The sequence below is a fragment of the Malus sylvestris genome, chromosome 15 (genome assembly GCF_916048215.2).
Source record: "Malus sylvestris chromosome 15, drMalSylv7.2, whole genome shotgun sequence".
In the NCBI taxonomy this organism is placed as follows: domain Eukaryota; kingdom Viridiplantae; phylum Streptophyta; class Magnoliopsida; order Rosales; family Rosaceae; genus Malus; species Malus sylvestris.
Window position 1 is genome coordinate 44,652,014 of NC_062274.1, and position 60,948 is coordinate 44,712,961.

The 60,948-nt window shown below is 37.7% G+C and overlaps 3 protein-coding genes and 1 pseudogene across 5 annotated transcripts; 2 read left to right on the forward strand and 2 right to left on the reverse strand.

Moving 5' to 3' along the window:
* The first annotated feature begins 27,715 nt into the window (after positions 1-27,715).
* Positions 27,716-29,449, forward strand: LOC126602558 (transcription factor MYB93-like). Its single transcript, XM_050269459.1, has 3 exons — positions 27,716-27,899; positions 28,148-28,277; positions 28,388-29,449. The coding sequence occupies exons 1-3, from the start codon at positions 27,767-27,769 to the stop codon at positions 29,187-29,189; spliced, it is 1,065 nt and encodes a 354-aa protein (XP_050125416.1). The 5' UTR covers positions 27,716-27,766; the 3' UTR covers positions 29,190-29,449.
* Positions 29,450-31,757: 2,308 nt separating this feature from the next.
* Positions 31,758-34,448, reverse strand: LOC126602559 (mediator of RNA polymerase II transcription subunit 18). The gene is made up of 6 exons (XM_050269460.1): positions 34,301-34,448; positions 34,083-34,165; positions 33,246-33,345; positions 32,742-32,808; positions 32,288-32,644; positions 31,758-31,990 (listed from the first exon to the last, which is right to left on the reverse strand). The coding sequence occupies exons 2-6, from the start codon at positions 34,116-34,118 to the stop codon at positions 31,888-31,890; spliced, it is 663 nt and encodes a 220-aa protein (XP_050125417.1). The 5' UTR covers positions 34,119-34,165; positions 34,301-34,448; the 3' UTR covers positions 31,758-31,887.
* Positions 34,449-41,949: 7,501 nt separating this feature from the next.
* Positions 41,950-46,871, forward strand: LOC126602557 (cryptochrome-1-like). 3 transcript variants are annotated; one of them, XM_050269457.1, is made up of 6 exons: positions 41,950-42,671; positions 43,242-43,460; positions 44,062-44,768; positions 45,412-46,208; positions 46,320-46,367; positions 46,518-46,871. In XM_050269457.1, exons 1-5 carry the CDS (start codon positions 42,359-42,361, stop codon positions 46,321-46,323), a joined length of 2,040 nt encoding a protein of 679 aa, XP_050125414.1. In that variant the 5' UTR covers positions 41,950-42,358; the 3' UTR covers positions 46,324-46,367; positions 46,518-46,871. The 3 variants fall into 3 exon arrangements, with proteins under 3 accessions (XP_050125414.1, XP_050125415.1, XP_050125413.1); XM_050269456.1 differs by lacking the exon at positions 46,320-46,367 and having other exon boundaries at positions 41,981-42,671; XM_050269458.1 differs by lacking the exons at positions 46,320-46,367; positions 46,518-46,871 and having other exon boundaries at positions 45,412-46,212.
* An 8,692-nt stretch (positions 46,872-55,563) lies between these two features.
* Positions 55,564-57,658, reverse strand: LOC126603011 (nodulin-26-like; annotated as a pseudogene).
* Positions 57,659-60,948: the final 3,290 nt, after the last annotated feature.

The following is a 60,948-nucleotide window of genomic DNA, read 5'->3' on the forward strand; positions in this document are numbered from 1 at the left end:
AAAATCAGCAAAACATTTAGAAGGGAGTATTGATGTATAAATGTCTTTGCTGTGTTAGGTTCATTATAAGCTTTGTGCAGTGTTTAATGTAAGCCATTGGATCATATTCCATATGGTATTTAGATTAGATTCTAATGAGTCATATCTCATGACAAGTGTAAGCATCTTACCTGATGGCTTAGAAATGAATGGTTGTGATGTTTTTGTAATGTTGTGAGAGAGAGAAACTGCTTCACTCTCCTCCAACGGTAAAACATGTTCTTTGGGTTCTTTGCTTTTAGAACAAGCTGAATATATTGATATTAAGTGAAAAACCTCTGTTCTTAGTGTATGGTTTTACTGTTCCATTGAATCTACCCAAAATCAAACGTTAATACCCATCAGAATGACTTCGGTATTGTAATAATATGGTGAAATGCAAAATCCTTGAGCCAAGAGATTACTTCTGTAGTTAACAATGCGCACCAAGTCTTTAGCATGTCGACGAATTCACAAAGAAGCAAGACTCGGATAAAATTTTGGGTGAATCAGCAACTCCACCGAAAGTAATAAAATAAGATATTAAATGTGAATCTGGTCTTGCGCTTGATTCGAGGAGAATGAAACCTCCAATGTCTTTTGTGTGAGGAACCCATTCGGTGAAAATGAGATCAAATGATAAAAGATGTCGCAACAGCTCAAAATCAACACCACCGACAACATATAATGAAATCCAAGACCATAATAACATGACCTTTCTCTAGTTCACTCCAAACGAATCATGCATGCTCTTCCGTCCCTTGCCCTCCACGGACCATATTGGTTGTTCTGAACTGGAAAATAGCACATTGTCGGGCCGCCATTTTTATTTTATTGAACTAGAATGCTGCCGAATGGGTCGATACCGCCGAACTCGGCTCGTAATGCAACCAAATTTAGAAATGAATTGATGCACCGACCAACAGATGTTGGGCCATAGGCGTAGACTATCGCTCATTTGATCTCTTGGCTCGAAGCTATGCATTTTCTGTATGGTGAGCGCATCTCTTTTCTCTTTGCTACGGATCAGAATAATTCTAGAAGTTTCATCTGCGATTAGATCTTCGAACTGCTGACTGTCATGATGAAACCTTCCTCATCGCTGACCTCGACTCATAAAAATCATATGTAGACATTTTCATCTTCTTGAAAGCTCGGCAGAGACTTCTCAACTAAAACCTATAATCCCTTCGACCGTCCACTCCATTCGGTCGAAACTCAAGAAGAAATGACGCCGAGACAAAAAGCCAAGAAAAAGAGTTGCATCTCTATTCTCACTTGACTGACTGCTTTTTACTTTGTCTTTTGTAGGCCGAAGAAAAGATGAATACGGGAAGATGACTACCACCTAATAAAGAGTAATGTAATTAATTGGCCATGGGACCAAATAGTTGCGAAAAAATATCCATATGCATGCAGGCTACCGAATGGAACTAAAGAGATTGGACTATCACCACCAAAGCAGCCTAATCTCGGCAAAACTAGAAAAAATCCATTGACATCGGCAAAACGTCAAGCTTAGTTGCCCCCCTATTTTCTTGACATCGGCTCGTATAGCCGATGGTTAAGAAAATAAAATATTTTTTTTCTTTTTTATTCTAGCAAACGGAAATTAAAGCGGCAAAACCATAATGAGGAGGAGGCCGACGATGTTTTATTCCGAGCTGAGATCTTTTTGTATCAACGTTTTCTATTTGATTTCGCTCTAGGCCGAAGAAAGAACCATCTCCAAATATTTTTGGCTTAGCAAAATATTTTTGATTCTTGGCCGCCAAATGCATTGAACAATTATGTCCCCTGGAATAATTATTTCGCCAATTTCGGCTTTTAACTCAAATAACTCAGCCAAATTGGATTGCTCCATATCGACTTTATCACCAATAACCATATCAACTGACATGGTTTTTTCGTTTGAGGTCATGTATCGGCCTTGTTCGTCATTGGAGCCCTCCTTTGGCTAATTTTTTTCAGTCTCAACCAAAAAAATAGGTGGCATAACTTTTTCTTCAACCAAATTGACAATTTTCTTAGGCCAAAGCTTGATAGGGGCCAGAGTGGAAAATTGCCCCCCAATCTATTAATCCAACCATTCTTCAAATGGAATTGATATGAACCCAAAACAAAGAGGCGTTTTCTTATCAAGCCACTCATGAAATCAAGCTCTATCTTCTTGTAACCATTGTTCTTGTAGGCTGTGATGAGCTTTCACTTTTATCATTTGGGCAAAGGATCTTTGCCTTTCCTCATTTGTGTCAAGGATCTGTTTTGCCTCAAATTTAGCTAGGAACGTGTCCAATCGGCTGAATAGAGTAATATCGAAATCTTGGTGTATCATGTGAACTTCGTAGTTATTTAGCATTGTGTCCCATTAGGCATGCCAAAATGTTGACCCTAAAAACTACCAAGCCTATGTGGTGCGCTGGCCGAGTAACTAATGAGCTAACTATGTCCTTCGGTTGAAAGTAGGGCATGCCAACTCGATGGCCGAGCTCGGTCGGTGAGTAGAAGAATGCGGTGGTGATGTCGAACGCAATGCTGACTTCTGCATCTTGTGATTACGGTTGAGGAAGAAACTCGTGTCAGCCTTCAGGGTTCTAGAGCCTGAAGATGAGGCAACTAGTTTCTTTGAAGTTCACAAATCGTCGGCCTCGGGTTTGGTCTCAGTAATTATATTTGTGCAAATATAAGTACGCCGAACCAGTACCAGACTATACAGACACAAATACTCAAAAGAGATAGGTGTCTTGATTGTAAATGTGGTTCGGCTATCCAAATGCTGGACTCTAAAATGCACTTGTGAGTATCCAATCATAAAACAAACTCGACTTTCAATGTGCTGAGCCCGATAGCACCTCACTTCGTCGAAAAGGCTAATGAGGGGACCTCTTTCAATAAGGACTCAAAGACTCTTTATTGGCCGAGACTTAGATAATAACCAGCCAAACTCGAAGCAGTGCTGTTAAGACTAACTGAAAGTGCTCCTCAATCGCCCGATTATATAGCTCCAGTGCTTAAGACTAACTGAAGGTGTCGCTGGTTGTCAAACACAGTGATGTTAAGACTAACTAAAGGTGTGATCGATGAGGTTAGAATGGTTAGTGTTTTCTCAAGAGATATTTCACGTAGAGCGAGAGTTTGCGCAGGGCTTCACACAGTGTAGAATTTGATTTCAATTCAAACTCGTGAATTGATCTGTGTAGATAACCAAGATATTATGCCGCCATACCCATCAGCTAGAGCTTCAGTCAAAGACCTCTCAAGATAAGCGAGAGCCTATCTTTTAGCATATGACAGAATGCCATCATTATCTGACTGTGCTTCAATATCGTCACCATTATTCAAAAAGCCCATGTTTTCCTTCCTTATCTTCTGCATATCTCAAAAGAAATCGTGCCCTCAGACTGTGTTTCCTATTCCAACTAGAACTTCTCTATTTCCACCACATCGGTTCAAGTGCAGCCATGCATGCATAATAAAATGGAATATTATCCCATCGTTTATGTTTTATCAAAAATTTTATCCATAGCACATTCATCAAATCCATCCAATATAATCTCCGACTGATGCATTCCACGTGGCCAAAACAACATTTACATCAAAAGGCATATACCATTTGTACTCATATGATAATCATCCCATCTTGCATGCTTTATTATCCAATGCCGTGCCTTAATGCATATCCCCATATTCCATCATCATTCAAATCAACTAGGATTTAGACAAATATTAGGTTTAAATAATTTAATATATTACTGAAAGATAATTATTATGATTAACACAATATTATCCCTTAATAATAATTGAAAATTATCTCAACCACTTTATCGTTCTACGGTATAGAACCCTTCTCAATCAAAAGCCTCGATTACTCGAGCCAATGACATCAAAATTGGGTTCAAACACTTCTTGAGAAAATAGCTTAGAACACCAACTAGCCCAGAGTAAACCTTCATACCTCTAAAGCTAACTCGAGATGTAAAGTCTGGGTGAGAAGGAATCAAGCCTTCAATCGAGCACAAAACCCTATCTCCATTCTTGAAATTGTCTTTAAATAAGCTGAATGCATCAAGTCAAGATGTCTAGTCACTTGCTTTAGTCGACTCTTCAGTAGGAAGGGTCGACTGAGTGTCTGCAATGACGATCTCTCCAAGCAAGGAAGTTGCAACCACTGGAATTTGCACATTACTTGGAAGGACATGGCCATCAGAGGTTCCCTCATTAAGCTAGGTAGTCGACTGGGAGTGAAAAGCACTAGAACTCTGTGAGCCAAGTGCCGGCAGTGCAATAGTCTTATGATGCTCTGCAGGGGAAAAAGCCACACATGAAGGCGTGCCAATGGTCTCCTCCACAACACCTCCTCCATGCATAATCAAAGGCTTATCTAGGCATGGCTCAGGCAAAATGACAATTGCAATTGTGCTGCCGGCAACAACCGACAAAAGGAAAAGAAGCACAATTACTAATAATGCGTACCGTAGGCGGAAAAGAGAAGCACTATAATGGAAAGGTCAGGAGGATATCACAAGTTAGAGATCCATGCTTGAAAGCTCTATTAAACTAAATATGGTAAATATCAATATTAAACTAAACATGGTAAATACCAAAAATATATATTACAATATTTGGGAATTTCTTATATATTCATTAATCTCCAAAGTGGAGTATATATAGGAGTTACAATTAGTATTACATATGTACTTCACCAATGTGGGACAATAAACTACTATTTACACTTTAACTAATATATAACTCATAACACTCCCCCTCAAGTTAGTGCAAAGATGTCACGCATGCCCAACTCATAACCAAAGAGATAAAAAAAACATGTCGAAGGAACTCAACCTTAGTGTGAATAGCCTGCTTCTTTATCAGAAATACGACGTAAAAAAACTTAGGCTTTTTTCAAAACCGTGCATTGATTAACATAGCCCAACTCATTATCAACCCATTCAGCCCATCATGTAGCCTCACCACAAGAAAACTTGAAGAACAAGGGAACTGTTGGAAACTTCCCACTTTTGATGCAGCACCTGGAGATACATTTTGGATTGATGAAAGTGACAGAATTTGGGGCAGGTTCAACATCCTTGAAGGATTGATTCCAGAAATCGAGAGGTGGTGGTGGTCTTCCCCTTTGTAGTCTGTTCTTTATAGAAAACAAATTGTCCACCACCGACAAGAAATCATGCGAGGAGTCTGAAGCCATTTCCCACCCTACGAAAAGAAACAAAGGGAAAGCAAGAGCCAAAACTTTAAATCATGCCAACCGAGAGATGCAAGCTCACATATTATTCCACTAAGGTGAAAACTCATCTAAGTAAAATGCGCAAATTTAGTTTTAAATATAAAGCCAACATGCTAAGAGAAAAACTTTCCCTCTTGTTAATTTAAGCGTATATATATCAGGTACCTAGCTTTAGTGCAGAAAGCTTCTTTGCACCTATGCACTTACTCCATGCTTATTGTTCCCCTTTCCTACCATGCCAACAAGCACTAGAACAAGCATTGAATGGAATGAAAAAAATGTTTGCGAATGTCCATATCAAAATCAAGCTAACAAACACGAAAAATAATTAGTCGTTCCAAGCTAACTACCATCAATCAAATATGCCAAGTAAATTGTTATATCTAGGCAAACCTTACTCAAAAAGCACTATCAAGCAAGTAAACTAAGCTCTAAAACCCACGACTACAACTAAGTAAAACATGCATGGGAATGGTGAAGGGCAGATAACACACAAGGTCACTGAAAGAATTCTTGGGTAGAGTCTGTGCTCTAATTTTCAAGCCCCAGCACTCGCTTATAGCAAATGCCAAAATCTAAGAATTATCGGAAAGCACTGTTATACCTAATATGTTCATGTATAATAAAACACCATTGAACCAACCTTGTGAAGACATCTTCCTAGCACAGCAAGCACTGCGATAGCAGTAAGCAATCTCAAACAGTTTGAACTTTGAAGGATGGTCTTCTGCACACTCACCACCACTGTATTACTCAAACTTATGGGAAGTTCTCTAAGTATGTGTATCGGCGGTGTATGCAACGACCTACCCTTGATATTTATATTACTTCAACCCTAACATACATTCCCATAATCATATGCAAGGATTCCTTATTGAACAAGGATATAATCTACCAAATCTCAATCCATATAGGATAGTATCAAGAGCCCTTATTCTCCAATTATAACCGGGTTATATTCCTTTATTTGGAGTCCAAGATATAGCTTATAACTAAACCCTAATCATACTTACATTTAACATCAATCCTTATTAACTATATTGATCTATTAGCCGTTGGATTAGAGCCTAACGTCCAACATTCTCCCACTAGGTCAATTAGCTAACTCAAGGAAGAACTTTAATGAATCTGTAAGCATGATTTTTTATTGGCCAATGGATTCAGTTAAGCTAATAAGCTTCTTGCATACTTTTGTCAAGTAAAGATTACTCATTCAGAACTATCGAAGACTATGAACTTACATGAGTGTTTATGAGCTCTTATAATCACCTAACAAGATCAATCATAGACTTGGTACATAAGTGAGCCACATAACCATGAGTCGAAAGCATCAACTTCATCACTTCCAGGTCCACTTAATCAATCTTGTTTATGATTGCTTAATGCTTCCTATAAAGCTTTCAAGCTATAAGAATAACTCACATATATTTTTTTTGTGGAAAAACTCAGCACATATGCCAATCAATCTCTCGGCATTATTGAGTGCAGCTAATAACCTTTTGCTGCTACATTGTCTCACTATAATACATATCAGTTGCTTATGATATTTCAACAACTTTTATTTCCTATCAGGAAATAAGAACTGGAACTATATTGAAACAATGTTTGAATTACTCAAGCAGCAACCCTTTTATTAAACATTCAATTCAACTAAGTGCAGCGACTAGCTAAACACTAAACTAAACTTACTACTCACTGTCACAATAATAACTACAACAACAACAACAACAAAGCCTTTTCCCACTAAGTGGGGTCGGCTATATGAATCCTAGAACGCCATTGCGCTCGGTTTTGTGTCATGTCCTCCGTTAGAACCAAGTACTCTAAGTCTTTTCTTAGAGTCTCTTCCAAAGTTTTCCTAGGTCTTCCTCTACCCCTTTGGCCCTGAACCTCTGTCCCGTAGTCACATCTTCGAACCGGAGCGTCAGTAGGCCTTCTTTGCACATGTCCAAATCACCGGAACCGATTTTCTCTCATCTTTCCTTCAATTTCGGCCACTCCTACTTTACCTCGAATATCCTCATTTCCAATCTTATCATTTCTTGTGTGCCCACACATCCCACGAAGCATCCTCGTCTCCGCCACACCCATTTTGTGTACGTGTTGATGCTTCACCGCCCAACATTCTGTGCCATACAACATCGCTGGCCTTATTGCCGTCCTATAAAATTTTCCCTTGAGCTTCAGTGGCCTACGACGGTCACACAACCCGCCGGATGCACTCTTACACTTCATCTATCCAACTTCTATTCTATGGTTGAGATCTCTCTCTAATTCTCCGTTCTCTTGCACGATATATCCTAGGTAGCGAAAATGGTCGCTTTTTGTGATATTCGCTAGATTGCTCCGATCATTAGTGTGGATAAGTATATAAATGGATATAGATAGGAAAGCAAACACAAGATGTACGTGGTTCATCCAGATTGGCTACGTCCACGGAATAGAGGAGTTCTCATTAATTGTGAAGGGTTTACACAAATACATAGGTTCAAGCTTTCCTTTAGTGAGTACAGGTGAATGATTTAGTACAAATGACATTAGGAAATATTGTGGGAGAATGATCTCGTAATCACGAAACTTCTAAGTATCGGAATGTGGTATCGTCTTGACTTGCCTTATCTGTCTCATAGGTAGATGTGGCATCTTCTCTGGAAGTACTCTTCCTCCATCCAGGGGTGGTATCTTTAACTGGTGGAGATGCACAAGGTAATGTATCAATTTCACTTGAAGCTTACTTGTAGTTTCAGGCTTGGTCAAGCGCGATACAAACCATGTAGTAGGAGTCCCTCAAGTTGCCGAGCTAGGGGATTTGCTGAAAGAGGTGACAGACAAGGTAAGCAATCAGAGCTCCGGCTGATTGTTCACATTCTCCCTATCTTGCAGGCAGCATGAAGGATAAAGAGAAGAAAAATGAGAAGAGATGATATGGGATACTTTTGCTTTTGAAGAAGTAACTTTCCACAGGCTTATTCTTGAACTGAGCTGGAGGGTTTTCTGGTTTCCTCCAGAGTATAAGGCCGACTGAAGAATTTGAGGGTCAAAACAAGTCCATCAAATCTAGAGTACGTTCGACCCTACTGATATGGGATACTTTTGCTTTGACAGAGTAATGGATGTATCGGCACGTGTGCTGTTACGCTTGTCTCCACATGCTTCCTTGTATCCTTCTCACTTGCCCTATCTGTTCCTCAGGCAGATGCGGTATCTTCCCTGGAAGCATAAGATGTTGAAGATGAGTACTCGAGAGCAATGCCAGGTAAGTAAGTTCCAGGCAGTCAGTTCCTGGCTGGAAGCTTGATTCCAAGTGCTGACTGATTGCTCTCTTTCTCCTTGTCTTGCAGGTAAGAACAAGGCCAAAGGAAAAGACAGGGAAAAAGCATGATATGGGATACTCTTGCTTTTAACCCTGATGATATGAGATATTCTTGCTCTAGTATAACTTGTTTGCAGAGGTATTATCGGGGGGAAAGAAAGCTGAATATTTCGAAAGGCTTCGTTGAGAGTGCCCTCTCATATATGAGGAAGGGTTGAGCATTTTTGCAGGTCTGTCTGTCCGTTGGGGATGGAGGTTGACATATATAGGAGTCTCCTTAACAACAAGTAGTAATGCTATTCCTTTACCCTGTCAGAGCACTTTGAAAAAGTGGTCTGTGGTATGTGGAAAGCTGATGTTGCGTGTAAAGATTACAGACAGCTTTATCCAAGGAGATCCGGCTCTTGTAGTTGGGAAAGTGTTGCCTCTTCGGTTTTCGAACAAGCAATCCTATCAGGGATCTGGCTCTCGAGATTCGGAGAACGATGTCTCTTCGATTTTTGAGAAAGCAATCATGCTGGGGGTCTGGCTCTCGAGATTCGGAGAGCGGTGTCTCTTCGATTTTTGAGAAAGTAATCATGTTGGGAGTTTGGCTCTCGAGATTCGGAGGGCGGTGCCTCTTCGATTTTGGAGCAAGCAATCTTGTTGGGAGTGTTTTCTCGAATGTGAGTAAAGGTTGGGCATGTTTGCTAGTCTACCTTGCCACGAAACACAGAGGTTGACACACAGGGACTTTCCAATTATCCAGCAATGGTACTGTTCCTTTACCCTCTCTTCGATTTTTGAGAAAGTAGTCATGTTGGGAGTCTGGCTCTCGAGATTCGGAGGACGGTGCCTCTTCGATTTTGGAGCAAGCAATCTTGTTGGGAGTGTTTTCTCGAATGTGAGTAAAGGTTGGGCATGTTTGCTAGTCTACCTTGCCACGAAGCACAGAGGTTAACACACAGGGACTTTCCAATTATCCAGCAGTGATACTGTTCCTTTACCCTTGTGGGTAATAATATGGGGTAGCTAGACCTTCAAAATTTATGTGTCTAAACTTTGTTAGTGCTGTTTCTTTGCTATTCTTTTACCCGTCTTGGTCAGAGCGATGTAGTGGAAGCTGCAAGCTTCACGTGCTCAACTTTGGCAGAGAACTTTGGCAAAGTTATCTGTGATACACATGAGCTACTATTGCGTGTGGGAAGTGGGTGATTGAACAGTAAGACTCATGTGCTTTCTACTTCACCAGAAGTCTTCGACAGAATGCCCATAATTTCCGCAAAGCTGAGTGTGCGTGTGACAGGTGCTGCCAAGGCTGGAAAAGTAGGTGCCTCTTCGATTTCTGAGATCGGCCCTCGTGGTCTCTGAGCAGCCCAACTTTTGAGAAAGCAAGCGCCTATTCGATTTCTGAGATCGGCCTTCGTGGTCTTTGAGCAGCCCAACTTTTGAGAAAGCAGACGCCTCTTCGATTTCTGAGATCGACCCTCGTGGTCTCTGAGCAGCCCAGCTTTTGAGAAAGCAAACGCCTCTTCGATTTTTGAGCAGGCGCCTCTTCGATTTCTGAAGCTCCGTCGAGTGCAGATTTTTATAGGGGCTGGCATTAAGTTCCAAAGCACACTTGAATCTCCACCAGTAGAAGCTCCATTCTTACACTTCTAAGATCTTGATTTGTTCGACCTCTTCTCTCTTCAACACCTTTGAAAATGTCTGGCCCCTCCGACCGTCGTTTTGACTTGAACCTTGTTGAAGAGGCAGCCCCGCCTTCTCCAGACAACATATGGCGCCCATCCTTCGTCTCCCCTACTGGTCCTCTTACCGTTGGGGATTCCGTTATGAAGAATGATATGACCGCTGCGGTGGTGGCCAGGAACCTTCTCACTCCCAAAGATAACAGACTACTTTCCAAACGATCTGATGAGTTAACTGTTAAGGATTCTCTGGCTCTCAGTGTTCAGTGTGCAGGTTCTGTGTCTAATATGGCCCAACGCCTATTTGCTCGAACCCGCCAAGTTGAATCATTGGCGGCTGAAGTGATGAGTCTCAAACAGGAGATTAGAGGGCTCAAGCATGAGAATAAACAGTTGCACCGTCTCGCACATGACTATGCTACAAACATGAAGAGGAAGCTGGACCAGATGAAGGAATCTGATGGTCAGGTTTTACTTGATCATCAGAGATTTGTGGGTTTGTTCCAAAGGCATTTATTGCCTTCGTCTTCTGGGGCTGTACCGCGTAATGAAGCTCCAAATGATCAACCTCTGATGCCTCCTCCTTCTTGGGTTCTGTCCAGTACTGAGGCTCCGAATGATCCCCCTCCGGTGCCTTCTCTTTCTGGGGCTCTACCGACTGCTGCGACTTCTCCTAAGCAACCTTTGTGAAGGCTCTCTCTTGTTTGTTTATTTTGACTCATGTATATGTACATATTTGTAGCTTATCGGGGATATCAATAAATAAGCTTTCCTTCATTTCAACGTATTGTGTTAAATACACCAAAGCCTTCTTCGCTAAGTTCTTTGAATTTTCTTTTGTTGGAGCTTTGTAAGTGGAGCATGTAGGTTGAGGTAGTGTTCCCTTAATTTCCTGAGTGAGGAAAACTTCTCGGTTGGAGACTTGGAAAATCCAAGTCACTGAGTGGGATCGGCTACATGAATCTTAGAACGCCATTGTGCTCGGTCATGTGTCATGTCCTTCGTTAGATCCAAGTACTCTAAGTCTTTTCTTAGAGTCTCTTCCAAAGTTTTCCTAGGTCTTCCTCTACCCCTTCGGCCCTGAACCTCTGTCCCATAGTCGCATCTTCTAATCGGAGCGTCAGTAGGTCTTCTTTGCACATGTCCAAACCACCGTAACCGATTTTCTCTCATCTTTCCTTCAATTTCGGCTACTCCTACTTTACCCCGGATATCCTCATTCCTAATCTTATCCTTTCTCGTGTGCCCACACATCCAACGAAGCATCCTCATCTCCGCTACACCCATTTTGTGTACGTGTTGATGCTTCACCGCCCAACATTCTGTGCCATACAGCATCGCCGGCCTTATTGCCGTCCTATAAAATTTTCCCTTGAGCTTCAGTGGCATACGGCGGTCACACAACACGCCGGATGCACTCTTCCACTTCATCCATCCAGCTTGTATTCTATGGTTGAGATCTCCATCTAATTCTCCGTTCTTTTGCAAGATAGATCCTAGGTAACGAAAACGATCGCTCTTTGGTATTTCTTGATCACCGATCCTCACCCCTAACTCGTTTTGGCCTCCATTTGCACTGAACTTGCACTCCATATATTCTGTCTTTGATCGGCTTAGGCGAAGACCTTTAGATTCCAACACTTCTTTCCAAAGGTTAAGCTTTGCATTTACCCCTTCCTGAGTTTCATCTATCAACACTATATCGTCTGCGAAAAGCATACACCAAGGAATATCATCTTGAATATGTCTTGTTAACTCATCCATTACCAACGCAAAAAGGTAAGGACTTAAGGATGAGCCTTGATGTAATCCTACAGTTATGGGAAAGCTTTCAGTTTGTCCTTCATGAGTTCTTACGGCAGTCTTTGCCCCTTCATACATATCCTTTATAGCTTGGATATATGCTACTCGTACTCCTTTCTTCTCTAAAATCCTCCAAAGAATGTCTCTTGGGACCCTATCGTACGCTTTCTCCAAATCTATAAAGACCATGTGTAAATCCTTTTTCCCATCTCTATATCTTTCCATCAATCTTCGTAAGAGATAGATTGCCTCCATGGTTGAGCGCCCTGGCATGAACCCGAATTGGTTGTCCGAAACCCGTGTCTCTTGCCTCAATCTATGCTCAATGACTCTCTCCCAGAGCTTCATTGTATGACTCATTAGCTTAATACCCCTATAGTTCATGCAATTTTGTACGTCGCCCTTATTCTTGTAGATAGGCACTAAAGTGCTCGTTCGCCACTCATTTGGCATCTTCTTCGTTTTCAAAATCCTATTGAAAAGGTCAGTGAGCCATGTTATACCTGTCTCTCCCAAAACTTTCCACACTTCGATTGGTATCTCGTCTGGGCCTATTGCTTTTCTTTGCTTCATCTTCTTCAAAGCTACAACCACTTCTTCCTTCCGGATTCGACGATAAAAAGAGTAGTTTCTACACTCTTCTGAGTTACTCAACTCCCCTAAAGAAGCACTCCTTTCATGTCCTTCATTGAAAAGATTATGAAAATAACCTCTCCATCTGTCTTTAACCGCATTCTCTGTAGCAAGAACTTTTCCATCCTCATCCTTGATGCACCTCACTTGGTTTAGGTCCCTTGTCGTCTTTTCCCTTGCTCTAGCTAGTTTATAGATATCCAACTCTCCTTCTTTGGTATCTAGTCGTTTATACATATCGTCGTAAGCCGCTAACTTAGCTTCTCTCACAGCTTTCTTCGCCTCTTGCTTCGCTTTTCTATACCTTTCACCATTTTCATCAGTCCTATCCTTGTATAAGGCTTTACAACATTCCTTCTTAGCCTTCACCTTTGTTTGTACCTCCTCATTCCACCACCAAGATTCCTTTTGGTGTGGGGCAAAGCCCTTGGACTCTCCTAATACCTCTTTTGCTACTTTTCGGATACAACTAGCCATGGAATCCCACATTTGGCTAGCTTCCCCCTCTCTATCCCACACACACTGGGTGATTACTTTCTCTTTGAAAATGGCTTGTTTTTCTTCTTTTAGATTCCACCATCTAGTCCTTGGGCACTTCCAAGTCTTGTTCTTTTGTCTCACTCTTTTGATATGTACATCCATCACCAACAAGCGATGTTGATTAGCCACGCTCTCTCCTGGTATAACTTTGCAATCGTTACAAGTTATACGATCCCCTTTCCTCATTAGAAGAAAATCTATTTGTGTTTTTGACGACCCACTCTTGTAGGTGATCACATGTTCTTCTCTCTTCTTAAAGAAGGTGTTGGCTAAGAAGAGATCAAATGCCATTGCAAAATCCAAGATAGCTTCCCCATCCTCGTTTCTCTCCCCAAAACCATGGCCACCATGAAAACCTCCATAGTTGCCTGTCTCCCTGCCCACGTGTCCATTTAAATCTCCTCCTATAAATAACTTCTCCGTCTGAGCAATTCCTTGCACCAAGTCTCCAAGATCTTCCCAAAATTTCTCCTTCGACCTCGTATCCAACCCCATTTGAGGTGCGTACGCACTAATCACATTGATAAGTTCTTGTCCTATTACAATCTTGATTGCCATGATTCTATCTCCTACCCTCTTGACATCTACAACATCTTGTACCAAGGTCTTGTCCACGATGATGCCAACACCGTTTCTCGTTCTATGTGTGCCCGAATACCAAAGTTTAAACCCTGAGTTTTCTAGATCCTTTGCCTTACTACCAACCCACTTAGTTTCTTGTAGGCACATAATATTTATCCTTCTCCTCACCATAACTTCCACTACTTCCATAGATTTTCCCGTTAAGGTTCCTATATTCCACGTTCCTAAACGCATTTTGCTCTCTTGAACTCTACCCTTCTGTCCTAGCTTCTTCACCCTCCCCCGTCTAATAGGATCAAAGTACTTCTTTTGTGTGTCCCGGGTAAAGTTGATAGGAGCATATGCTCCCAAACAACGTTGAGTGGAGTCGTTCGAAAAGAAGTTTCTATGGCCCCCTTGCTCATTTAACACTGCATCCGGGTGCCGATGGAGATACAGCGACCCTTGCTCACTTATCACTGTGCTCGGGCCGCACAGCGCGCCACTTACGGGTGACGCCCTAGCTTTAGCGCTATTTTTTTCTGGATTCATTTTCATAAGGATTCGACGTGATCATGGAGTGCCGGCTGTCGACTACCTGACGCCCTCCCCCTCCTCCTTTATCCGGGCTTGGGACCGGCCATGTAAGACATAGGCGGAGTTTGTCACAATAATAACTAACATGCATAATTTTACTACATACTATACTACTCCCACTAGTTCAACAAATCTAGGGTTGCAATCACTCCCATGTTGGCTACATGCTTGTGAAAAACTGTATTTGGAAATACCTTGGTAAGTAGATCAACAAGCATTGCATGAGTGTCAATGTAATCAACCTTAATCTCTCCAGACTTTACTTTCTTCCTCGTCAATGTATATTTGGTGTTCAAGTGCTTTGTTCTAGGAGACCTTTTATTATTCTTAGAATAAAAGATAGCAGCTTTGTTATCACACCAAATTTGAACAAGCTTTGCAATTGAATGCATGATCTTGAGACTGCTGATGAAATTTCTTAGCCATACAGTTTGTGATGTAGCTTCATAACAAGCTACAAACTCAGCTTGCATAGTAGAAGTGGCAACAGTATCTTGTTTCACACTCTTCCATGACACTACCCCATTTGCCAACATGAATATATAACCTGAAGTTGACTTAAGTGAATCAAGGCAACCTGCAAAGTCTAAGTCACTATAGCCTACTAGTTCGAGTTTTGAATCCTTTTTGTAAACTAACTGGTATTCCTTTGTTCTCTGCAAGTACTTCAAAACTTTTTTGGCAGCTAACCAGTGTGCATTGCCATGATTAGACTGAAACCTTCCCAATATGCTAATAGCATATGCAATATCTGGTCTGGTACATACATGTGCATGCATGAGACTCCCAATGAGAGAAGCATAGGGCTTGCTAGCCATTTCTTTCTTCTCAAAATCAATCTTAAGGCACTGATCCTTACTGAGCTTTTCTCCCTTTCTCATGGGAACATAATAGCCATTCAAGTCTTCCATGTTGAACTTTTTGAGGACATATTCAATGTATGTTTTTTATGATAAATCAAGTAGTCCTCTACTTTGATCCCTTGTGATTTGAATACCAAGAACAAAGGCTGCATCTCTCATATCCTTCATCTCAAAACGTTTAGACAAAAATCTCTTGGTGTCTCTTACCAATAATGCATTATTGCATGCTAACAATATGTCATCCACGTAAAGAATGAGAAAGACAAAATAGTTTCCATTCCTTTTCATGTAAACACACTCATCACTAGGGCTCTCTTCGAAGTCATGTGATGAAACAACCTCATCAAACTTCAAATACCACTGTCTTGATGCCTGTTTTAAACCAAAAATGGATTTGTTAAGTTTACAGACCAAATTTTCTCTCCCTTCTTGAATGAAACCCTCCAGTTGCTTCATGTAGATTTCTTCCTCAAGGTTTCCATTCAAGAATGCAGTCTTAACATCCATTTGATGCAAGAGTAGATCGAAGTGAGCCACTAGTGCCATGACTACTGTAAACAAGTCTTTTGTGGAAACTAGGGAGAAGGTTTCATTGTAATCAACTCATTCTTGCTCAGTATATCCCTTAGCCACAAGTCTAGCTTTATATCTCTCAATATCACCCTTGGAGTCTTTCTTAGTCTTATAAACCCACTTCCAGCCTTTTGGTTTGCATCCTGGTGGCAGCTCAACCAACTCCCACACTTTGTTTTTATTCATGGAGTCCAACTCTGATTGCACAACTTCTTGCCAATATGCACTGTTAAGACTCTCAATTGCCTTCTTGAAGCTTAATGGATCTTCTTCTTGGCTACTGAACTTAGGCTCTTGCAAATACACAAGAAAATTATCTGAGATTGTAGGTTTTCTTGTACGAGTGGATCTTCTGGTTTCCAAATGTATAGGCTCAAAGTTATCTTCTTAATGGCTGGTGCATTGTTTAACTGCATAGGCTCTACTGCAATCGTCTCTTCTTGTTGAACAGCTTGTGTTGGTTATGCAACTTGATTATTTTGCACTGAAGTTGGCACAACTACTTCATTTGTCACATCATCACCTAGATTTTCTTCTTGCATTGTTGTGGTTTCTTCATTCCAATTAAGATTATCCTCCCATTGATCATCATTAAATTCTTCAATAAACTTGGCTATCCTAGTTTCAATGCATCTTGAGGTATGATTTGGGCAAGAAAAACTGTAGCCTTTAGTTCTTTCTGGATACTCTACAAAGAAGCATGTGATTGTTCTAGGGTCAAACTTCTTCTCCAATGGATTATATGCCTCTTGCTTCTGCAGTGCATCCCTAAATTCTCAAGTGATTTAGCACTGGTTTTCTATTGGTCCATAACTCGAATGGTGTCTTGGGGACAAATTTGCTAGGGACTCTATTCAGCAAATAGTTTGCAGTTTTGATTGCTTCACCCCAAAGAAAAGTGGGTAGTTTTGAATTACTCATCATGCTTCTCACCATTTCGATCTAGGTTTTATTTCTTCTTTTACTAACTCCATTTTGCTCAGAGGTACCAGGATTAGTGTATTGAGCAACAATTCCATGCTCCTATAAAAACAATGAAAAAGAACCAAGATGTCTTCCAGATTCATTAAACTTTCCATAATACTCTCCACCCCTATAAGACCTTACTACCTTGATTTTGTAGTCTAATTGATTCTTTACTTCTGTCTTATAGATTTTGAAAGCAGCAAAGGCACTAACTTCTCTACCAATAGGTATACATACTAAACCTAGAAAAGTCATCTGTGAATGTAATGAAATACTTGTAACCATCGTGTGTTAATGTTGGAAAAGGTCCACATATGTCTGTGTGAATCAGTTCTAGCAACTCCATACTTCTAGTTGAACCCTTCTTCTTCTAGTTTATCAATTTTCCCTTAATGTAGTTAGTGCAAATTTCGAAATCACCATAGTTTAGTGATGGAAAAATTTGTTCCCTAGTTAATTTTTGCATTCTTTCTTTTGAAATATGCCCTAATCTCTTGTGCCATAACTTGGATGAGGTGTCGTTTGTCATTGTTCGTTTGTGCCCTATTGTGTTGACCACACTTATTGGTACATTGCAGTTAAGCTTGAACATGTCACCAACCAATACTCCATCACCAATTAGGTTGGAACTTCGAAATATTGAAAAAACCATTTTCATTAATATCAAACTTAAACTTTGATTTAACAAGCCTAGTAACTGAGACTAAGTTCCTTCTAATGGAAGGTATATAAGCAACATCAACCAAATCTAGCAAAAAACCAAAAAATAACTCAAGTCTAACTACTCCAATGAACTCCACTGCAACTCTAGCTCCATTCCCCACGAACACTCACACCTCATCCTTGTTTGGCACCTTCTTACTAATGTACCCCTGCAAAGAGTTTGCTACATGAATTGTAGCACTAGTATAAAGCCACCAAGTATCATAAGTTATCTTAACCAAGTTCGATTTAAAACAAACTGAAATTCTATGCACCATACCTTTGTTTTTCTTACTCTCCTTGTTATCCTTCCAACGTTTATACCTATTACATTCCTTTTTCTGATGTCCTACCTTCTTGCAGAAGAAACATTTCATTCCAACACCCTTATGAATTCTCAAATGGTTATTACCCTTATTGGCCTTTCCTACAACCTTTTTGTTGTTCTTCTGTGGAGGGTTGTCTTTCTCATTGAGAGTATTGACACTCTCCACTACATTGACTTGTTTCTCTCCATTATCTTGTCGAATATTTTGCTCTTCATGCACACAGATAGCAATCAATTCGTTTAGGTCCCATTTTTCTTTCTGAGCTATGTAAGTACTTTTCAACTGTGGGTACTCGGGAGGTAAGGAATTGAAGGCAAGATGCACTAGAAAAGATCTATCTTGATGTTAAGTGCATTGAGCTTTGCAGCTACATCAACCATTGAGAGGATCACATCACCACCAAGGTATTTAGTGTTTATAAGAGTGTTCATGAGTGTTCTAGTTTCTAGCTTTTCGAATTCCTTGAACTTTGCTTCAATGGAGTCAAGGTATGCCTTAGTATTATCTGATTCAGTGATTGCCCCTCGAACTAGATCATACATTGATCTTTTGATTACCAGCAATGTCATTCTGTTAGCCTTAATCCACTTCTCATACTCATTCTTCTTTTCTGCAATTGTATCTCCATTAGGCTTAGCCGATTCATTCTCTCTAAAAGCTAAATCGAAATCCATGAGCCCTAGAGTTATTTTAATGTCATGCCTCCATTTCTTATAGTTGGTTCCATTGAGTGTTTGAATTGAATTCAGGGAGCTAATTACTGAAAGATTTTCAAACGAAAATAAGCAATCAAGACTCTATATTTTGTATAACTGAAACAACTCAACCTTTGTTTGGTTTTTCAAGTTTAATTAGTATCAATGCAAAACATATAGGTCGCATAAGTAAAGATATGACATGAAAGCCATCCACCTTTATTTAGCAATTAACTTCCACAACTCATGCATCTTATATGTCCTCACTGAGCTATCAGTAACCTAACCCATGTCGATTAGTCACATCTTTATCTGGGGATAGAACCTCACTGTTATGGCTACTGATACAATCTGATCAATTTAAACCTTGAATTTTCAGCAGTTCTTGAATGATTGGAACGAATTTTTTGTGTTTCAATCATTCAATTACATCTAAAAAAAACATTGATCATGATATAACTTTCAGCATGTTATGAACCTCAAAACCTTCGATTAGCAGACATGCTTAACAATCAGAACTTCTAAAGCAAACAATGTCTTAGTTTTAATAGACCAAAAATAGACCTTTACATCAGTTATGCATGGTAGACAGTTTTAGGATTTCTGTGAATGCAATCATAGCACAACATTCATGGTACTTGTTTGTAGTTCTCTTATGTATTATTACTTAGTTCCATACTTAGTCGAGATCCTTATAAATAAGCAAGGAAAGTATATCAAAACTTCATACATGCAAGTATTAATCGTATCAGCGGAAAAGAAACCAGAATCGAAAATTTTAAAGAAACATCAATTCATTCATACTGCATGTATGATCTTATGTACGTCAGTTCTTTATGGATTGTAATCACACAAACGTTGGCTCTTATACCAACTGTTATACCTAATATGTTCATGTACACTAAAACACCATTGAACCAACCTTGTGAAGACATCTTCCTAGCACAGCAAGCACTGCGATAGTAGCAAGCAATCTCAAACAGTTTGAACTTTGAAGGATGGTCTTCTGCACACTCACCACCATTGTATTACTCGAACCTATGGGAAGTTCTCCAAGTATGTGTATCGGTGGTGTATGCAAGGACCTACCCTTAATATTTATATTACTTCAACCCTAACATACATTCCCATAATCATATGCAAGGATTCCTTATTGAACAAGGATATAATCTACCAAATCTCAATCCAAATAGGATAGTATCAAGAGCCCTTATTCTCCAATTATAACCGAGTTATATTCCTTTACTTGGAGTCCAAGTTATAGCTTATAACTAAACCTTAATCATACTTACATTCCACATTAATCCTTATTAACTATATTGACCTATTAGCCGTTGGATTAGAGTCCAACATCCAACAAGCACATGAAAAGAGGCACATCAAAAAGAAACTAGGAACAAGCATCACCACGTTTTCGTCAGTTAGCACACGAGAAGGGAAAGAGTCTCATCAAAGAACATGTTTTAATTTTCGGGCCAGGGTTAGAATCTTTGGCACAATTTGATTTTCTCATAGCCTAAATAATCAAACGAGTTAATGTTAAGGTTCAAAATTTTCATTAACAAGCCCAATTGTTGTATATTTATCACAAATCAAGCTTAAATACATGTGTAAATTGTCATGCGAAGGGTATGCAAATTCACAATTATGCCACGTTAATAAAATAATAATTTATAAATTGGACATTCAGAAAATCACACTAAGTCCATGCAAGTCACACATACTTATTGTGCCAAGTTGTGTTATAATATTAATACATTGATATTTTAATTCAAATCACGCCGAGCACACGATACACATAAGTGGACTCAAGCCGCATAATAGAGCTTGCCGAGGGTCGTGGTGTGGATGGTTACGAAAGTTTACTAGGCCTTCATGAAATTGGGATTGTGGAAGATTTTGGGTTGCTTGGGAGAACCAAAAATCCAAACCCATGATCTTAAGTTCACGTGGGAAGGCTTGAGAGAACAAATCCTTATCCTTTCCCTTACAAACCAACCAAGACACTCAGCAACCAACTAAAAACCCAAAGCTAAGATGACCAAACTGAATCAAGTTTGAGCTAGAGTCCCACACCTTTTTTACTGTGCAGAAAGAAAGTGTCTTTCCCTTCCAAGCTCATATAGGAAAACGAGGGAGAAAACAGAGAGGAGCGTTGCCAAAGATGGAGTCATGCTATAAGACTTGGTGCTGGAAAAAAGGAACCATGGGCAGTGTGTTCAACCTAGGTCTCACAAGGGTACCAATCTTCAAGTTAATTACACCAAAACCCCTTGAGTTTATCGAGTTTTCACAAAACTCCTTCACATTTGAGACATTACACTAACACCCCCTCAGGTTTTAATTCACTTTCATATAACCCCTTCGGACAAAATTCTTCTAATAAATTAACAATTTTACCCTTATAACTAATTATTTAAACAATAAAAAAAAATATCAAAAAAGGAAAATATTAAAAAAATTTATACACAAAAATAAATAAATTAAAACATTAAGAAAGTAATTATAATATTGACGACTTCCTCCCCGCAGTCCCACCATCGAACACCTTCATCCATTCCTCTCCTCCGCCCCACCCTTTCTTCTCCCCATGCCTGCCCACTGCCCAGATCATTCCACTACGGCAAGAAGAATTATTATGAGTCATTACAAAAAGCCCTGCAGTGCTGTCGGCACCGGAGAGTTTCGGCGCCGCCATGGCCATGAAAAGCAACTCATGTGTTTCTATGATATGGAACCACAATTCGAGATGGGTGTATAAGGATTCAATTGGGTATGGTCGGGAAAGATTGAGGCTTGCGGAGCCAAAAATATTCATAAGGCGATACGTAGATTTTTTGATGAAAAAGACAAAAATATCCTTGCAGTACAACGAAGTTCCTACGCGCAAGCAACGGAAAACCATCTTTCAACCAAGATAGAAGTGTCCAAAATAGGTAACAATTCAAAGTTCATCTCATCAAATCCTCTTTTGCAAGGTAACCTCCAAAATATTATGTTAATTGGTTAATTAATGGATTAATTACCCAATTAATCCATTAAATACCAATTAAATCATCCAATTAACCACAAAATACATCTAATTCAACCCTAAAACTAGTCAAAGGCCGGCCACATCCTTTGCTCTTCACCTTTTTTATTTTTTCCATTTTATTACCCAAATTAAGTTAGTCAATTAATCCTATAACCCCCCATTTATTTCTTTCATGTTTAATTAGCCAATAAATTGGCTAATTAATTAAACCAAAAGTTTCACCAAAAAAACAACATTATGGCCGGCCACTTTCTCTCCAAATTAGATCGGCCTAGCCCTATAAATAGGCTCTTATTTTCACCAAAAACTCATTCCAACACTTTGGCAAAAATCTCAAAATTCTCTAAACACTTTTTCTCTCTAAATTCTAACTTTGGCATCGGAGGTTATTCGGCCAAGGCCTCCCCATTCATCGTAAGCGCGTGAGGCTCTTGGCCTTAACCTAAGGTGTTAATTGTTTTGTAGGTGCAAAATTGTCCAAGATCAAGAAGGAAGAAATTTGCATCCACATAGCTAGTCTGGATTAGGTTGGGATGGTGGGATGGGGTTGCGCTGTGAATCTAGGAATACTCCATTATGTTCTGGACTTTGTGCATTCATACACAGTATAAAGATTAGCCCTCAATTTTTTGCTGCCAATTGGCCAGAAAAAGAAAAAAAAATATATGTACTACGACCCATTGAACACGTTTTCTTGCTGAAGAGAATCGGCCATAGAGAAATACATGTACCGAGTGCTCATACTGGAAAGTTGACTCCAGGGTCTGGAACCTTAGGGTTGCTCTGAGAAATCCTTTTTTTCTCGTCTACTCAGGATGGTGCGGACACACATGCATGGGTTACAGTTGATGATTACTGATTCTATCTTATTCCTTGGTGAAACACCACCAAGGAAGAAAATATCGAAAATATCGGAAATATCGGTAGTTCGAAAACACGGAAACATCGATGGAAATATCGGGATAATATCGATATCGATAAAAATTACATGGAAACCACGGAAATTGTAAGAAAAACTTGGAAATTTTTATTGAAACTTTGCAGGATGTTTATTTAATCAATTATCTATTAGTTTATCACAAAAAATTGGAATGAAATGCATTGCATGATGGATTTAACATTATCAAGTTGATTATATAGCGAGCTGACAAACATTGTGAGTGTAGAAAATATGTAGAAATTAATGAAAGAAGTCTAAACACACCATAATCATTTATATATAATGAATTAGTACAATATTTTACACTTTATACATTGCATTGTAAGATACATGAGTGACTTAGTACCACATAGAGTTCCTATGAGGTTCAAAATTTTCACTATCTTCATCATCTCTATGTGTAGAGTGAGTGTATTTTGAAGAGTAGTTAGCAACCATGGCAATGGTTTTCAAGAACCAAAACCCAAAAGTCAATAGGAAACCGAATACTTCGGTATTTTTCGGGATTACCAAACAAATGGGATTTGGAAACCAATCCCATATCGAAAATTTCGGTATTTTTCGAGATGGGATTCCCGAACTTCAGGATGGTTTTGGTTTGGAATTTTTCGGTTTGGGTTTGGGACTTTTTCGGTTTGGTTTGGGATTTTCCGGAATTTTTTCCAGCCCTACCATGTAAGTGACCAAATAAAAAATAGAAAAATTAAAAACCACATGCCATTGACTAAGTAATTAATTGACACAATTTAAAATATAATACCACAAAAAATTTGGAATATATGCATATTTGTTTCTTGTAAAAAGAATTCAAAACAAAAGCATATATATAAATATTGTAGAATATTATCACAACAACATAAGTGGTATAGTGGTTAAGACCTTAAGGAGTTAAGTGGGAGGGGTTCGAACCCCTGTATGCTCAAAATTGTGACTTTTTAAAAATCTCAGAGAGTGTTAGTGTAATATTTTTTGGTAAAAGGTAAATATATTACCAAAAGAAACAAACAGCCTACAAACTACACAAGCAAAGGTCCAAAGACAAAAGTACACAAACAATCAAAATGGACCAGCCAAACAAACAAAAACGCAACCCAAACAACAGTTTAAGCCCAGAATAGAAAAAACAGAACAGAGCTAAGAAGATCTACTGCAACGACCGCTGCAGCATTCCATCACGATCCGTCCAATTCCACGCCTTCAACCTCACATCAACTCGCCGATCGTAGCATCCAACTCCAAGCACCAGCAGGTACGCAACCTCAATTGAAGAAATCCAACTGCCAAAAGAAAGAAGCCTGTAAGAACCCACGAGCAACATTGCTAGAAAGGCAAACAGAGATGAGACGATGAAATGGTGTTGGGAACACCCGAGCCTGAGCAAGCACCAAAGCTCTACACACCATCTCAGTAAAGCATGACTGTAGATCGGAGTATGGATGAACAAGGAAAAGGGACGCCGGTGGGATGAGAAGAAAAAGGCAAATCGAAATAAAGAGCAGGGGAAAACACAATCAAAGGAAGGAAAATGAGACAACGAGATGAGGGGAGAACGGCTAACCAACTCCAACCGAAGATAGGGTCCGCGCCACCAGGTCTGTGTAAATTTGAAACTCTCACATAAAGAGTGAGAAAAACTCTCAAATTGAGAGAAAGTCTCTCACAAGGAGGTAAAAGGGCTTCGCCAGGTATTAGGGTGTGAGTGTAATTTACTTACCAATCTTCTAGTGTTATCCCAAAAAAGAAATATTTAGCAGCAAACATGTAAAGAATGAGGGAAGACTTAACAAATTTAGCAGAGGAGAAGAAACCAAGGGATTCCCCAGTTGAAACTTGGAGATATCCCTACATTTATAAATCAAAGGCATCAGTACACTTGAAGGCATAACACACCAACCAGAGTAGGCTATTTCTAAGTATTGAAAAACCTAAATCCGTAAGCTTTAACGATTTTTCTTCACTCTGATCTTTACCACAAGCCTAACCAATCCACCAAAGTTATCTCGCCATTGGAAACCCTATATTAACTACTTCAAAACCATGCAACCAATAACGTATCCTCGCATGTCAAACTAGTGGGCTTTTAGCTTCCCCACCACATTCAGGCAAGTTACAATTGACTGTAATTATTCAATCATTTTTAAATTAGAACCATTGATCCATCGGGTATACTTTCTAGGAAGTGCCTTTTCTTTCGAAATATTTCAGGACTTGGTTCCGGAAACAAACTAGGGGAGCTAAGCATTTCCACTAAAGCCTCCAGCTTGATCAAAAAGGTCCCCAACACATCTTGTCTTCAGATTATAGAACCCAGGGCTGAGAGTATTCCTTACTTGATCGAAGTCATTCAATTTAGGAGTCAGCATCGCATTTTACCACATCACCACATTCAAAATATTCGCCTGACCGAGCTCGATAGTGAATTGGCACGCCCACATCGGCAATCGAGCCACCTAAGAACGTAGTTAGCTCTTAATTACTCGACTTGTGTGAGATGTAGGCTGTGTAGTTTTTAGTGTCAACATAGTTGAATTTGAGACATCTTTTATTTGTAAATGGACCATCATGCTAGTCTCTGGCCATATTGAAGGTTGGAAGCGTGTTAAAGAATGCAATCCAACATTGAAAACTTGACAAAATAAATTACAATTAATATTGAATGTTTGAATGGTTTCGTTTTTGATTGTACTAAGGCCTAATGCTATCCCACGTCAAAAATTTGTCAAAATAAAGTACAATTTATTAAAATGTTCCACTCCTAATTGCATTAAGACTGTTTGTCATATGGCTGTTATGGAGGCCACTAGGTTCTTAACTTGGTTTATATTCATTTTGTGATGGTTTTTAGTTTATTTTCATTTTGTGATTGTCATATGAATGCACTTATAATTTTTAAGTTTTTATACAAGCGATATTGGTAAAAGATATGATCGAACTCAAAACTTCGAGTTCAATTGTTGGCACCTTAAATTTCAATTGCCTTGCCTTTGTTCAAAAGACACTGGCTTGTACTAGAGGATAACCTTTTACTTTATGGTCCATTTTCAAAGTTTCAAACAAGAAGGTTATACCAAGGAAATATCAATGGAAAATATGCATAAGAAACAAGGTGAAAGAGGACAATTGCTACCACCAAATGCCTTGGATGGGTTCTCAAGCGTGCAGAGAAAAAACTGGTCCAAATTTGGGGCAATTTGCTGCACCAACTTCCCCTCTAACTGCCCTACCCTCCAAGTCAAATGGGCCCCGTACATGCATTCTTCTACTATCTCTTTCTAACAATATATTAAGTGTCTAATAACACCAATAATTTCTCAAGTTTGTATTTGTTAATTGTATGTTCTTTTGTTTTGGGGTGGAGAGGGGATTGGTACACATTGTTTTCATGGATTTTCTAGGTTTTTTAGATTAACTGATTGATTTAACTGAAGAGTTGTGAAACATGTGACATGTGCCATATTATGATTGTTGTATAGGCACATCATCAATGAGGTTAAAACACATAGAGAACTTTGTGTGCATTTGGTCTTCCTTTTCTACTTCTAGACAACTGGTTTTTGAGCTCATGAATTCAGATGTGATAGTCATTCACAATTTGAATTGGATAAATCGAACAAAAAAAACATCAACTAAAGTGGCAAGAGTAGAACACATAGTTCGAAAAGGTACCTAAGAAACCTCGAATAATATTTTCAACGTCTGGGATCTTCTCATTCGTTGTAAATTAAGTTAAAATACCTCAATCTACATGCACGTATAAACCTATAATTAAAAAAAAAAAAAAAAGAGTTTTGTGCCAAATATGTGCTTATGTACTACGTACACATTCAAATAAATATAATAATATAGCGGTAGGTAGATAATATGACAATAAAAACGTATATTACAAGTCTGACAAGAGATAAATCATATAAATTTTACATAGGATGCTTACAAAATATTACTTCAAAGTACTTATGCATTTTGGCTTGTAGCCTTGTACGTGTATGCATAATCTCTAATATAAGTATATATGCTTTCTACCATACATATGATATTCATAAGTAGTGACCGTAGATTCCCATTAAGGAATAAGGAGTCATATAAAATTCAGTTGAATATCAAAGTGCGCAACGAACAAGACTAACAAAAATAATAGAAATATTATTAAACAAACGAGAATGCCGGAACGGATACAAAACTCCAAGAGGCTACATTGTGAATAACTTGTTCTCTAATGAATAACAAAGCACCCTATTTATAATAAACTAACCATAATCTCTAACAAAACCTAATTCTAACCGGCTAAGCCCATAAAACCAAACATTCAAATAAACCAAAATACTAATATTTTCCAACACCCCCCCCCCCCCCCGTCAAACTCATGGCGGTACACGACATAAGTTTGCCAACAAGCAGATGTGGATGCAAGCCTCCAAATTCCGATGCCGATGCCGATGCCGATGCCAATTGTGAACTTCCGAACAAACTTGAACAAACTGATACGCAGCGGACAAACGGATGAACAAATTGATACCCATCTAGAACAAATTAAATTCCAAAGAATTGAACCTGCTCTGATACCAAGTTGAATATCAGAGTGCGCAACGAACAAGACTAACAAGAATAATAGAAATATTATTAAACAAAAGAGAATACCGGAACGGCTACAAAACTCCAAGAGGTTACATTGTAAATAACTTGTTCTCTGATGAATAACAAAGCATCCTATTTATAATAAACTAACCCTAATCTCTAACAAAACCTAATTCTAACCGGCTAAGCCCATAAAACCAAATATTCAAATAAACCAAAATACTAATATTTTCCAACAAATTCAAGTTTTAAGACTTTATTATAAGGAAAACTAATGAAAAGGGCTTGAAAACTTTGAGTTTTAATGATAAGGACAAAATAAAGGGTAAAGTGAATAGTACCAGGATTGACTTTTTAGTGTAAAAATGTGGTTTTTCGTTAAAGTGAACAGTACCGGGTGCTTTTCGTTAAAGTTCCCTTTATTATAAGCTGAAGTCTTTTTGTGAAGCCATGCAAACAATGACGTACGGAAGAAACTCGACATATGTTGCGTGCATGGGTCGAGTTATTTGACAAAGCAGTGACCTGCAACGTTGACGTTGTGATTTGAAAGTTTCACTCTTCATCAGCTTCGGATTAAAAAACTATTTCTCTGAAATTAGAGCGGCCCATCTGCTAATTAGTTTGCCTATAAATAGGCTGCCCCAGTATTTGAGGAAAAAGCAGCCAATTTAATTAAGCAAAGATCAAATTTAGAAATTAATTAAGCACAATGGGGAGATCTCCCTGTTGTGATGAAAGTGGTCTCAAGAAAGGACCCTGGACTCCTGAAGAGGATCAAAAGCTTGTACAATACATTGAACAACATGGCCATGGAAGTTGGAGAGCTCTTCCAAAGCTTGCAGGTTTGCATACAATATATGATTAATTAGCCTCTCTTTGTTGATTAAATTGTTAGTTTACAATCGAGTTACAACCGACTATCGATACTCAAAATCTTAAGCTAACATTATTCCTAGTTGACTACCCCCAAAACATGGATTGTCACTCTCCACGTTATTGAGATTTGAATTCAAGATCTCATCCCTGATATCCTGATAAGATAAATTTATTGGTTTTACCACTTAAATTGCTATCATTTTCTATGTTTTAGGTCTCAATAGATGTGGGAAGAGTTGCAGGCTAAGATGGACAAACTACTTAAGACCCGATATCAAAAGAGGCAAATTTTCTGAAGAAGAGGAGCAAACAATTCTACATCTCCATTCTATCCTTGGAAACAAGTAATGCTTTATTCCATGATCAAACACATAAAAGTTTTCAACCCTTCCTTCTACATATATGTTTGCATAATATCAAAGATTACTCTTATATATTTTTGCTTAATTACAAGATGGTCAACAATTGCAACACATTTAGACGGCCGAACGGACAATGAAATCAAGAACTTCTGGAACACACATTTGAAGAAAAAGCTGATCCAGATGGGTTTTGATCCAATGACCCATCAGCCAAGAACTGACCTATTTTCCAACTTGTCTCAGCTTTTAGCCCTAGCTAACCTGCAGGATCTCATGCAGCAATATCAGCCATTAGATCACATTAATCAACATGATGCAACATTACACGCAGATCAAGCCGTTCAATTGACCAAGCTTCAATACATTGAGCATTTACTCCAATCCGTAGCTTATACAAGCAACAATGACACTTATACCCAGAACAGAAGCACAGAGATGGAAATGGATGATCAGGCTTTTAATTTGTTAAGCTCGATTAATATTCCTCCTAGCAAAGAAACCCCGAATTTTAATTCACTACAACTGGAAAATCCAAGCTCATTTTCTCATGGATATGGTGGTAATTCTTCTCAACCACTCCACCATCTTCAACCCCTACTGCCTCATGACCTAGCAGACCCACAAGTCGCTTTCAGTTCTCTACCATCTTTGAATAACAGTAACCATGAAGTGGGCCAGGGCTCCAACTTTACAGTGGTCCGTGGTCAAGAAAAGAACCCATCCGATGAATCTTCATGGTTTAATAATCTTGTATCTCCTACCGCTCCTTCTATTCCTCCAACCAGCAATGTTCCCGGAGATGCGTACTGCAGCAGGTCAAGCTATGGAGGAAGAAGTAGTGATTCTTCATCCTACTGGCCTGACCTTTTTCTTGAGGACGCCAATTATGGTTGAGAATTCTTACTTAACGATTATTTTTACAGATTGAGAAAGATTCAGTGGTTGCAGTTTTTGTCGTTGACTCGTTAATTATTTCCTCTTCCTACATGCATTTGCAAGCGTACATATACCTACTACAGATACGTGTGATGTCATGCATATGTATGAATACTTGTACATGTACAAACTAGCTTGTATAAGTTTACGCATTATATATATATATATATATATATGTGTACATTATTGTTATGGCATGAGTATTTAATTTTACCCTCCTCCCTCTACTGTTTTTAAGATCAATTATATTTTGCTTCCGTTCTCGTCTTATAAATTTACAAAAAAAATGGGGAAATTAATACATTGTTCTGTCTAATTCTCAAGTTATATTGTTATTTTATAAAAGGATGATGCTAGAGATGCTATCTTTTCATATCATATATTGTAAACCACATGATATGACGTTTGATAGTTAAATTCCTTCATTAAATCATTAAAAATAAAATTTAACCATCAACTTCCATATTATGTTGTTTTAAAATATGTTCTCTCTAGTGTTTTCCTTTATAAAAACTGTTTTTAACTTAGACACTACATTGGTGGCACTACTGTAAGGATTAAAAAATTTATAGTTGCTCCACTTTTAAAAAGACAAGGACCTTTTACACCTAGTACGGTGCTAACTTCTCAACTTCTAGAACGAGAATACTTTGCTTTTCATATGTAATAAATCATTTCTACCTAAAGCCAAATCACAGTTTGATGTGTCTACAGTATTTTTTTGTTGCGTTTTTATAAGTTAATAATATATACCGTATCAAACTGTAATTTGCATGTAAAAACGACTTTTTACAAGTAAGGAACCAAACAACGTAGGCTCCAATTACCACATTACGGTATGATTTTTCGGACATAGGGCTATTTTATTATTCAAAATTAAATATAGATCAATCCTCTAAGCCGCTGCTTATCCCCAAAACGAAGGCATACAAATTAAGTGTAATTCACTCTTCTTTTTAACTTACTAACACATCAACTATCATATCATACAATCTTATCATTACTCAAGAAAACATGGCAACCCATTATCCTGACGATGTCGCAAAGTATGTTTGCAAAGTTCTCACTTTCTTAAGACAATAACCAGCTAACAAGGTCTACTTTTATTTTACTTTATCAACAAGAGGCATTCTAGAAACTAGTCGCTAAACTATCTCTATAAGCCAATGAGCAGACACGCTGAACACTGAAGTCCTTGAAGGGGTTGTCCCTTGGTTCCCTCCACTACTCCTCCTCCTCCTCCTCCTTCTCTTCCTTAGTATTCATGTGAATAGTGTTTGCTCCTTAGCCATCTTGTGCTATGTTTCTTGACCTTGGTTTTATCTTCTCCCGAGTTTGGTCATTTTCTGGATCTACGTTGTGAGGCTAGATCTTTCATGATTCATGAATCTGCCATCTTTCTATAGATTTGTGTCAAATTTACCTTGCACGGTTAGATATTTGATAAATCTACTATTTTAGGCTTAAGTCAATCAGACATTTGATAAATTTGATGTTTTGCCCCTAAGGCAATCAAGGCTAAATCACATACTAACATGCGTTTTAATTTCTCATAACCGCCTTTGTGCCATCCTGAGGCACTAGTACAAGGCCATGTGGAGAGAGCCTCACACAAGACCTTGTATTAGTGGTCAGAGATGGTGAACCTATTCATTGAAGTTGCTCTTCCTCCATAGCAGTATATCATTGATTTCAGACACCACAAGACCTTGTATTAGTGGTCAGAGATGGTGAACCTATTCATTGAAGTTGCTCTTCCTCCATAGCAGTATATCATTGATTTCAGACACCACAATGACATGTCGTTGCATAAAATATCGTCTTAATAAAAATAACATTCATAGTAGAAGCAACCCGGGTATTTATAACTTTCATTTTGTTCTTTAAAAAACAACTTAATTATACTGAAGTTGGTCATGGACTCATGATTGTCAAAGCAACAAAGAAAATCAAGGTTGATTAGGTTTCTTCCTCCACCATTTTTCCCAACTGAAAGAAATAAACTTCACCACCACCTAATCCTACCCCATGGTTGTACACCACTCCAAGTTTCTTATGTCATGGTAATCATCTTCAAGACGTTACTTATGTCATGACAATCATGATAAATAATTTTTTTGTCTAAACAATGGTGATGGTTGTAACCGACAACTAACAAAGACAAGGATCTTTGTTTTAAAAAAAATTCAACGGCCATATTCCGGACTTCTAACTACTTTTTATATTTTTAAATCAAAATATAATAGTTAAAACACTCGGAGTATTAACAAATATTTAGTGAATTAGCCAAACCCTCCCTACAGACTAGGGTAATTAGTAATTAGTAATTACCACCAGTGCCTACTCACTACCAACCCTCCTAATGACCTAGGGCTAACTTAGCCAGTCTATCCTTTGATCCTCTAACTAGCAAATGCTACATGTTTTATCAGTATTCAAAAGATTCCTAACAAAAGAAAGAGCTATGGTTGCCATTGACTATTACAGCAATGCGTGAGCGACTGTCACTAACATAACTATCTAAAGTTTTAGTTATTGGAAAGAAAAACTACTTGGGAGTTAATTTGAAGTTTGACAGGCAGTTCTGTTGGCATAAATGATATATCATTCACCATTGACATGAGATACTAAAATCAAAGCAATATACAACTTCTGCTTATAAGGTTGTACCCCCACCATCTGATAAAAGAGATGCAGCAGCCGCAGCAGCAGTAGGAACAACCCCAGTTGAAGTGCCCGGTTTTGACAAATGCAGGAGCCTGCAAAATCGATTCCAGGTGTATGAGTCAAGTAAACAAATTTTCATCATGTGCATCATAAACCTTAAAATCAGTTTGCATCATGCAGCACTCTCTTGTAGTCTCATCACTTATAAAATGATCAACCAACATGGAAGAAATACTCAATTTGGATCCTTTGGGCCAATATGACTGCTGATAGACCATTGGGACCCCTAGCCATGACACATACAAGGAACAATCTTATGTTGTAGCCGTTTGGGACGGTTGTTTAATGCTTCTTCAAAGAAAACATTTCAAAGGAAAAAAGAAACTTACGGTGCAAGATATTCACTAAAAGATGATACTGCAGCAACAACTTCAGCATAGTTTTCAGATGTAGCAGGAGCTGTTACTTCAACCAGCTGTATCCCAGGAGTTACAGGGACAGCCGCATCTATGTCATGTAGTTGAAGCATCTTATTAACTGATGACACCGTCACATTGATCTGCGTGCCCCTCTGGAAATGGAAGGAGAATCCCACCCTTAGCAGCTCATGGTCCAACTTGTATCCAAGTGCATAAAAAAAGCGAAGCACATTCTTGCTTGTTTTGCTTTCAACCACGGATCTTACTAGCACTGAAAGTTGCTCAGCACCTGCACCTCTCATAGCACCCCCTATATGCCTTATAGTCCTGCAGATCTAGAATTAGGCATCAATGCAAAAGGATGTACGTAAAACACAAACTCATACATTTTAATGAATATGCCAGGGGAGGTTTTAAGTCATACCATGTTGGTTCAGTTTGTTCACTTTGTTCAATATCGCATATAAGTCGAACCTCTGATGCTACAAGCCCTATTTAAAGGAAGATCATAACTTGTGAAGACCCACAATATAATATCTTACTATTCAGCTGATATGTACTGAACCAGACCATACTAATAAAAAATAATGACAAATTAACATGACCATGTGAGATGTCGTAGTCAATAAATGAAACATACTGTATACTATAGTTGTCAGTCCTAAGAAGTTGAAGAAATCAGAAACTCTTTACAAAAATTCATCTAACAGTCCCATGCATCTCACATTGGAAAAGACAATGGACATCTGGGAAAAACTTGTCATTAAAGCACACCAGTGACACCAGGGGAGGCTTTTAACATGTCTTGAAATGAGCTCACAACAGGCAAAAGAGCTATAATGAATATCGCTTAATTGTGTAGAAATGTGTTGAGATATAGCATCCTAACCACTCAGATCGAAACTAAAAGAGGAAAGATATCAATTACCAAGGTTTGGGCCATTTTTAAGGCATATCTCATGGACCCTCAAATTTTTCTTGCTAACACCACAAAGACCCTGAAGAAGAATCTCAAGGGCCTCAACATGCTGCAAAATGCAAACCATATTTTAGATGCAGCTCCAAACACTTCCCACGGAAAGCGGGAAATGGAATTCTTCTAGTTATTTTACTTACAATTCTGAACAACATATATCCAATAAACACGAATCATTTGTGCATGCAAGAGGAAAAAGAACTACTAAATCAAATGTTTGTAACAAAGATTTTTTGGGGACTAACTACATTTTACACCCTCCATATTTATTGTGATTTTTAAAATGGGCCAACGAGGTTTTAATTTTCTCACATTGCACTATGATGTTTTGAAATCGTTTCAGTTTATGGGTTGCTATCTATTTGACCTTCTCATCCTTCATTAGATTGATGACCTGGCTGATGTGGAACCCGTTTCTAGGTTGTGTAGAAACCACACTTGGACTATTGTTACCAAATTGTGCAACTGTATCGTTTTGGGACGATTATTTTCAGTCCATGTGGTGCAAATGTTGCTTCCGCATCAACCCATAAACAGGTCTCGTGGTTACCAAGTCATCAATTTAACTCACAAAGCGAATGTCAAACACCCATAAGTCATAAGTCACTATGATTCTAACATATTAACCTCAAATGAAGCATTTGGTAAACTTGGCCACCAAAAATTCAGCACCAAGAAAAAGATTTAATTTTTTTCTCATCTAATTGCAAATTTGCAATTGCAGAAGTTGTATGGCGAAATGTAAGTCCGAATCCAACCCAACCCCCAAAAGTTAGTGAAAAAACTCACCTGTGTTTCTATAATTCCTTGGACCACGCACTCCATGAATTTGGTGCACTTGATCTCGCACTTTCTCAAGCCCCTGTGAATTCCTGAGAACCAAAACAAAGAGAAAAAATAAAACCCAATAAACTGTAAACTAAAATAAAGTAGAATTAAAGGAGAAAATATGAAGAATCAAAACGTAAATTTCTGAGAGAGTAAACTAGATAATGAAAAATACTAACCAGGTTTGCAGCAGCAATACCGCGCAAGCAGAAAGGTGAAAAGATGGAGAGAGGGGAAGAGGGAGTATCGGGGTTTCTGTGTTAGAATTCAGAAGCTTGGAGAAATCGAGCGAGGAGCGATGGTGGTGGCAAAGCGCATTGATTGCGGTCATGGACCCGGAAAAAAGTTGAAGGCTTGAGTGAACAAGATGTCTTTACTGGGTTTAACATTTTTTGGGCCCTTGAATCGTCTACTTCAAAAGCCCATTTTTGCTTTTGAACTTATTTTCTCTTTTACAAACGATAAGATAAAACATTATTATATTCATTTAAACTAGGCGGATTCGAATTTGAGTGTAAATGAGGACGCACATGCACCAAGGGTAGGGGTGGGCACGGTTTGGTTCAATGCGGTTTTGAGTGAAACCGCAACTTTTTGCGGTGCAGTTTTGAAGCCAAAACTAAAATGAAACCAAATCTTTTGATTCAGTTCGGTTCGATGCGGTTTCAAACGGTTTCAGTTTGGTTTTTGAAAAAATATATACAATTTAAAATTTATACTTATCTACACATAACACGGTCTCATTTTCCACACAATACATTAATTAACCAACCCACATGAGAATTCTTTTCTTTACTCTAGCTAGCTAATTGCACAGATGATAGACTCCATGAGCACGAAAGGGTACCCAAAAGGAGTGTTGTGGCTTATTACTTGATTAGAAATTCGGTCCTTGTATCTTTCCTACTGTGACTACTCTTATTTGATGCTCATTGTTTCTTTTTTAGTTTTCATTTGCATTTCTAATTAGAATATTATATAGGCTGTCATTATGAACTTGTAAATTAGGGTTCTAGGTGCTTTTACTAGTAAAAAAAATTTCATCTTTTCTTTTAAAGAAACATTGAGATGCCAAGCTTGATGAGGGATATAATTTGGAAAAAATAATCAATATTATGACATGTACATACTAAATGTATGGACTCTAACAAACAACTAATTAAAACAGGACATCTAATTTAAGGTGCGGTTTTCAAAAGCCAAAACCAAAACCAAACTGTTTCCTACAATGCGGTTTGGTTTCAAAACCGCAACCGTTTCAAAACCGCAAAACTAAACCATTCGGTGCGATTCGATTTGATTCGTGTTTCGGTTTCAGTTTTCGGTTTCAAGTGCCCACCCCTAACCAAGGGAGATGAAAAATGTTAAACATTAAATTTAAAGTTTACGGTGTACGTGACAATTTGACATATTGTAAAACTTTCTTTTTAACAAACGATAGGATAAGTTAAACTAAATTCTTCTAAACTACAGGGTGAGAAATTCAAACACGAGACCTTGAGTGCAAGATAAATAATCTTAATCACCCAGGTTACAAGCCACTTGTTGACATATTGTAAAATTTTACACCACTCGAGATGTCAAATTAAAATATCATTTTTTACATAATCACAACGCAATATTAAATTAATAAGTAATTAATAATACTTTCGTTGGATGATGCCTTTGTTGTTCTTTTAGATGTGTTGCCGACATAAACATAATTATTTAATATCGAACTCATCATATACGAGTATTATAAGTCAAACTTATAATAGTCCTATGGATAAGTGTACAATCGCGCCGTACGTAGTGCTAAGTGTTGACAATGAGTATTTAAATAATTGTTTTTTTTTTTTTTGGACCTACCGAAGTAATATGCCAAATGGAAGGGAGTCAGCAATGCATGTCTCTCCCAGAGTCCCAATTCCAGGCCAGCTATGAGCTATCCCATTCCGAAAATCCAAGCTGCCAATGGAATCCCAAGTTGAGACAATGAGATAATCTGATTAATTTAATTGCAGAAACAAAATCCCTAAACTGGCAAAATATATTGTATCGTGTAGCCGGAATTGGAATTGGAATTGGAATTGGAATTGAAATCAGATGCAGGCAAAATAAAATTGTTTTTTTTTTTTAGGAACTGCTATTAGCATTTCAAAAATTTCATCGCACGCGTATTTTTTTTCTCTAAATATACAAAGTTTAAAGTGCAAAATAAAAATTCTAGAGTATCAATAACAATTTTATTTCTGTTTAAATCAGGCTTTGGCAATAATTGGCCCATAATTACTTTTAAACAATTATAGTGATTAGACAATAAAAGATAATTTTCGTGAACTAGTGATTGGTCATCATTAATCTCATAAGCTTTTTTTTCTTTTCTATTTTTTTTTTAGTTCTTAAATGACCAAAAAATTGTATATCAAGCTTACATCCATGCAACCTCATCTTATAATTTGGGAGATATTTGATGCAAAGAGAAACATATGTACCCAAGGGGCGGAGCCAGTATTGGCTGACATGGGCTCTAGCCCACAAAAAGAGTTTTCAAGACACGAGTATATTGTTATCATGGTGTCTTGTGCTAATAATATAACATTAAGTAAAAAGATTTCATGTTATATTATATTATTGACAAGTGATGTCACAATAATAAAATACACATATCATAAAAGTTGTTCTCTCCTTCTCGTACCATCTTTTGATAAATGTGAAAAACAAAGGAAAAGTTGGTTTTCAAAGCGTAGAATCTAGCTTACGCCTACACCTAAATTTCACTTCATACTAGAAGGAAGCAAAAATTAATACCCATCCCAATATAAATTTTTTGGTTCCACCTTTGTATACGCACAACTTGTTGAGGTTTTTTGACTTGGAAAGGGATCATCTCCAGATCCTTTCCACCAAATCTACTAATCCGGACTCTTGAAATTTGATCTAACGACTAAAGTTATTATAACTTTTAAAGGGGTTTCATGTTTTTAGCCGTTTAATCAAATTTTCATGGTCCGAATTGATGGATTTGGTGGAAAGAATCAGGAAAGAATCACTTTCCGTCTAACTCAGTACAAGTCATAGATGTGGACTTAACTCACATTGAAAGTACCACAAGAATATGACATAAGAGTTTTTTTGAGATAAAAAAATACACTGCTTTGGGTTTAATGAGTTTTTTAATTTATTTTATTTTATTTTTTTGCTTATTTTCGATCAACGAAGATCCAATGAGCTTGAGCCACCTTCTGTTACTTGAATGAATTTTATTTTTTTGGATAAACTTGAATGGTTAAATTGAAGACAGTATCAGTGCATATGATGTAGTTATAGGCTTATGTTAATCCTGTCCACAAACACCTTTATCATTTTCTATTTCTTCTAACACTTAACAAAGAATAATTTTCCCTAAAATAAAAACAAGGGTTTTTATCATAAATGGTCCTTGAAATTGATCTTCATCATCAAGATGATCCCTGAAATTAAAAATCAATCAATGTAGTCCCTGAAAATAGGTGTCACAAATCAATGTGGTCATTCAGTCACAATTCTGTTAAAAATTCCATTAAATGCTGATGTGGCACATAGATAGGCCTTACAAGATTTACGAGTTTTTATCACAAATGATCTCTAAAATTGAAAATCAATCAATGTAGTCATTGAAAATAGGTGTTGTAAATCAATATAATCCTTCTGCCACAATTCTGTAAAACAATTTGTATATGTGTTGATGTAGGTTTAATAATTAATTCAAAAAGTTGTCTAAATACCTTTTTGCACAATGGAATATTTTTTTTCTTATAGTATGGCCTCAAAGGCACAAGGCTTAACTGTAATACCCGGAAAAATTTAAATATATGAATTGGGTATTCATAATTATGAATGTGTGAAAAGAATTGAGAATTTATATTAATTCATAAAATTTTAGTTTTAAATTTAACTAGTTAAGAGGTTTAAAGTTGGACATTAATTATTTAAAATACATAGACCTTTCGAGGTCAAAATTTATACTTTTGAATAGAGCTCGATCTTACGAATGCGTAGGCGCAAACCGTTTGTGAAATGGAGTTAGAACGAAGAAGTTATTAACGTTTAAAGTTAGGGATAAATTGGTAATTTTAAACATCTTTCGAAGGCTCCAGAAAATTTGGAGCCATGTGACATGCCACATGTGTGGCTGAGATGAAAGGAAGAAACAAAAAATGGACGGTTGAGATTGAAAGAAAAGCATAGAAAGGAGAGAAGGGGGAAAGAATCAGGGGGGAGGACCAATGGAGAGAGATAACTGAGAGAAAATGAGAGGAAAGAGACACGAGGGATTGGGACCCAGGCCTTGGTGACCTGACCCGGTTCGACGCCATACATGTTTCTGACAGGATTTCACCCCTTTTTCTGGTGAATTGTGTCAAACAACCATTTGGAAACCCCTCAATGACCTTCCCTCTCCCTATTACATCCCCAAAATCATGAAATTTGGACTTGCATTTGGGAAGAACACACCCGAGGGTGCCGCGACCTTCCTTGCTTGAAATCCACCAAATCTGAAATGATTTGATTCAATTACCACTACCAATAGACTCCTCTTAACCCTAGGAACAAAGCCCAAGCAATGGTTGAGGTGTCGGAGTTTGTTTGGAGTTGAATCAAGGACACTAATTTCTAGGGTTCCGACGATTTTGAGGGAAATTGGAGCTTTTCCTGGCCAAATAGGACTTGGCCATAGGTATATAGTTGGCTCTACTCTTTGAGATCTTTATTTCTGTAATTTTTGAGAATTTTTAGAAATAGTTGAATTTTTTCGGCGAGTCGGGCCGGCCGACCGCCACCTGCGGCGACGCGTGGCCAGTGGGCCGTCTCTGCCTCTTTTACATAATTTTCGATACTCTGAATCTATATTTGATGTACATATGGTGTGATTCAATTATTTGGACCGATTTTGTGATAGTTAGTCACTAAAAAGTCGAAGTTAATGAATTTGGAAACAAAAGGCTTGATCCCACTCCAAGGTACGCAGACAGTCTAACAGTATTAGATGCGGCCTTAAATAACTCGAAAAATAATTTTTAGAATGGGAAGTGTTTTATAAAAGGAGATAGTGACAAAGTGAGAATAAATTTGTACGTTTGGTGTTTAAAATTTTAATTATGAATAATGGTTGTAAACAAGACAAATAATTAAAGGATTACGATAGGTGGTAGTTAAATAATTGAGAGAAATCCTTTGTGGTGATTTTGTACTAATGAAAGGAATTTAGTAAATAATTTGAGTCTTTACCTTATGGTTATTTAATTAAGGGTTGATTTTGAATTTAATGTAAGAATTAGTGAATTGAATATGGTAGAAAATAAATAATTAATGGTAGTCAATTAAACATGATTTTTAGGTTGTGCCTGTCACCAATAATATTCCCAAAAATAAAAAATATTTCGGGGTGGGGTGTTACATTAACCAAGGCCTAAGAGGGGGTGTGGAAATAGTTTTCAATCAATAATGGACGCACTTCAGATATAACCTCATTATCTTAAGGCAGACCTCGTCGTTCTTTGCATCACCAGACCACCAGGGAAACGACAAACAAGCTCTCCAAGATTAAGGTTGTGAGGATGTTGATCGCTTAAATGTTAATAGTGATGTCCCAAAAGTTGTTGCCAATGGGCTAAGCTGTCACCAAATATGATCTCGATTTAGGTTCAATTCGGTGAAGGGTGTCAAAGTGTGTAAAGATTGGTGTATTGAGGTTTTTTTTAGAGAATAGAGAGCCAATGAGGTATAGAAATGTGGACTAAGGTCGGAGGTGATTGTACGACTAGGTTTTTGGATTGACAAATTTTTTATTAACTATTAAAAACCTAAAAACAAAGAATAATAACTCAAGATTTAGTTTTTTTTTTTTTTTTTTGACAATTGATATTATTTACACTAAAGGGGAGGGGTGAGCTTAGCCTCACAATTGGCTAGCAATAATGACTCAAGATTTAGGGTGTTTTAGAAACCGTAATTATAGAAAGCACTTTTACTCATAAATGTCTTTGGTATAATTGCTTTTATTATAGAAACATAAAATTTTTATTAAAAGATCAAGTACTTCTTTAGAAGGAATTATTTTTTACTCACCATCCTAAAGTGATGATAATGTTCACCACCTTATTGATTACTAGTGGATGAGTTTAATTTAAGCTATTTACTATACAAATCTCAAATTTTAAATTAATCTAACGATAAGTAATAGTGTGGTGAGCATCATCACCACATTAGAGCGATGGGCTCTCATTAAATAACCGTAACAAATTTAAAAGTAAATGCTAACCCTGAAAATTACAAAGCCTATGTGGCGTGCAAGCTGAGTAACTATGAGTTTAGTACGTCCTTCTTGGGAACGTGGGCATGCCAACTCGCAACTAAACTTGGTCGAGGGAGTAGAATAGATGTGGTGGTGTTGAATGCTTGCTGGTTTCTGCAGTTTAAAGACTATGGTCGAGGAAAGAACACATCTCGGCCTCGAGTTCTAGAACCTTAAAACAAGGTTGCCTAGTTCACTGCAAAGTTCAGGATCTCTTGCATTAGGTTCAGTTGCCTCAATTATATTCGTAAGAATATAAGCGTGCCGAATTTGTAGGGGCACGGGTGCTCAAAGGAGATGAGTGTTTTTATGGTGAATGTGAATAGGTAATCAACCTAAACAAAAACCATGTTGTTAATCCAAACTGAAGGTACTCCTTAATTGCTTGATTCTATAGCTCCAGTGCTATTAATCTGAACTAAAGGCGTGTTGACGAGATAGTTAGGATAATTAGTATTTTTCTTAGGGATGTGAAGAAGGCTTCACGTAAAGTGACTGTTTTCGCATAGAACGTTTGAGTTGTTTGCAAAGTTGAAAGGGCTTTTTCACGTCGCATAACCATTTCTACTTATAGGGTTAACCTTCATGATAAACAAGCTTGTCAAGGTAGAATCCTGATGGAATTGTGTTTGCTCGACATTTACTTGAATATTCCCTTTATTTCTTTAATTCCCTTCTTAGCCAAGGCTTCATCTTCACATAGTCTCGGCTTTTTTGATTTGAACTAGGATTCTGATTAAGAATGAATTATGATCCTTGGGATAATTTGCATTTATCAGAGCTTTATTTTGATCCTTGGCACATTCAATTTGCCTTAGACTCAACCGAGTCACATATGATCTTAGTCCTCATACAATCCTATTCTTATGAGGACTTGGTCGAATAAACCCTTTCTCGGCCTAAAAGCCCACTGGCCTGAGGGATCTTTACTGGGCCAAAGGATGTGGCTTGTCAGCTCAAATTAGCCTATTATCGACTCAAACTGTTATTTCAGACCCAAACGTTAAACCTAAAAGTAATTAGAAGTTGTTCAATTGAAAAACACTATGACCTAGAAGAACTTTAAGCATTTCCGCCAAGTACGACAAAATACTCTTAATTGTTAGACAATATTTTAGCCCTTTTTAATATAATCCCAAAAACACCCATATAGTCATGCACTTGGCGATAAGAATTTTGATGCCAAGTGGCTCCAGGGCCAGAATACTTGAGCTATACACAAAAGTTGCAAGAAAATGAGGAATATTTTCCATCCTGTCAAAGGCAGAGGATTTGAGAACTGAAGTGGAGAGGTTGTAACTTGGATGAGATTTGTTTTTGTTGCAGAATAAGATGAGAGAAATACGAAGATATAGAAAATAAAACATGTGGCTGCTGTTTCCCTATCAATTTGTATACCACCCACTCTCCATTGGCGTTAACCAATCCTCTTCAGTCTTTCGCTCACTCATTCCCGCGTCCCACCCGACTTCTCTCTCTAGCCTACTGGCGTGGGGCAGAATTTCACCCAAAAAGTTGGAAAAATTAAAGCAAAGAAAAGTAAAGGATGTGTTAAAAAAAAAAAAAAAAAAAAAAAAAGGTAAGTGCAAAAAAATTCAAATCTTTCACTCCCGAAAAATGAAACCAACGCTTTTGTTGCTGATGGGTGTAAAATCACATCCTCATAATACACAAAAGTAGGAGAAATAAAGCAAAAAGATAAGATTTGTAAAACACAAAACTAAGAGAAGTAACGCAAAAAGATTAGATTTACATACAACCCCCTGGTCCCTGGTGGTGTGCTCCTAGAGAGAGAAAGACACATAGAGAAGAGAGACAGAGAGAGATAGAAGAGATGGAAGATATGCCTCTAATATTATAGTTTGAGAGAAAACTGGTGTTCTGGGTTTTGTTGGTTGTTGAAAAAAATATAATTTTGGAGATGTCAGGTGGTGGTTGCAGTGTGGTTTGGTTCAGGAGAGATCTGAGGGTTGAAGATAACCCAGCTTTGGCAGCTGCAGTGAGAGCAGGAGGTGTGGTTTGTGTCTTCATCTGGGCTCCTGATGAAGAAGGCCCTTATTATCCTGGAAGGGTGTCAAGATGGTGGCTTAAACACAGCTTGGCTCATCTGGATTCCTCCCTAAAAAGTCTGGGTGCTTCTCTCATCACCAAAAGATCCACTGACAGTGTTTCTTCTCTCCTTGAAGTTGTTGTTTCCACTGGTGCCACTCAGCTTTTCTTCAACCACTTATATGGTAACATCAATTTTTCTTAGTTTTTATGCTTCTCAATCTTTTTGCTTTTGTGTTTTTTTTTTTAATTTGTTTAGGCTTTTGAGTTTCTATATTTTTCTGGATTTTGTGATTTTTCAATGAATTTGTTGGTTTTGTATGTTAAATCTCTAGTTTTGGTTGAAAGAAATTGAATTTGGTTTGTTTTCAACATCAAAGGTTGGTGCTTTGATTGATTTGATGAAGCTGTCTGTTAAGTATTACCTACCATGTTACTATTTTTGGATGATTTACTGTTCATTTAGCTGCTGACTATTGATTGGGGCAGAAATGTTAGATTGTTGGTAGTGTACTGGTCCCTTTTTTATCAGGACTGGGAGCAGATTTATTTGCCATCGGTTAACATAGCCTAATTGAATTTTGTTGTTGGTGCACAGCCTAATTGAACTTTGTCTGTTCTGTCCAAGGATTCTTCTGTTATCCAGTTGATGAACTCTTGTATTTCGATTTTGCATAGTTGAGGAGATAAAAATATAAAAAATCAGAGTTTTGCAATTTAATGCTCAGTTCTATGATTCTATCTTCGTGTTTCAGATCCTATATCACTGGTTAGGGATCACAGGGCCAAGGAGGTTTTAACTGCTCAAGGCATAGCTGTGCGTTCCTTTAATGCGGATTTGCTCTACGAACCATGGGATGTTATTGATGTCCATGGTCGGCCGTTCACAACCTTCGATGCCTTTTGGGGAAGATGCCTTAGCATGCCATATGATCCGGATGCACCACTTCTTCCCCCTAAGAGAATTATTTCAGGTTTAAATGCATTTATTTTCTTCTTGAACTTCAACTCTATTCAGCGTACAGCTAGCTTTTATTCGATCTCATGTTCCTCTTGTTTATTTTCCTACAAAAATATTGAAAGGCTGATCCCACATTTTTCATTGGTGTGGTTGGCCATTTTATGTTCTCAATTTCTTATCCAAATGAGTCAAACTGAATAGAATCGAAAATGTGGATGGAAGAAGGCTCTTCTGGTTCCTATATTTTCCTAAGGATTTAATAGTAATAAGATCTTCTTGGTGACTATCAACAGAAAATTGTTGACACAGTGTACACTTCATGTATTGGAAATAGCAGATATTGGAGTTGTGTCACTGCCTCTATAAGCCTCGTGATATAGCCTCTAAGGTGGAGTAGTTGTCATGAGTCATGACTATGTTACTGTTGAACATACTGGGTTCACTGACGGCTTAATTTGCAATTATTTTCTTTTCTTTTGTTCTTGTTCTTTGTGTGGCATGGGTTTCCTGATTCCTCCAGTACGCGTTTTTGTGCAGTTATTTCCAGTTCTACTTGCATACCACCTTTCAGTTCAAATCTTAGATTAACATTCAAACATTCATGACCTTTGCAGGTGATGCATCAAGGTCTCCTTCTGATATATTGGTTTTTGAAGATGAATCCGAGAAGGGAAGTAATGCACTTCTTGCTCGAGCATGGTCACCTGGGTGGAGTAATGCTGATAAGGCTCTGACTACATTTATAAATGGACCCTTACTTGATTACTCTAATAACCGCAGAAAGGCTGATGGCGCTACAACATCTTTACTTTCTCCCCATTTGCATTTCGGGGAGGTGAGTGTGAGAAAGGCATTTCATCTTGCTCGTATGAAGCAGGTTGTTTGGGCCAATGAAGGCAACAAGGCTGGTGAAGAGAGTGTAAACTTGTTTCTGAAGTCTATTGGTCTTCGGGAATATTCAAGATACATTAGTTTTAATCATCCTTACAGTCATGAAAGACCTCTTCTTGGGCACCTAAAGTTCTTCCCCTGGGTATTAGATCAAAACTATTTCAAGGCATGGAGACAAGGTAGAACTGGCTATCCATTGGTGGATGCGGGCATGAGAGAGTTGTGGGCCACTGGTTGGCTACATGATCGAATACGAGTAGTAGTTTCTAGTTTCTTCGTAAAGGTTCTGCAACTTCCATGGAGATGGGGGATGAAGTATTTCTGGGATACACTCTTAGATGCTGATCTTGAAAGCGATGCTCTTGGTTGGCAGTATATATCTGGTACTTTACCTGATGGTCGTGAATTTGACCGCATAGATAATCCACAGGTGCGGATGTTGAGCTTGATTATCTTGAATTATATTGAGCATGTGCTGCTGAACAAACATTCAAACACTTCTAAATTTATACAATGGAAAAAAATTTCCATGCGTTTTTATTCATATTTTGCAGTTTTGGCTTTATTCTAGTGTCCTCATCTAGGGTCACCAGCAATGAATAGAAATCTAGTGCAGTTGTTTGTCAGTGCTCATGACTGTTCATAAGACTGCATTTTTTCAGCCCCCTCAGTACAGTAATGGCTACTAGGTTTATATGGATTGTGGCATGCTGATTATTAATATGGCATCCCTTTGAAATCTGCTCTACAGTATCAATATGGTTTTTTTTTTCTTCTCTTTTTTTGCTTTTTATGGAATTTGACATCCTGCTTTTTAAACTATTAGAAAAGAGAAATCGCGGAGTTGTTTCCCCAAATCACTACTATATCATCATACATGAAAAACTGCAAAAATCTAGTGTTGAAATTTGTTGTTTAACTTTTGTTTCTTCACTTTTACATATGTCTTGGTACAATGCATCGAGTGATATAAATTGACATGCTCCTTTTGTTCTGAGAGGATTATGCAATAGTACCGCTCTTATTTGATCAAGTTCCAGTACTGAAATCTCGTATTTATTTGATTTCTACAGTTTGAGGGTTACAAATTTGATCCAAATGGAGAATATGTGCGGAAGTGGCTTCCTGAACTTGCTAGGCTACCAACGGAATGGATACACCACCCGTGGAATGCACCAGAATCTGTTCTACAAGCAGCTGGAATTGAATTAGGATCGAATTACCCTCTACCTATTGTAGGAATAGATGCAGCGAAAACCCGGTTGCAAGAAGCTTTATCAGAGATGTGGCAGCACGAAGCTGCTTCAAGAGCCGCTGTTGAAAATGGGACTGAAGAAGGACTTGGAGACTCCTCGGAATCAGTACCAATTGCCTTTTCTCAAGACATACAAATGGAGGAAAATAATGAACCTGCAAGGAACAACCCTCCTGGCACTCGGAAGTATGAGGATCAAATGGTCCCAAGCATTACTACTTCGTTGGTTAGAGCTGAAGAGGAAGAAACTTCTTTGGAACTTCAAAATTTGACAGAAGAAACCAGAGCGGAAGTGCCTACAGACTTAATTGTGAATCAGGAACCAAGAAGAGACATATTAAACCAGGGGTTTTTTCAGACTATTCATAACAATGCTCTTCCACAATCCAATGCTGCAATAGGGCTACAACACGCTGTTGAAGATTCGACTGCAGAATCTTCCAGTAGCACTAGGCGAGAGAGGGATGGAGGTGTAGTTCCAGTTTGGTCTCCTTCAAGTTCTAGCTACTCGGAGCAGTTTGGGAGTGAAGACAATGGCATTGGAACAAGTTCGTACTTGCAGAGACATCCTCAGTCTCACCAAATAATGAATTGGAGGCGGCTATCTCAAACTGGGTAAAAAATCTTGAACAAATCACCAATATCCACTATGAGATTATGAAATAAACAGTCTGTTGGGTTCTTTGTTCAAACAAACAATTTTGAACCTTCATGTTGCCTTAGCAGTTAAGAGCTTCGAGGCGTATCACAATATGGAATCGATCTGCTGGTCTCGTATGCATTACTTAAATTTCTCGAGCTTCGAAGTTCTGAAATGATATATCACAAAGCAATAAGTGAATGCCAATTTGTTCAAGATAGAGTTCATGTTTTCATTCACACGCTAGCAGTCTCATTGTTTCCTCAATGTTTCTTCTTTTACAGGTGAAACATATAGATGCAAATAGGGGAACGGAAAGAGTGCTGTGCGGCGTAATGATGCACGCCATCGAAGGTGAACTTGTCATCCACATTGACCGTACGACTCTTCTCTGGCACGAGTGCCTGTATTCCAATTAATACAGGCAACTTATTAGCTATCCATTTTTTTTTTCTTGTTCCACCATAATGTAGCTCTGGTGTATAGCAATGTTGTATTTATAAAGGAAGAGAGTGAAATAAGATATGCAGTCTCTCAGGTGTTTTTCGCTCATTCCATTGGTAACAGATGCTTGGAACATATTCTATGTATCCACGTTTACCTCTTCTTGTAGGTTTGAAATTTTACTGGTCTGTTAACTTGGGTTTTGCAGCACAAAAGTTATCTGCTTAAATATTTTTAACTACTAGAAAAAATAAGGAACAAATTTTAATCATTTTTATGAAGAGAAAAATTTGGTGTCGGAATTTGAATATTTCTTTTTGTGTAAATGTTCACATAAAACTCCGTTGATCTCCTAAAAGGAGCCTCAAGGGCGGTGATGGAGATCCGAAAATATGGTCTTCTGGTGAAAATGCTTTAGCACGTACTACATGCAAAACTTAATAATGTGACTGATTTAAAACTTCTACCGAGTTAAATGAAAACTTCTAACTTTAGTAGTAGAACAACTTAATCTTTGCATCTACGACTTGAGCTCAAATCTTACTCAACCATCTTTAAATCAAAACCTATATATCTGACCTAGGATTTATGATGATAGGACCAACTGTTTATGCAGAACTTCCACAAATCTTAATATTTAGTAGTTGTACCAAAAGTAAAAGATGTCACTACCAGTTGACATCAACTAAACCAAATACATTGCATTCTTAATTAACATCATTCAACTTCCAGCAAAAGCATTAATTGGCTAAGGAATATTGCCGAATTGTTTCTCTTTTGATCTACAAACTGTTTTGTTTTAATGAAAACAATAATGTCACATCCACTCCAGCATTGTTATCATGGAAAAAGACATCATTTTGAAAATATATTAAAGAAAAAAGTAAAGATACAATAAGTTAGACAGGACATGAAGCCAAATCCTAACAAGCAAAAGAAAACTATTAGAAACATAAAATCAATTAAGAGAAACTTCTAAGAGAAACAAAAATTTGGAAGCCCCAAAAGATTATGAGCAAAAGCCGCAACTGCACAAGGCGGACAAGAATCCCACCAATGAACCCCAACATGATCAATACCATAGTTTGCCAAACAATCTTCCACCTGATTTCCTTCGCAATAAATGTGAGAAAACCAAACTTGCATGGAAGAGAGGATGGTACAACAATTTGCCCAATCAACCGATAAATGCCAAGGCACTTGAGAAGATCCCTTAGAAAGAAAATGCACTGCTAAACAAGAATCTCACTCAATCTAAAGAGAATGTCAACCCCTCTCCAAAGCCATATAAACAGCATGAATAATAGCTCTAAGTTCTGCCTCCAAGGTAGTAGCAACACCAAAAGATCATGCAAAGCATCCAAGACAATGACTTAAGTGGTCACAGAAAATACCACCAAAAGCAGCCATACTCAGAGAATCACGAGCCGCACCGTTAGTGTTAACTTTAACTTGAAAAGAACAAAGAGAAATCAAATAACCTCATGAATTCTAGGCGCCCTTGAAGGCCTTCCATGCACTCCAAGCGCTCTAAGAATGCAAGGCTCATCAACTGAGTTTAACATAAAACCTATACCCCAAGAATTCACCTCACAAAATTATATGCAAATGTCATTAACCAACTGATCAACTGTAAACATTTTTCCTTCAAAAAGGATTAAATTTCGAGCTTGCCAAAGTGCGTAAAAACTTTCCCCAATCATACCCACCACAATAATTGAAGTTGAGTGCCGAAACCACGTGGCAAAGGGTAAGAAAAAAAAATGATGTGATATTGGAGAATAATGCAGAAACTTGAAATAAGGCTAAAACGTCCCTACACCAAATTTCCAAAGAAAATGAGCACTCAAAAAATAAATGTTGAGCTGACTCAGTAGCCTTACAACACAAAGAGTACATTGACGTAAAAGAGAATCCCATGTGAAGCAATAAATCATCAGTTAAAAGCTTATCGTGAAGAAAACGCCATAATAAAATAGAATTATGTGGTCGAAAACATCTACGCCAAACCCATCTATTCCAAGGAACAATTGCTAGCTTACTACACTTAAAATCATAAGTCGAAGATAAAGATAGTACACCATCGGAAGCAGTCAAGCAAATTAGTTAACCATCCAATCTCGACAAGGGAAGCTTAATTGTCAAAATTTCAGACCATATAGTAGAAAGGGTGGCAACATGGCAAAACCAATTCCCATTATGAATGAAGTCTGAAACATGTGCAAACAAAAGTTTACCAAGAGATTGCGGAATATCCAACCTTTTCACAATTGAATGACCAATCCAATTTGCATGTCAAAAGTTAATAGAAGCATCATTGCCCACAAACCATTTGGAGTTCTGACTAATATCTACAAATAAAGGCTGCAAACCATGCCAAATAGAAGACCGTTTATAATAAGAGCACACTTGACCGATACTAGTAAAAAATCGTGCACGAAAAAGACTAGTAGCCATTGAAGAAGTAGTAAAATATCTCAAAATTTCTTCAAAAGAAAGGCCTGATTAAAAGCTTGAAAATTCCTGACTCCAAAACCTATTCCTCTAGAAGGGCACAACATTTCTTCCAAGAAATAGCGAAATAGGCTCGAGAATTTATACTCATTGTCCAAATAAAATTGCGAGCCTAGTTGTGAACTTGTAATAAAATAGACTTAGGCCAAGCATAAATAGAGTAACTTTGAGATAACATGCTAACAACTACATAATTAATAAGAGTCACTCTGCGGGCCATTTACCAATCAGATGTACAATTACCAATCTTGTCTGCCAAAACTTGGAAATAAGTTTCGGTCGTCCAACAAAAATTGGAACCCCAAGATAAATAAAGGGAAGCCTTCCAATGGAAATTCCTAACCAAGAGTAAATTAGAGACAGACGAGGAACAACTAACTTACCCAAATAAACATGAGACCTTGCTTTATTCACCAATTGTCTAGAATTCAAGCCATACTCATCAAAGAAAGCTGTAAGTTGTACCAAACTAGCCTTGTTCCCCTTACAGAAAACCATGATATCATCCACAAAAAGAATATAAGAGGGAATTTTAGCTAGCTTTGACCCTTCCAGTTCCAAATAAATGTACTAGACCTCGGCTTCGCAAGACAAAAAAGAAAAGGAAATAATGGATCACCGTGACGAACACCACGACTACTTTCAAAGAAGCCAGCGGGAATTCCATTAGAAAGAATAGAAAGTCTTGCAGATGTCAGAATAGAGCTTACCCATTGAACAAAAGTTGAGTGGAACTCAAAAGCCGTAAGAACTACAACAACAACAACAACAACAACAACAAAGCCTTTTCCCATTAAGTGAGGTCGGCTTTATGAATCCTAGAACGCCATTGTGCTCGGTTCTGTGTCATCTATTAGATTCAAGTACTCTAAGTCTTTTCTTAGAGTCTCTTCCAAAGTTTTCCTAGGTCTTCCTCTACACCATTGGCCTTGGACCTCTATCCCGTAGTCACATCTTCTAACCGGAGCGTCAGTAGGCCTTCTTTGCACATGTCTAATCCACCGTAACCGATTTTCTCTCATCTTTCCTTCAATTTCAGCTCCTCCTACTTTACCTCGGATATCCTCATTCCTAATCTTATCCTTTCTCATGTGCCCACACATCCAACGAAGCATCCTCATCTCTAATGCACCCATTTTATGTACGTGTTGATGCTTCACAGCCCAACAGTCCATGCTATACAGCATTGCCGGCCTTATTGTCGTCCTATAAAATTTTCCCTTGAGCTTTAGTGGCATACGGTGGTCACATAACATGCCGGATGCACTCTTCCACTTTATTCATCCAGCTTGTATTCTATGGTTGAGGTCTCTATCTAATTCTCTGTTCTTTTGCAAGATAGATTCTAGGTAGCGAAAGCGGTCGCGCTTTGGTACTTCCTGATCTCCGATCCTCACCCTTAACTCATTTGGGCCTCCATTTGTACTGAACTTGCACTCCATATATTCTGTCTTTGATTAGCTTAGGCAAAAACCTTTAGATTCCAACACTTCTCTCCAAAGGTTAAGCTTCGCATTTACCCCTTCCTGAGTTTCATCTATCAACACTATATCATCTTCGATAAGCATACACCAAGGAATATCATCTTCGATAAGCATACACCAAGGAATATCATCTTGAATATGTCCTGTTAACTCATCCATTACCAATGTAAAAAGGTAAGGACTTAAGGATGAGCCTTGATGTAACCTTACAGTTATGGGGAAGCTTTCGGTTTGTCCTTCATGAGTTCTTATGGCAGTCTTTGCTTCATCATACATATCCTTTATAGCTTGGATATTTGCTACTTGTACTCGTTTCTTCTCTAAAATCCTCCAAAGAGTGTCTTTTGGGACCCTATCATACGCTTTTTCCAAATCTATAAAGACCATATGTAAATCCTTTTTTCTATCTCTATATCTTTCCATCAATCTTTGTAAGAGATAGATTGCCTCCATGGTTGAGCACCCTGGCATGATTCCAAATTGGTTTTCCGAAATTCGTGTCTCTTGCCTTAATCTATGCTCAATGACTCTCCCAGAGCTTCATTGTATGACTCATTAGCTTAATATCCCTATAGTTCATGCAATTTTGTACATCATCCTTATTCTTGTAGATAGGCACCAAAGTTCTCTTTCACCACTCATTTGGCATCTTCTTCATTTTCAAAATCCTATTGAAAAGGTCTGTGAGCCATGTTATACCCGTCTCTCCCAAGACTTTCCACACTTCGATCGGTATATCATCTGGGCCCACTGCTTTTCTATGCTTCATCTTTTTTAAAGTTACAATCATTTTTTCCTTCCCGATTCGGATGTAAAATGAGTAGTTTCTACACTCTTCTGAGTTACTCAACTCCCCTAAAGAAGTACTCATTTCATGTCTTTCATTGAAAAGATTATGAAAATAACCTCTCAATCTGTCTTTGACTGCGTTCTCTATAGTAAGAACCTTTCCATCATCATTCTTGATGCACCTCACTTGGTTTAGGTCCCTTGTCTTCTTTTCCCTTACTCTAGCTAGTTTATAGATATCTAACTCTCCTTCTTTGGTATCTAATCGCTTATACATATCGTCATAAGCCGCTAGCTTAGCTTCTCTCATAGCTTTCTTTGCCTCCTGCTTCGCTATTCTATACCTTTCACCATTTTCATCGGTCCTATCCTTGTATAAGGCTTTACAACATTCCTTCTTAGCCTTCACCTTTGTTTGTACCTCCTCATTCCACCACCAAGATTCCTTTTGGTATGGAGCAAAGTCTTTGGACTCTCCTAATACCTCTTTTGCTACTTTTCAGATACAACTAGCCATGGAATCCCACCTCTGGCTAGCTTCCCCTTCTTTATCCCACACGCATTGGGTGATTACTTTCTCTTTGAAAATGGCTTGTTTTTCTCCTTTTAGACTCCACCATCTAGTCCTTGGGCACTTCTAGGTCTTGTTTTTTTTTTCTCTCTCTTTTGATATGTACATCCATCACCAACAAGCGATGTTAATTAGCCAAGCTCTCTCCCGGTATAATTTTGCAATCCTTACAAGTTATACAATTATCTTTCCTCATTAGAAGAAAATCTATTTATATTTTTTACGACCCACTCTTGTAGGTGATCACATGTTCTTCTCTCTTCTTAAAAATGTGTTGGCTAAGAAGAGATCATATGCCATTGCAAAATCCAAGATGGCTTCCCCATCCTTGTTTCTCTCCCTAAAACCATGGCCACCATGAAAACCTCCATAGTTGCCTGTTTTCTTGCTCACGTGTCCATTTAAATCTCCTCTTATAAATACCTTCTCAGTCTGAGCAATTCCTTGCACCAAGTCTCCAAGATCTTCCCAAAATTTCTCCTTCAAACTCGTATCCAACCCTACTTAAGGTGCGTACGCACTAATCACATTGATGAGTTCTTGTCCTATTACAATCTTGATTGCCATAATTCTATCTCCTACCCTCTTGACATCTACAACATCTTGTGTCAAGGTCTTGTCCACGATGATGCCAACACCGTTTCTCGTTCTATTTGTGCCCGAATACCAAAGTTTAAAACCTGAGTTTTTTAGATCATTTGCCTTAAGACCAACCCACTTAGTTTCTTATAGGCACATAATACTTATCATTCTCCTCACCATAACTTCCACTACTTCCATAGATTTTCCCGTTAAGGTTCCTATATTCCACGTTCCTATATGCATTCTACTCTCTTGAACTCTACCCTTCTGTCCTAGCTTCTTTACCCTCCCTCGTCTAATAGGATACAAGTACTTATTTTATGTGTCCTGTGTAAAGTTGATAAGAGCATATGCTTCCAAACAACGTTGAGTGGAGTCGTTCAAAAAGAAGTTTCTATGACCCCCTTGCTCATTTAACACTGCATCCGGGTGCCGATGGAGATAAAACAACCCTTGCTCACTTATCACTGTGCTTGGGCCACATAGCGCGCCACTTACGGGTGACGCCTTAGCTTTAGCGCGATTTCGTTATGGATTCATTTTCATAAGGATTCGACGTAACCTAGAAGTGCCGGCTGTCGACTACCTGACGCCCCCTCCTCCTTTATCCGGGCTTGGGACCGTCAACGCATTTAGTATGAAGCAAATTTACACATTAAGCCAAAAATATGCAATCAGAGATGTGTCGACCTTTAAGAAAAGCATATTTGTGGGGCAAAATTATCCGTGAAGCAATAGGGGCTGGGCGATCAGAAAGAATTCTGGTAATAATTTTAAAAATAAAATTAGCCATAGCAATAGGTCGAAACTGAGTGATAGAATTTGCTTCTTGAACCTTCGGAATGAGAACTACAAAACTAGAATTTAGGTTTGGCAAAATGAAACCCGATTCAAAGAAGGAGATAACAGCACGAACAACATTTGCACCAATAAAATCCCAACAAGCTTGGAAAAATTGGCCAGTGTAACCATCAGGGCCTGGAGTACTATCATCTTTCATAGAAAATACAACGTCTTTGATGGTCTGAGAAGATGAAATAGCAAGCAAAGAAGAATTTTCTGATTCTGACACCAGTGAAGGAATAAATCTTTCAACAAGACTCATATCACACGGGACACTATCATCCGTAAAAGCCATAGTGAAGTGATCAAATATGTGACCACGCAAGATACTGGGATCATCAATCAAATCATTATAGATACGAAGAGAAGATATATGAGAACGAGCCAGTCTAATTTTGGCCAAAGTATGAAAATAATTCGTGTTCCTATCTCCTTGTGTATCCCATTTTATCTTAGCTTTTGCCGCCCAAGATTTTTCTTGAACCAATAAAGCTTGTGATAAGGTTTCGTTAGCACAAATTTCTTCAGCATAACGTGCTTCAGAGAAACCGTCAAGCGAAATAGTTTGTTGAATTTTTTTAAGGCTTCCCGAGCTCTATCTACTGTAGCATGAACATTGCCGAAACATTTTTATTCCACTCCTTCAAAATAGGCTTTAAAAGCTTGAGCTTTCTTTGGAGAATAAACATCGGACAACCAAAAACCTGAAAAGAATTCCAAGCATCTTTAGCCATTTGAAGAAAGGAAGAATGCTCCAACCGAACATGTTGAAACTGAAAAGGAGTAGGGCCATGTGCTGCAAATTTAGAAAAGGAAATCAAAAGCGGATTATGATCGGAAGAATGGCGAACTAGAGTTGAGCAGCTTGTAATAGGCCACGAGTCCAACCTAGGAAGGGAACAATTCCACGCCCATTTGTTCAAGTAAATGAAGACCCTTTAAGATCAATGTGCACCAACTTACAGACATCAACCATATTCTGAAAATCAGTTGAAGAGACTTGTCTAGGCAAATTACCACCACTTTTCTCATGAGCCCCAAGAACCGCATTGAAATCAACAAACTGTGTTCCAGCTCAGGGTAAAACTTAAAGATGACATTTTTTTTAGTACAAGTAACATTCTACACTAATTTACACTAAGGAGACGGGGGAAGGTTAAGAATCCTAATCGCAAGGGATAGAATATGAGGTCCTAACCACGAGAACACTCCACGACTTGCAAGATGGCATAATTGTATTGTTAGTGATAGTTGGACAAGTAATATTTATACAATTAATCTATCTTTATTGCACCTTCTTTAGACTGAAAAGTGAAAAAAGTGGGGAGAAAAGGCAATGCCTCACTCATAAAATTATGAAGTGAATCATGGTCTTGGAACCTTAATAATGATCTCTTTTGGTGCCATACTAAGAAGCAGATGATATAAAATCATGAGATGCTCATAGTAGTGACTATATATGCTGTCTTCTAGGGCATAAAGCCTATCAATTCTTAAATATTGATCAGCCATTGGCCTATACATATTTTTTTGTGCTTTTTTTTTTTCTGGAAAAAAGCATCCAAAGCCTGCATTTTTCTTAGTAGAAAAAAATTCTCAGATTCAGAAGTCAACACAATATATTACTCGGGATGAAAAAACTAAAAAGTAATGGTCATGAATTTCTTATGTTATCTCTTAAGTGTTTTATTTTTTATTTTTTAAACTAAGAGAAAGCTACAACGAAATGCCCGATAAGCGAAATGCCAAAACCACGCCGCCCGCTTTGGCTTCACAAGGCAAAGTTTATGCCAAATATAAGGATCTTAGCTAGGAGGAATATCCCACTGCCGCCAATGCATTCACAACAAAACTTGCTTCCCGGCCGGAATATTATGGTGAAAGGAGATGCTTTCAGATCGTAATCTCTTAAGTTTAGTATATATGATGAAGATAATTTTCTTAATAAATTAGATTAGATGCCGCATCCCATTTAGAACTCTTTCTTTTTCTTTGGGATTTTGAAAAATTCATGTACTGGAGCGCAATTAATTTAATTATTGCTAACCCTATTAACTAATTAAGCAAATGACAAACCCTACATGCTACAACTTGTTTCAAATATATGCATGAATCTGCATAAAGTCCCTCAGATAATAGGTAAGAAATCATTTTCTTATATTGTTACATTTTACTTGACACGGCAGGAGTGATCGAAGAGCTTTTGGTGCATAGCCAATTCTACTCATGCTGAACTATTCAGACTTGTGAAGGATTTCTAGCTAATATTGGATCAGCCTTCTCATCAAATTTTACTGGCTTAGGTACCCTGAGAACACTGTACACCACAGTAGCAGCAATGGCTCCAAGAATAGGTGCTGCAATATAAACTTAAATGTTCTTGTACAGACCGGTGCCGGCAGCCGGGCCAAAACTCCTTGCATGATTCATGGAAGCTCCAGTGATGGCCCTGCAAAATCCAATACATAAAAAAAGTTTAATTATCATATGTACGTAAGAGTGATAGTACAATGCAAAGCTATAGTAATTAAGAGATTATTAGATTACTAGTGAGGTGGTTATTACCCAGCAATCATGACATTAACCAAAACGGCACCACCTATTGCAATTCCAGAGAGATTCTTGCCCTAATTTTGTCAGTCTAAGCATAGGGTTAGTGCTTTGTCAACGAAAAACCAACAAGTTAACACTCTTTCTTTAGCCTTTTGCTCTACACGTGCAAGTGCAGAAACATTGGTAAAATATTCAGTTTCGACAGTAGCCGACCTAAAAAAAAAAAATGTGTCAAAACCCTAACCGAACATAGAGAAACAGGCTGGGAAAAATAGAGGATAGTACCGCTCTATCATCAGTGACGACACCACAAATGGTGAACAACAATATAAACGTGATGACGAATTCCCAAGTACCAGCCTGAGCGTCAGGCTTGCTAATGTTGCACCAGACAACTGTGACATCACATACATAGGTACCTATAGTACAAGCATAATCAAGCATTTCTTTAGCAAGTTGTAATTGAAAATGTTTATAAAGACACTTGAATTTTTTTTATTTTTAAATTTTATGTTTTAATTTAAATTCACATTGCATGTATAGATTTTTTTGTCTTAATGCATTCAGGAAGCGATTTTGACACATAGTTTACCTTTTATGGCACTCCAAATTGAACATTTCATTGTTTTTATACTCATGCTGAACTGAAAGTGAAAATCACTACCCATATTTTGTGGTGGATCATTTCTATTAAAAACTAATCCAATTCAGTCGCTAGAAAAACTAAAATTGAAAACTAACATGTTATATATGCGCTATTAAGATAGGATACGGGAATTGAACTCACATATCGACCCTCTCCTTCATTAATCAATCTTAGTCTTTTTTTATTACACTAATCTACATTAAGAGAATGAGAAAGATTTGAATATGAGATGTAGTGGGTTGAAAAAGCTGTAAATCATCATGAAAATCCATCATTTGGCCCATCTTAGTGTTTTAAAGTCTAAAAATAAGCTATTTTTCTAATTCTATAAGAGAATAAAGGTCATTAAACTTTTATAACTTTATGTAAAGAAGTTATTTCAATGAAGAAGCTCTCAAATTTTCCGTGTAACAAATATACGAAGGTATGCAATTGTGTCACACATGTTTGACTGGAAATCTGCGGCCAGCAGCCAAGGCAATAGTAACTGCAGGATTGAAATGGGCACCAGAGACATGCCCAACTGCATATATTGTGGCCATAAAAACAAGACCCCATACGATTGCTATTCCCACGACTGTAAGAGGTTGTATTTTGTTGACAAGTGCGCAGCCCCACAGCCTATAAATATAACAATGTATGTGCCCACAAGCTGCGCCATCATCTATTAACATAAAAAAAGGACATCAATCCCATATGGTAAGAATGTGAACAAATTAATTGACTCTTGATTAGTAGACAATTACAACATTTAGGTTATCGCCATGCCAACAGCCATTTGGTCCAGCAGATAACAGACGGTTAAATCTCATAAACGATAGTTGTTGAAAAAGCATAAGTTACTCTCATGAAAACGTATGAGTTATGTACCTTTTGGAAGATTGAAGTAGAAATATCAGCCTTGGCCACTTTTTGAGTACCGTTTGCTCCTGCTTCTTGCATAGTAGTGTGTCCAATGGACAATACAAGTTTAGGAGAAGAAATTGAGAAGTTAGACATTGCAAAAACTTAGAGGGCTAGGTTTGATTGATTCCTTAATAATGAATTGGCCACCTCTAGCAAACACTTACTTATATGCACTAATTTCTTGCACTTATTAGACGCAATAAGTCGGCACTGTCAACAAGGATATTTCCTATCTCTGTTATGGAATTTTATATATTTAACTTCTTGTGCCAGGAAAGAATTGTTTGGTTGTGTAGTTGTGCATAATTAATTAATTTATTGAGTCCGGACTGAGTAAGCTATTCTTTTTTAGTTTTGGGAAATTGATTTGGAATGATAGGTACATTTTTAGTATTCGGGAATCAATTTGGTGGAATATTACACCTAGTATTGATTTGGTATTGAGATGCTTTTATAAAAAGTGGGTATAAAAAAAAGCTGAGCTTAAAAAAGTGTTTGGTAAATACTTAAAAACAACTTATTTTCACAGTTTTGAGTGAAAAAAGCTGAAAACGTGAAGCAACTAAAATGAGTTTATTCTCATAGCACAAACAGAAATAGTTTTTTTTTCAAAGCACAGTAATGCCAAACCAGTAAACTTGATTTGGGACTTCCATCCGTCCATTAATAGACAAGTCAGATGCTAACAAGGAAAAGAACATAGAGAAGAAAGTTAATTATCTTTTAACTTTTTGGATGAATGTAATTTGCTCACTAAGTCAGAATCCATTGCATTCATTTGTAAATTGTGCCAAGATTAGTTATAAATCGAGTGACCAAGTTTGTGTCATGGTGAAAAAAGTGGATAGATTTTTAGAATGCAATGTTTCACAAGGAAAAAATTGTGCAGAAGTTAAGGTTTAAGATTCCAAGGAAACTTTAACACAAAATGTTTTATAACTTAACACGATGGATTTAAATGAAGAATTTTAATTTTAGTAATAGAGCATTTATCTTGGCAACGTAGGTTGGGTAAGAGTTTGATTTATACTCCAATCCTCTTTTAAATCAAATCTATATATTTGACTTTGGATTTATGACCTAGGACCAACAACAGTACACATGCAGTGTCTTGTAAGTTGTACCAAAATTAAACAAGGTCACCACCAGATTTTCTGAGAATTCCTTGGCCGGCTGCAAGTTGGAATTTGAAACCCTACAATCCGACCCAAACTTAATATAATGTATCAAACACAAAATAGAACAAGAAAAAGACATGGAATTTATATATTGCCCCCTTAATTAGTAAAATTAATGTTTATATCATCCAACTTCCAGGACCAGCACTAATTGGTTAAAGAATATTGCAGATTTGTTTCCTTAGTATCTCCATATAGATTGCAGCTGAAGTTAAACTTCAAAATGGAGCCCAACATACCATTTTTCTTAAACTACGGAGAGGAGAAAACAATGCTCTAACCAACTTGACTAAGATCAAATCTTCCATTACACGTCTTTTAGATTTACTGTTTTTAGGCACAGTTCAAAAAGTAGAATAATTGTGGGGAGAAAAGGAGTATGCTTCATTCATAAAATGTATTAAGTGAAACATGGTATGGGAACCTTCTTTTGGTGCCATACTAAGAAGCAGATGATATAGAATCATGAGATGCCCATAAGAAATGTTATAGGCATAAAGCCTATCAATTCTTAAATATAGATTGGCCTATATTTTACTGACTTTTGTTTTCTCTGGAAAAAGAGCATCCAAAGCCTGCATTTTTCTTAGCAGAAAAAAAAAGCATCAGATTCAGGACTGCTAGTGCAGAAGTCAACACCAATATATTACTAGGAGGAAAATATGCAAATTATCTGATGAGGGATCAAGAAAGCTATATACCACTACAATACATGAAAAGCTTAAAGCTATGAAAGTAACAAAAGCATAAGGTAATGCTCATGAATTTCTTATGTATTATCTGTTTTAGGATTATTATATAGATTGAAGATGATTAATTTTCTTAATAACTTAGAATAGATGCTACATCCTATTTACAGTTCTTTCTTTTACTTGGGGACTTTGAAATATTCCCACCGATCCAGTAACTACATTTATAAATGGCGTTGCTATTGGCACTCTAAAACTATCATCTAGCATTCCTTTTTATACAAATTTTTTCTTGTGTTCTTATAAATTTAAAGTGCGGGATGACCTTTAATTTTAGAGTATTATAACAACTCCCTTTATAAATACTTAAAAGAAGAATTGGATTTTAACCAGTATTGAAAGAAAGCTGTAAACAAAATCAAATTTACTCGAATGATCACTAACCTGTAAACTTGTTTTTTTTTTGTTTGTTCTTTAAAGTAAACAATAAACACATAGCAAATGTTGAGTACGAAATTCACGAGGGGTATAACTTGAAGTCTTTCTGGCACTAATATGACACCCTTTAGATCTTTCTGATTAGGTAAAGACATACATTTTAGTTTTATGAGACTCTTAGTCAAAATCAGGTTATGAGATTTTTGGCTTTGAGGCCTCAGCCAGTAGTCACAGACATTTGTGGTTATTATCATTGTTAATAATGTGGCCAATGAGAACAGAGTTACTTGCTAGTTCCTTATTTCATGTCCTGCTTTTGTACATTAACAGCAGTAAAAAGCAAGAGCCGCTATCTTAGAAATCAGAGAAGCTGCCCAAGTGGGCTTGCAGATCAGGATTCTTCTTTTGTCCGTTCGAATATGATTTATTAAGTAAAGGGCTTTTAGTCTAGGTATTATTAAGAAATGATACTTAGCTGTTGAAGCTCACCCCTTTATTGTTATGTAGATTTTCAAACTAGACAGTCAAGAAGGTAGGCGGGATGGGATTGGATTAGATGTGAGGTTAGAATTTATATTTATTTATTTTGACCTTGTAAGAATTATAGAGTTTCTTTTTATGAGATAAATTTAGTTTTCACCCCGTATCAGTTAGTTTTATTTTATTTATTTATTTATTTTGACCTTGTAAGAATTATGGAGTTTCTTTTTATGAGATAAATTTAGTTTTCACCCCGTATCAGTTAGTTTTATTTTATTTATTTATTAATTTTTGCCTTAAGCACATGCAAAGTTATTTTTTCACCAACTCCAGGTCTAGTGACCATGACACATCCCGACCTGGGCCCCAACCATATCCCGGACTCGACTCTGTCGTAGCACGATATTGTCCGCTTTGGGCCCCGACCATGCCCTCACGGTTTTGTTTCTGGGAACTCACACGAGAACTTCCCAGTGGGTCACCCATTATGGGATTGCTCTCGCGTGAACTCGCTTAACTTCAGAGTTCCAACGGAACCCGAAGCCAATGAGCTCCCAAAATGCCTCGTGCTAGGTAGAGATGAGAATATACATATAAG

What these genes read in the sequence shown, in the direction of transcription:
- LOC126602558 (XM_050269459.1), top strand. Translation starts at nt 27,767, where the DNA reads ATGGGGAGATCTCCCTGTTGTGATGAAAGTGGTCTCAAGAAAGGACCC. An exon ending in AGCTCTTCCAAAGCTTGCAG is followed by an intron (nt 27,900 to 28,147) that starts GTTTGCATACAA and finishes TCTATGTTTTAG; the next exon opens with GTCTCAATAGATGTGGGAAG. An exon ending in CATTCTATCCTTGGAAACAA is followed by an intron (nt 28,278 to 28,387) that starts GTAATGCTTTAT and finishes CTTAATTACAAG; the next exon opens with ATGGTCAACAATTGCAACAC.
- LOC126602559 (XM_050269460.1), bottom strand. Translation starts at nt 34,118, where the DNA reads ATGGAGTGCGTGGTCCAAGGAATTATAGAAACACAG. An exon ending in AAGGAATTATAGAAACACAG is followed by an intron (nt 33,346 to 34,082) that starts GTGAGTTTTTTC and finishes TGCATTTTGCAG; the next exon opens with CATGTTGAGGCCCTTGAGAT. An exon ending in TTTAGTGAATATCTTGCACC is followed by an intron (nt 31,991 to 32,287) that starts GTAAGTTTCTTT and finishes TCGATTTTGCAG; the next exon opens with GCTCCTGCATTTGTCAAAAC.
- LOC126602557 (XM_050269457.1), top strand. Translation starts at nt 42,359, where the DNA reads ATGTCAGGTGGTGGTTGCAGTGTGGTTTGGTTCAGGAGAGATCTGAGG. An exon ending in TTTCTTCAACCACTTATATG is followed by an intron (nt 42,672 to 43,241) that starts GTAACATCAATT and finishes TTCGTGTTTCAG; the next exon opens with ATCCTATATCACTGGTTAGG. An exon ending in CCCTAAGAGAATTATTTCAG is followed by an intron (nt 43,461 to 44,061) that starts GTTTAAATGCAT and finishes TGACCTTTGCAG; the next exon opens with GTGATGCATCAAGGTCTCCT.